This window comes from Manduca sexta, chromosome 12 (assembly GCF_014839805.1).
Source record: "Manduca sexta isolate Smith_Timp_Sample1 chromosome 12, JHU_Msex_v1.0, whole genome shotgun sequence".
Taxonomy (NCBI): domain Eukaryota; kingdom Metazoa; phylum Arthropoda; class Insecta; order Lepidoptera; family Sphingidae; genus Manduca; species Manduca sexta.
Window position 1 is genome coordinate 5,283,006 of NC_051126.1, and position 72,089 is coordinate 5,355,094.

General features: G+C 33.1%; 5 protein-coding genes across 6 annotated transcripts; 2 read left to right on the plus strand and 3 right to left on the minus strand.

Moving 5' to 3' along the window:
- The first annotated feature begins 2,067 nt into the window (after positions 1 to 2,067).
- LOC115443597 (extracellular serine/threonine protein CG31145) lies at positions 2,068 to 28,203 on the plus strand. The gene is made up of 10 exons (XM_030169060.1): positions 2,068 to 2,276; positions 13,085 to 13,333; positions 17,903 to 18,027; positions 19,277 to 19,355; positions 23,013 to 23,105; positions 24,599 to 24,842; positions 25,132 to 25,212; positions 25,602 to 25,714; positions 26,111 to 26,251; positions 26,690 to 28,203. The coding sequence occupies exons 1-10, from the start codon at positions 2,068 to 2,070 to the stop codon at positions 26,877 to 26,879; spliced, it is 1,524 nt and encodes a 507-aa protein (XP_030024920.1). The 3' UTR covers positions 26,880 to 28,203.
- Positions 28,204 to 36,881: 8,678 nt separating this feature from the next.
- LOC115443595 lies at positions 36,882 to 41,808 on the minus strand. Its single transcript, XM_030169058.2, has one exon. It carries the CDS (start codon positions 40,821 to 40,823, stop codon positions 39,066 to 39,068), a length of 1,758 nt encoding a protein of 585 aa, XP_030024918.1. The 5' UTR covers positions 40,824 to 41,808; the 3' UTR covers positions 36,882 to 39,065.
- LOC115443596 lies at positions 41,724 to 52,677 on the minus strand. The gene is made up of 4 exons (XM_030169059.2): positions 52,506 to 52,677; positions 44,200 to 44,320; positions 43,790 to 43,889; positions 41,724 to 43,148 (listed from the first exon to the last, which is right to left on the minus strand). Exons 1-4 carry the CDS (start codon positions 52,545 to 52,547, stop codon positions 43,031 to 43,033), a joined length of 381 nt encoding a protein of 126 aa, XP_030024919.1. The 5' UTR covers positions 52,548 to 52,677; the 3' UTR covers positions 41,724 to 43,030.
- Positions 52,678 to 56,221: 3,544 nt separating this feature from the next.
- Positions 56,222 to 59,728, minus strand: LOC115443594. 2 transcript variants are annotated; one of them, XM_030169056.2, is made up of 4 exons: positions 59,601 to 59,728; positions 59,186 to 59,309; positions 57,123 to 57,377; positions 56,373 to 56,567 (listed from the first exon to the last, which is right to left on the minus strand). In XM_030169056.2, the coding sequence occupies exons 1-3, from the start codon at positions 59,637 to 59,639 to the stop codon at positions 57,124 to 57,126; spliced, it is 417 nt and encodes a 138-aa protein (XP_030024916.1). In that variant the 5' UTR covers positions 59,640 to 59,728; the 3' UTR covers positions 56,373 to 56,567; position 57,123. The 2 variants fall into 2 exon arrangements, with proteins under 2 accessions (XP_030024915.1, XP_030024916.1); XM_030169055.2 differs by lacking the exon at positions 57,123 to 57,377 and having other exon boundaries at positions 56,222 to 56,567.
- Positions 59,729 to 66,488: 6,760 nt separating this feature from the next.
- On the plus strand, positions 66,489 to 68,785 carry LOC115443608 (pupal cuticle protein 20-like). The gene is made up of 4 exons (XM_030169072.2): positions 66,489 to 66,574; positions 66,950 to 67,230; positions 67,593 to 67,838; positions 68,322 to 68,785. Exons 1-4 carry the CDS (start codon positions 66,560 to 66,562, stop codon positions 68,380 to 68,382), a joined length of 603 nt encoding a protein of 200 aa, XP_030024932.1. The 5' UTR covers positions 66,489 to 66,559; the 3' UTR covers positions 68,383 to 68,785.
- Positions 68,786 to 72,089: the final 3,304 nt, after the last annotated feature.

The window sequence follows — 72,089 nt, forward strand, 5'->3', positions numbered from 1 at the left end:
CCTGTACCACTGAAAGGGGTTAGGCCTCAGTCTACCACGCTGGCCCGATGCGGATTAGACTTCACATACCCGAAAAATCCTTATAGAGAACTTCTCAGGTATACAAATTTCCTCACGATGTTTCCCTTTACCGCTGCATCAAGCGATAATTCACAAAGAATACTCACATAACTCTAGAAAAGTCAGAGGCGCATGACCTTGAGTTTTGAATCTGCGAACTTTCCACTCCCAACCAGGCTATCGCCTTCAATACCAAACATCTTATAAATAATTCCCACAAACGTAGCATAATTCCTAAACAATATTCAACCGTCTAGGCATTGAACTTTGTCAAGGGGCGTCGTGTTTCTAGATTGTTCCATTTACTGAGCCCATATGACACCGCTTGGCTTGCTGTTGAGCAAGAATAGAATTTCTGTTGACTGCAATATTATAAGTTGTGCATTCTGCGACCTTTTTATTTTGCAATTCTATAAAATTTGTTTGAAAACATTTTTGATACATATGCATCTCAATTGCCTATAATTTTTATTTTAAACAGCAAATTAGAATAATAAAATGTATGTAAGTCGATATTGTGTAGTTTTTTGTACATGTTTCAGTTTAGATATTTGCAAGTAATACTTAAACGATGGAACCGCTGAACTAACTTGGATGTGGGCACACGAACATATTATGCTCAATTAATATTATAATTATAAGCTACTCTTTATCCAAGATCATTACATAATTAACATTTGATTTCAGAAAAGAAATTTCACACAGGCGGAGTCGCGACCAACAAATAGTTTCATATTGTTATAATATTATGACCCGATTTTATAAATTAATTAGATTTTAAAAGCGGATCTATAGATTCTTTTAGATTTTTTGATAAGCAGGTAGCAATACTAAGAAATGACGTTTCTAGTGTAAGCATTTAAAAACCACCTACGTGTTTACTTAGTTGTGATTTCGTTCCAACAGTGGTTACGAAATATGACTTTTATAGGTAGTAAAATATTTTATATTGCGTTCTCGATGTGGATGACGTCAGGTAAATACTTTATTTCAAAGTATTTGCTATTTTAAATTTTTCTTTGTTATTGTCGAGTTTTGTTAGGTATACCTCATTATAATATGCGAACAATACAATGAAGGGTTAGTCCAGTCATATCTCGATCCACATCACTTTCAATCACTTTATCTTTGAGACCTTTACGTAGTTCTATTCAGTATTCTGTGCTTTTACTTTATATGGGTAAATATGATGATACTACTCAATGTAGTTACTTTCCTGTCTATTTTTGAATAGCTGTGTTAGCGACTCCTATTATTTTATGGTTTATTTACTCTTTTCCTCTCTTAATCGGTATTTTATTGGTCGAAACTTGTTAATAATGAAAACTGCATCAAAATCCATCTAGCCATTTCTATTGTCTGCCGCCTTGCGCTACCAAATTAACTGACTCTACTTTTTTATTGATATATGGATTGCTGAATTATATACTTATTTTTGGATGAAAAACTATGTCGTAGCTTGTCGTTGATACTTTTTATGTTACCTATATATATATTTCTTACGTCTCACAGTGTGATTAAATCCAATACGAAAATACGAATAGTAATAAAATGTATCTAAACCATTGTTCAACTGTGAGTAATTTAACACAATAACATACTATATCTCAGAACTATAATCAGTATATCAGGGTATTTTATTTTCTACAATATTCGTATTGAAACAAAAAATAAGTCTAATACATATAATGTCGAAGTAGTAAAATAGGGCTCTACATCTGCGGCTCCTAATCTTACGTTAGTAGCGTGGAGCGCCGTATTATAGAGCAACAGAAGCGAAAGTCAGTTCAGCGTAGTAGAGCAACACCCCTACTACTCCGTAGCATTCGCCACCCCCTAACTGTAAGTTTTGTTTACAGCGTAAGCGGGTGGGCGCGGGCGCGGTGGCGCGGGCGGCGCGGCGCGTGCGGCGTGAGGTGCGCGCGCGACTGTAAACGCTCGCCGACGCCGACGCCCGCCGGCCATGCGCGCAGTGACAACGCGCCGCGCCGCCACAACGCGCGCACCATGCTCAACATGAAGCTCAAGGAACGCTTGGCGCTCGCCATCAGCGCCTTCCTCATCCTCTTCACGCTCATGATCGTAGTCGACCTGCAGATGGACTATGGCATCTCCGGACACAGGATACCCCTCCACGGACGGGTCAAGATCGGGGATGATGAGGATAAAGGACGATCGGCGTACATCGAATTTCGGAAACGATTCCTCCAGAAAAGGTCGGTGTTGTGTTTGTGATTTGTTGTGTTGTGTTTGACAAATATCAGTGTTAGGTATGTAATATTTCTTAATACTTGTGAATCTCAGATATCTCTACGTTTATTATACGTGCGTTATCTCAGCAAAATATTTTTCTTTTACATAAGGTATGAAAAGTATTAGGTATTTTCCGTGGCGTGTATGTAATCTTATCACAACAACAATGACCCTACGGATCGGAGTTGCATAAATAAATATATTACTAACTACTAACAATAAAATTAAACAACTCGTTTAATCACTAGACCGGTATTTAAACATGATAACTATGTAACAGTATCAAAGCCAAACTGGATCTCTTTCTTTATTGCAAAGTAATTTTGCGAAATACCAATCCAAGACGCCTATTATTTTTTTTTGGAATATTGTGAATATTATATTAGTTTTATTGTTATCTGGTACCGTTATCGCTGTGTTTACTGGTTTGACAGCGTCTTTGAAGATAACGCACTGGGCAGTCATCGTAAAGGACGTAATATGTTAGGTATATAAGATTTGCTACCAATATTTGTATTCCGATTATTGCTATTTTCCCCGATGGAAACAAACATTTCAAACTACTACTTCTATTCCGTTATCTTACTATTATACAATTTTGTTGGTATCGATATTCTTCTAAAATATTAGCAATTTCTTGGAAGAGTTCAAATCAGGAAGGCCAATTGGAAAATAAAAACAAAACATTGCAACATAGATAAAACTATATTGGGCTCATTCACGTACAATGTATAGGAAGATTTAAATTATTATAAGACTGTAAGGTACTTATTAGAGCCGAAAAAGCATTCATACATAATCAGTTTAAAAACAATATTAAAATCCTCTGCCCCGTCTGTTAGTCTGTCTGAACGCAATAAACTGAAAAACTACCGAACGAATCTCGATGAAATTTGGTGTGGAGATAATTTATGACCCTAGCCCTTTAAGATACATAGACTTTTTATAGCGGTAAATATACAGCAGAAATATTTTATAACGAAAAACTCGTTCACGTTCGCTAAGCCACGAGCAAAAGCTGGTTTGAAATATAGCTAAGTGAATATACGTATATAGTGGAATTTTTGTATTTGCAAGTAGATAATGAACTAACCTATTCTATTTAACTCTGTAAATAATTGTCATGACTGGCGAGTACTATAAAAACAAATAAACCAGGTATCAATAAATTAAGTTTCGATTCGATTAATTCGTTTCTTTTAGAAAATTTTCTGTAATCACTTCAAAGATTACTATAGCGCACGGATATTTTTATGAAGCTTGAAAAATATAAGACGATTACATATTTATTCGGAAGAACATAATATTATCTATAGTAAAACTAAAAAGTGATTGTGGGCAAAAAATAAAAATACATTTTATTTACTTATACATTAAATACTTACATACGAATGTTTATATTAATATTATATTTCATTATTAAATAAATATTTGTATACATGTTAATTAACAAATAAACTGAGTATAAGTAGATTTTTTCGCAGAAAACATGACTCGTGTCTACTTACTTTAAAGAATACAATTACGATATAATATTTATTCATCAACACTTTTATAATTTATTTAATTTATAATATAAAATTAACATAACTATTACGACAACTGCATAACAAATGTAACGTGATACAAAAAGAAACGTCATCACAATCTTTTGTTACAATAGTATTGAAAAATAAAACTGAATACATTTATATTACTAATGATAAAAATGAATTATAGTAACATTTACTGCTGTTAAAATACGTAATTAAACAAACATATATAAAAGCAAAGGTTATTTAGATGTAATCTGAAGAAATCCTCTTTATGAAGAGCATCTCGGTAATACTTCAGATTTTTTTTTATTATTTAATAACTGCTTAGTTATTTAGATGTAATCTGAAAAAATCCTCTTGATGAAAATCATTTCAGTAATAATTCAGAAATTCATTTTTTGTAAGTATGTAAATAATACCTCAACAGTAGCGGTCAAACCTAACTGCTTAGTTATTTAGATGTAATCTGAATAAATCCTCTTGATGAAAATCATCTCAGTAATACTTCAGAAACGTAGTTATTGTTTTTTTATGATGTAAATCATACCGCGACACCAGCGGTCAAACCTAATTGTCTCAAACGTTTGACGTATGCACACTTGTGATTTATTTGGATAGAATGATGGGAATGGGTCTCAATACGTTGAACTCCATTAATCAGGGTGAAAATGATTTGAAACAATTGACTACCATTTAGCTACTGTTAATAAAATCATTTTTACGGCTCACAATAAATATTGTAACTCTAAAAGATCGACATTTACTTATGTCTTTTAAAGGTAGGAGGAGTGATATGTAAGCATATTATAATATATATGAATTGGTTTGTATTATTTCTTTATTGTAAAGAGCAACGGGACATGTTTGATAATTTGTAATAAATTATTGTTTTTTAAAGTGTAAGCCCATTGAAATAATCCGGTAAAACAATTAACGTTCTATTAAACAATTTATAATCGCATTTCGTACTTAATCATGCTGATGAATAGGTAAGTATTAAACAAACTTCAATTTATCATTATAATAATTATGAGTGTATGTAAATTATACCCAATATTATTAGAATGAAACAGCCTTGCTCTTAAAAAATAATAGTAATTTTGAAACTAAAAAACTACTATATTTACATATTCCTTCGATCTTACACGATGTTGGTTCTATAATTAAATCGTCATCTTTTTTTTGAATTTCCTATGATGATTTTCTGATGATTATTGGCGTAGTTTTATTATACGATTGTTTTGCTGAGGTCTCGGGTTCGATCCCCGGGTCGGGCAATGATATTGGGCTTTTCTACTCTCGCCCGGAGTCCGCAATTTGTACCTTATATGGCGATAGGATTGCCCCCCCCCCCCCCTCCCAATCACATCATGGGATCCATCCCATGATCCCATACTGCGCCTACTTTTCGCCGTACGTATCAGAATAGATACGGCGAAAAGTGGGTGCACCAGTCTGACTACCCCTTCGGGGATAAAAGACGTGCGTGTATGTGAGATTTTCTGATGACTTCATACGTAATGCCAGGGGGCAACTTTTTATACGACGTGCGTAATGAAATCAACGCAAACAATATATTGGATCCGCGCTTTACCCTTTTGTTCCCATAACAAGAATTGTATTCATTTAAAAAAAAATACAGTTGCATTTCAATATTTAAATCCATTATTTTAAATTGAAAACCTTGAAGTCATATATTTTAAGACGTGTGTGTATTAAAAAATAACAATAAAGCTATCGAATGATAACAGAAGAATATTTCAGATTATAAAAAAAAAACTTTGTGGTATTTAAAGACAACATTTTCAAATTTTTACATATTTTACCTCGATCCTACCCGCCAGTTATCCTAATTCTATGAGTAATGTATCTGCTTATATCACACTATGTCAACTATAAAATTAATTAAACATCTCGTATAAATAAGTAGAAACAAGTAAATAATGCTATCATGACATTTTTATTCCAGAGGAAACTGGGTAAACATAGGTATCTTACTGGTGTCTGGTAGTTTAACCTATTTTTTTTTTATTATTGACTAGGCGGCTTCATCCGTGTAAAAAGTCTTTCCTTCTATAAAAGTCCTTAAATTACAGTAACGAAATATGACACCAACGCCATCTATTTAAAGAAAATGATTCAAAGTTTCACACGGGAGCAAAAGTGTGCGGGAATATACAGTAGCCTATGTATAAGTCTAGGACATGGCCTAGGGACATGGCATACCCTTGTGCTAAATTTCATTGAAATTCGATCGTCTGTTTCTGCATTTACTTCCAAGAAACAGCTAAAATTACAAACTTTTTCATACACTTTCGCATTTATAATATTAGTAAGATAAGATAAGGTTACTGTACTTAATTTAAGAAATTCATTAAGCATATATTTCAACCTTAATCGGAGAATAAAATATAATTTATTATACATACAAAACAGGCCTGTCTGCTAAGTTCGGCTAATCGGCTATCGATAGATTTGATTTCCATAAAAGGTATCAATGAGCTTAAATCTTAATGAAAACATTGGATATCTTGAAAGAGGAGTTAGAATTGCGCATTTGCAATAATTTCTTTTAGAAATGTTATTCGTAGGCAAAACCGAAAAAAAAATGTAGCTCTCATGTAGTCGACATTTATTCTCGTTACCGAGATGTTGCTTAAACACTGCCATTAAGAGATTATCGCAAAGCAAACAAACGTTAAATTTGTTTTGGTAATTATCTGTTATCTTAACATTTAACATACGTAGATAAAATAACTAATTTCGGCACTATCTGCCTTGTCCGTGGCGAATATCATATGATCGATACATTTATCGCTGCTTATTTAGCTATACACCGAATTTTGTCGATTGTGGATATGCTATTATCTTATAATATCAATTAATTGGAAACAGTTGCTGCTTAATTTTGTAATATTAATTAAAAATATCATCTATTTTCATAAACACAAACCCATAATAACAACGATTTTTTTTCTCAAATGTACGACATTCGCAAATATGTAAACAATTCCACGAACAATAGAATAATTTAAATTGAAACCCGTTACACCGTTACCATGTGACAGTAAAATGCCTCCATGTTAATACGGTTCATAATAATCCTCAAACATGAGGCGGATTGTCGTGTCATTTCGCCCTTATATGCAGACGCGTGGTACGTAATGATTTACCTTTGAACATATAATAATCATGGCCCAGCTTCCCCGTGTAGTATTAACAAAAATAGATTTACATTTCTACGGTTTGTTTAAGTAAAATTATTTGCCTTGTCAAGTTGTTCGTCGATAAATATGTGCGCACAATCTTTAGTCATCGGTTTGTTTGAGTAATTATGGATTCTATCTATGAGTAACGCTTTTTGTACATAATTATTTACAGGGTTTTATTCTGAAACTGAATAATATTTTACAAATATAACGACTTAGAAAATAATTATTTCGCAAATATGTTACTATGTTTGAAAGTCTTTATCGACCATAATATGACATAAATATACAACACATAATAAAATAATCACTTTATACGTTTTTTAATAGTTTTTATTTTTTAATTTGTATTTATAGTGAAGTCAGCCTACGGCTATCTGCATGCTTGCATTCTAAGAAGTCCTTAGTAGATAAGCCTCATTTCCGAACTATGACATGTGAGCGCACTCCATAGAGACCGCTCTGTAAACTCACCCTCATTTCCTCACTTCTGCGTCAATGCATCCATTTATTAAAAGAGACCAGCGTCTTTCATTAAAAGTGTCACTACCTTTTGTTGTTGAACAATACATTAATTAATTTGTCATCGTCGCCTGTGCAAATATGAATGTTAAATAAACGAAATCTGAGTTCGCTACTTTGACTATGAACAATGCGTGTACAATTGGACGGTATTGTTTCACGACAGTGCAAACAAAAAAAGGACGTACAACGCAGTCGTAAACACTCCTTGCTCATTATACTCTCAACCTTACAATTCTTATGAATTAATCATATCAGAATTTACACTTTATTCTTAAATGTGGATGACGATAGATTGTCGTGATTTTACGTAACTATATTGACGTCATCAATTATGACTCAGTTTCGTAGCTAGAATAAGCTGTTGTGGAATGTCATTGGCATCTAGGCCCTACCTAGTTATTACTGATCTTTCGCAGGTTGGAAGATTGAGCTATTAGAAAGTATATGTGATAGTTAGAAAGTATATTATTTTTACTAGCTCTCAACTTCTTTCGCTACTTTAATTGTTTTACCTTTTATTCAACAAACATGGAAACTAAAATTTTGCTTGCCCACTTTAAACTTGTGAAGTAAAACGGAACTTATATTTTGTGGACACTTTACACTTTACGCAGGGGTAGACTACTGTTGAATTTTACTTTTTTTGGCACATCTTCGTTTGCGTTTTGAAGTGTTGTACTGGGGTACAGAAAGATTGTCCTAAAATAATTGTTCCCCGCTACTGTTTTAAATTTTTTCAACATCTTTTAACCACCGCTTAAAAATAGTTTTATATTATAAGAAGGACGGAGTATTTTACTTTAAATCAAAACTTTATTGTTATATTTGCATTTAATACATCGATTTATTTTTTTCTATTTGTTTTCGGTAAGACTTTAAAAAAATGGTTTTATTTTTAGTAGGAAACTAGTTCTAAATGAAATCTCGAGATTAAAAACCACACGTGCTCATGTTCGAATATGATATCGTAAATCATTTTGACAACATTGAAGCGATTCTAACCTATTATTTTTAAAATACTTTTTTCTAAAGTATTTAAATTCAAATCATATAAAAATAATATAATATTTTACAATGCCATATAACATCCAAATTGTTAGTAAACAAAGTGGACACAATTTGACAGTGACTGATTATAGCTGAATGGGTCATGAGTATTTCTATTGAAGAGAAAAGATAAAGCTCATCGAATGACAGCCATGGGAAAACACAAGTTGTTTGCGATTGTTTTGTTCATTGATTGTCGACTATTGATAATGACAGGTATAACCATCGTACAAAGTTATTTAATTACATATTATTAGTATACGAGTAGGTACGCCTTGACGTATCGCATAGATAAAGCAAAATATACATCAATAACTTATAAACGGAACAAAGTAATGGTTCGTATGAAATTGAAATATAATCATTTTGCGTTTTGAAATGTTTCTCTCTGACAATAATTAAGTTCGCGTGAGATTTAAGTGATAATTAGAATTAACCTTTCCACTAACAAACATCGTTAGTAATCATTTAACTAATCATTTATCACTTTTTTGTGTCAAATACTTTTAGAATCGAATAATTAAAACATCTATCAGATAAATTGAGTCAAGATTTATTAAACTTAGATGAATTTTATTTCATAATGAAAGTATAAGACAAATAACTGTCAAAGAAGGCACGATATGAAATGTGCGTTTACGCAAACACGTGCAAATAAAAAATGACGTTCCGATACCAAGTTGCGTTAGAAAAATACATGCCATCAACTTTCCAAAACTAAGTGGCCCTATGACTGAACGATGCAAGAACAACACAAACTAAATACCTACTTAGCAGTTACGTTAGTTTCACACATTATGTCACAAATACACAATACGGCCCGACACCGTGTAAAAATTTTGTACAATTGATGAAGCCTACCTCGGTTGGACGACTATAAAAATAGAAAAAATGTGGCAGGTTTGGTTACTGCGTAAATTAATAACTAATGAGTGCCTTAGTTACGTAGGAAGCTTTGTTTTTAAGTCTAGGAATAGAGCATATAAATAAATATGCAATATAGACTAATAGACTATTTTTAGTAAACTAAAACTTTCAATTGTACGACTAAAAGTTATTGTTATGTGTCAAGCCTTAGATATCACGATTATGACATTGTCCTCTAAATGTTAAGAGAATTACATTCAGCGTGGCCTCCGCAGAATTTCGTAATTTTTATCAAAATTTTATGTCGCGACACGCAGTTTTTTCTTATTACTATATCTCTTATTTGGTAACGTTCTGTTTTAGGTTACTTGTACTACGTCTACTTTATTTTATGAATTTTCGGATTTGTCGACTTTTAAAAACGGATAGAGATGGCGATGGATCTATATTTTATAGCTATTGTGTCGGGAATTAATTAGGCAAAAATAACCTATTATGATACCGTTGACATGCATTTTAATCGCTACGTTTTATCTGATGGAGGTATTCCCGTATATCTGGAAAATACAAGATGATAAGCAATATGTAACATCACTTTAATAATAAAATATTACTAAAAAACCGATACGCGAATCAAAATACAAATTTAAATAAATAATTATGTACCTATATTTAGTTCGCTTGTCGTATTGAGTATGTTATTATTGAAAAAAAGTGGTGAAACACGTGTCCATCAGAGAGATAGTTGGAAGAAAAACAATTTAACATAAAATTACTCATCAAAACAATCTATACATAATATCAGTATAAATTTTTTATAGTCGCCAAACGAACTAGGTATTTATAGAGATTTCTAAAAATATATTACAAATCATTTAACCGCAACGTTTATAAAACAATTGAGATCACTTAGTGATTCATGAGCTATTTCATAAAAAATAAATTACATTTTATTCTAGTGCAATTTGTGTGCCCACACGTATGTGGCAATGTCAATCTGTCTTTATTTCTGCACAAGTCTGAGGAATGGTCAGAGGTAAATGTTTCGCTAGTTTGCTTAACTAATATGACCTTTCAGATTATAGTAACATAGTTTTTAAATAGACGTACCTATTGTGTTTATTGTTTGTACTTGTATTGGTATTTTGACTTTTGTTACAATTAAGATTTTTGATAGATTATAAAACTAAATTAATTTTATAATGATATTTGTTTTGTAAAGATTCTAACGAGTAACAACAATGTTACTACTTTTTTTTCGCTGCACGCATAGGGAATGAATTTTCTGCTTTCGAATTGGTTTTAGTTATTTCCAAATGAACGTAGAGAGGTAAAACGCAAATATTTATAAAACGATAAGTCTTCAGATTGTTTCTCTTTAGCTATGTCAAGATTGAGTATAAACATTATAGATATCCAGGAAGTCGTCTAATAAGCTAAAAAATCGAAAACTACATCTCAAAATATAATCTTATACGGGAAAATCGTTATTCCAGCAAGTCGTCTTACCAGTAAAAAAAAATTAGACAATTCAATGTAAAAAAAAAATGAATTAAATATATTTATTTAATAGACAGTAAAGATTAATATCCGTGATCTTAATACGTACGAGATGGGGAATTTAAGTGCGAAAATATAAATAGTAGATATATTGAAAAGATAAAACCGCGATAAAATCAGAAAAATAGTTTAACTTTAATTTAATGTCTAACTTTCGCGTAAACATAAGAAGTCATTATATTGAAAAGATATTTTTAACATTAGTGTCACTTCAATACAATATTACATTATCTGTAGGTAACTGTCTGTTATGTGTCCATAAGTTCTTATCTTATCTTCTCAAGTACAGTGAGATGTTGACTCCGCCTGACCCATAGATAATTTAATGACCTTTCCTTCTCTTACACAGCCATCATTAGATCCATGAATGAATTATACAAAAGATTTTTCTAATAATCGATCAAAACCAACAAATTGCTCTCTAGTCTTGTAACTTCTGAAGCGCCATATTATCAGTATATAACTACAATCAGTTCTAGAAAATGTTCATGTAAGGCTGTACTAGGATCGATATTTTGTCACAAACAGGACTATTGTTGCAAATAAGCCTGATTTTGTGAAAGTAGATCGATTATGGCTCCGGGCAGTGCTTGTTGATGTCACTATTCCGCATAGCCATAACCTTATTAGGGACAAAAAAAAATATTTTTAGACTTGGCACACGAGGTTGTTGACATGTGGGATGTGGTCTCTACAATCATTGTCCCGATTGTCGTTTCTGTCTCTGGGTTGATTTCACAAAGCCTCGACCAACATCTTCAGCAGCTTTCAATTGGCGGTTAGGTAAAGAACTAGATGCAGAAGGCATTATTGCTGGACACGATATGCATTGTGAGGTTTCTCACTTTGAATCCCTAACCACCGGTGGCTTAGTTTTTCAGACTCGCCATCGGGGGTGAGTTTTCTTGAATATGTTTATATGCATAGGCGTTTTTACATAGATACAAAAAAAAAATAAAGAGATATAAACAATTACTCAGCTATAGCAATTACTTATTACACCAGCTTTCGAATTGTGTATCTTTTGTTGTGAAATTTTACTAAGTAATAAAAATCTATGTTATTATAACATATTGTCACATCTATTTAACATATTGTATTATTCTTTGTTCCGAGGCTGTCTTCTATTCCGATTAGATAAATTCGAAAATTTGTGAAGACGTTTGAATGTTTGTTAGAAGTAAACACAGAAACCGCTGTACGGTTTGGTTTAAAATTGGCATACTGATAGACAGAGTCTTAGATGAACGTCAATGGTTTACTTAGGCATCTAAGGGCCGAGATGCAGAAAAAAAGGCACCTTCGTTCCAATGTGTGTACGATGTGGGGACCCTGGTGGGAGCAGACTTCCGGTTTAACTTTGAAAGTGCACTTATCAAGGTCACAAGGTCACTTGTCAAGGTTTAGGGAGTCCCTGTGCACTACGAACTAGCTCTACAATAACTACGCCACTGATTAACATTTAAATTACCTTTCATTTCTTATAATACACAATGGATTTTCTCAAGAAGTTTTTCAGGCGGGTGGAACCGCATGTAACATCTTGTTAAAAATAATATCAGATACTTGAAAGGGTTATTTATTTGATTTCGAAACTTAATATTGGACAAACCGCGTCTTGTAACCATCACAATTCAAACAAATCATTATTTTCAACAATGCCGGTATTTGTTTTCACAATTTAATTGTGGTTTTTGTAATGACTAAAAGCAAGTGGTTAAGAGCTTACAGAAACATCTTAACAACATCGTAATTGGTGCGCTCTTCCACAAATACGAATATTGGATGTTTTATTCATTGAATAATATTTTACCAAAAACCAAAAAGATTTTTACGATCTGACCAATAATAAAAATAGCAAAATAAGCAATTTAATATACTCCAAATCACTATCGGTGACGAAATTCCTCTAATTACTTTCCAATTGGTTAGGTCTGATTGAAAATATAATTTGTTTATATAATGATAGTTTTAATTTATTCATATGCAGATTTATTGGCTGTATTTTGATGTAATTATTTTCAATAGTAATGGCAGCAACGGTTCCCGAGAATACGAGCAGTCGGCGCCGTCGGAAACCAGCGGTGTTGGTATCGACGTAGAGCCGAAGACACCGGCGCCCCCTACCGACCGGTACGAAGACCTACAACAAATTATCTTCGCGCAACTACAAGGCACGGCAGAAGACAACCCAGTCGTCATCCCACCCCATAGAGATCTTAACATATTAAGGCCAGAGAACCCTACTATAGGAGAAATGGAAGACTTAGAACCAAGGTTGGTATAAAACAAAAAAAGTAATATAAATAAATCAAAAAGAAAGTTTTAAACGGTCGTTAAATCGGTGTCTTTCAAAGAAAAAGTCATAATTATTTATATTTTAAAACGGTATTACGAATAATGCGCGGTCGGTACAAATAAAACAACAAGAATATACAGCTGGTTAAGAAATATTAATTAAAATGTTCTACGAAAAACGACGCGAAAAGGACATTACGAGGAAAATTCTCTAAGTTGCCGACAGCTGACATCTACAAGTACGATTTATGTAGCAAGGCGCGAGTCGCCAAATTAAATTGTTAGTTACTTCGTTATTACTGCAATTAAAGTTTGATAACAGGGACATCGCGGCCGCCCAAGTGTTCCGTTATTTGGAACCGTCGCCGTAAACTTTGCACAGAATTTCGCGGACAATATATTTCATGTAGCGTGTTAGTTCACGTCGTGTAAGCTATACCTTTTCATAGAGCGCGAGTGCTACCGCAGCGTACTGAAGTATGCATCAAAATCAAACACATAGGTCGCGGTCGGCCTCCGGTGGTTGACGTAATTTCTCCAAAGCAAATGTTAGACCAAATCTCTCAGGAACACGGCTGAAGTAATGAAAATAATATCACATTTCTTACCATATACGTCGCACGGGGCACAAACAATGTCAACGGTATTTCTGATACAACACCGTAAAAAGGGATCATATCATACTTTCAGAACGGTCTGATTCTATAATATGAAACACACGACCTTTCTTTATCTCGTATAAAGGCAAATTTGACAAGACCTACAAGGAATCTTATTTAAAATCCAGTTACGGGCCTCGGCGAGATAGGCGCGGGTCTTCGACAATAAAACTAAATGGAATGAATGCATGATGGTTTCCTTAAAACGGCGCTCGCGATATGACAGGACCTTTCATAACTGTATTCTTACAGAGAAGGGTTGGCGACATGAAAAATTTAGCTACATTTTTCGAAATTGCTGTAATTCCGCGTGAATGTAAAAAGAAATGAACAATGAGATCCGTGTGGGAATTTTTAAATTAAACCACCCTTTCCTTGCCTGGTGTGTAGGTCTTTAACACATTTTATATGTGCATGCAAACATGCCATAGCTACGAACAAATATAAAAATATTATTATTGGTCTCTTTTAAATTTGTTTTAATTGTGTATAATAGCGTCGCAAAGCCGTTAAGTATCCAAACCGACTTAAATTCAATAATTTTTCCCTTTTTTATTAAAGGCGAAAGTAAAGATTCCAATATTCAAAACGGACACAAAAGTAAGTCAATAAATTTAAAAGTTGCCAGTTGATTTCTAAATGCAGGTTATCGGAGCATGGCACAAATGGAGAACGTTATACGTAGGCTTTTTAGTATTCAGATCGGCTCGCGCGGTGTCGCCTGGAGTGTCGCACCCACCGTGGCATCCAAATCACGTGTATGTACCACGCAGCCAAAACCAATACGCCGCCATTGGAAAATCTACCATGTAAATCTTGACGCTAACGACTAGGTTTAGGGGCGTGTGCGAAAAATTTCAAGTGAGCTACAACTTATGTTTTCGAGGTTATAATCGGTTTCTTGATTTTGATATGGATACGTTGTGTGCCGGATGGTGAGACTATTGATGCCTTTTAAATGTTATTGTAGATGAAATTTGGGGTTTCGGGAATCTTGAATTTATTTAAATTTATTAGTTGCGTATGATGTTAACATATTTTCGCCATACTACATCTTATTTTCCAAAGCAGAGAGCTAGATTTCTTCTTTTAATTACGAATACAATAATAAAATTATAACAATTTAAATTAAAGCGAGCTTTATAATTAAATTGACTGACTAAAGGCATTGGTATTATAATAGTCTATAAATTCAATCGTATGTACAGTTTTATACACTTCCTTCAATTCTTGCAAATTTGTGATCTTGTAGAACGAACCGACGTAATTATTGGTTCAAATTTATGCATTGTTTCGTTACGACTAACGAAACAAAATTTATTGCTCAGTTTTCTACTTATAACTTTATATAAGGTATATTCACTATTCTCTTATACTAGCAGTTAATACGCAGTATAAAATGAAGGTATTTATAAATTTCAAAAATACTTGTCTTCGATAAGTAACCTGCTTGATTTTTAAGTCAATTAAATACCGTCAAAACAATTTTTAAAATTACTAGCCACCACTGGTTACTTAACTAGTTATTTCTGTTAATCATGAGATAATAAATATGAACATTTTCAATAATACTGGCAATTAAATATTTTTTTATAAAATTAAGTCAGACAAGCAAGTCGAAGGATCCTTGTTGTAAGCCACGTCTCATAGACTGCTATTTGTATGCAACACAACTCAGAATTTTGAATTACTAATCACTTCATACCAACGCCTCCTTGCTCTAGCGGCAAATGATCCTTTGTTATAATAATTATAATAGAATACATTAAAATTATCAAATAGGTTAATAAATAAATGTAACACAGTTTGAATAAACTTGTTTGCACTAACCTAAATTCCATATTATAAGTTCCATATTATATTACGTAAGTGTTTTACAATCACGACATTCTATAAATATTTTCTAATTCTTAATGTAAAAGAGATAATAATATTATTAAAGAGGCAAAAGTTTGCGAAGACGTTTTGATTTTTGTTAGGAGTAAAAGCAAAAAACCACTACAAAGATTTTGACAAAATTTGCCACAAAAGGACAGTGAGACTTTTATCTATTGACGCGAGAGAAGCCACGTGTAACACCTAGTTTACAATAAATTCTATGTCATTACTTTTATGATCCTAGTTGAAAAACAACTTACATTTAGTTACTTATCATTCACTCCATTTATTAACATTTAAAAACGGCCTTGAACATAACTTGACTTCATCCATGAATTATTAAAATAAATGCATATGCTAGACATATAATTTAATTAATCGCCATTAGCTGTAAAAATTGAGGTAGCATTTTTGTTACGTTGCTTAGTGGTTATTTGTCTCAACAGTGTTTTATATGACCTTACATTGTAAATGTGCCAATAGAAGTGAAATTGAAAGGGTAACAATAAAGTTTTAAAAATTAATAAAAAAATATAAAAAAAGGATGGGAATTTCAGCGATTAGGCGCGTTCTATTGTTGTTTTAATAAAACTAATCCCAGTTTATGTAAATTTATTACTGCTTACCAAAAAAAAATACAAGTTATATTATACTCCACATAACCGTTAACGGTGTGTATACCTTCTGCATATAAACTTTAACTGTTGCAAATTTCATATTTCTCCGTTCGCGTCCCTTTCTTAAAAATGAGTACAAAGTTTTTACTTTATAATTAAAATAATATTATAATCGTATGGCTTATGTTATTCGGGCACAGTGCAGTTTTCAATCACTGCATGAATTTTTAGGATCTGTTCAGTAGTTCCAATTGTAACCTTCAAAGGCGCGCTCTCTTTTAATTAATCACTTTCCTCTTCAAATGGGGTTTTCGTTTGAAAATATAAGATGTCTGATATGAATACCTTTAATTATCTTTATTACAATAATCAAACAAATATTGTCTGCAATTTACTCAAGTCTTATTATCACTTAAATAAATTTACGCATGATTTTGTTAAACTTCCGGGTTGTTTTATAAATTTGATTCATCAAAAACGTAAGTTGACAATGTTTTTACACACAAAACTAATAGTTTATTAAATAATATTAATAACGGTTATTTTAATTCATAAGTTGGTTTAAATGGCTGTGATTTAGAGGAAATCATGGTGTTTTCTGGCTTATCTTATGTAACCTAAATAAAGATTCAGTTTTAAAAAATATTAACTGGATATGCAACAGCAAAGTATGCCTGATTAGGAAATCATACTCTGATAGAGTGAACTATACATTTTTAGACACTATTTAAGTAATCTTAAGACATAGGTTTATTCCTTGTTTTGTTTTTATCTTTAGAAATATGTTTATTTTTTGTTTTGGGATACTTTCAACTACCTATTTGGAACAAACCTTCTGCAAATCACCTATCAAATTAACATATTTATCAACGTAAACTTGGTATTCACATTTCTTGAAAATATCAAAAGATGTACAAGTATTTATTTATAGCTTTATTAGTATATTATGTAAATATTTTTATTGCAGTTTTAGAAGATAAACATGTGTCGTGATTTTATTAGTTTAGAAAGGCAATAGGTTAATTGACGACTTTTTTTTAATACATTTGTCAATAATGTAAGTATTTCATCCAAAATGTATCAGAAAAAGAATTTTCAAAATCCACGCAATTATAAATAAATTATAAAACTTTGAAATTCGGTGGAAAGGGAAGCTGTCAAATTACATTAATTACCGGCCATAACGCTGTGTGAGTAAGAAAAGGACGGAGCGATAACCCTACCACGCCCTCACATTTGCTTACAATATTTCAAATATGAGATAATTTAGCAATTAGGGAGACACACAATAAAACTTAAAACATCATAACCCATATTTATTCCAGGTGAATAATAAAATAATAAACTGGAAATCTATATACCAAAAAAAAATTCTACATTATTTTTTGTTGTAGCGTTAATGCATCGAACTTGGAAAAGTTCCAACTGAAGATAGCTCAACACGAACTGTACGAAGATGGTGAACCACTAGTTGATGCAGTGCTGAAGGATATGGCTACACTGCCTGTGCTCCATGCAGGTATGTCATTACTTAAAAGTTCTAAACCTTTTTTTATATTAACTGCACCTGATGGTAAATAATGTGGTTTCCAAATAGAATATTAAGATTGACAGGAAATACATATCCCTTGCCATTCAACACAATGATGGCGACCTGCTAATATCATTGGTTAAAATAACAATATTCACCAATTTCGCGATACTGCTGTCTCATAAAAATTTCCAATTGTTATTCAAATAATACTGCAAAGTCAAAGTCCGATCACGAAATACCAATGTTAGATTGTAAACTAACATTGGTATTTCGTGATCGTACCGTAAATCAATTTCAGTGACCACAAGTCTATTTAAAACCCCGATCTCAATTTAAGTATGTGGAACTATAAAATATTCAAAGCTGTACCGTTGATCGGGCTAACAAAAGCAATTACTATTAGACAACCTTTAGGCCGCCCACTCCATTTGGCTGGACGTTCATTGCTTATTCCAATTTGAATCAAATGTCGACTTATTATTTCGATACCTGCACTTACGTTTATTTGAATTATATTATGCATAAAATCTAGATCAAGTCATATTTCATCACCTAAGTCAATTTATTTATTTTGGAGTTGTATTTATTTTTGACATTAACTTGCTAACTGTTGACATGTCTAGTGCTAAGTTGTGACATATATGTCAGACATTTAACTGTTATTTTATATGTAAAGTTCAGTAAATTAATTATTTTCTGTAATATTATAACAAAAAAATTACATCCAAAATCCCCCTTAATTCCCCTGTTTTCAATATTACCACATAAAAATAACATTTCTTCCTTCTGGGCCGTATATAACAATCCTTAAACAATATTAGAAGTTACCTTCCATGTAATAGTTATATCGGAAAACCAATTATTTTTGATAATGAGCCTCTATTTTATAGCTATATGCAAAGGCTTTAAGCAGGTAGGTGTATGTATATTAGATGAAGTCGGGTCTGCAATCAGTTGCGGGGTTAGCGGTCCGACGGACAATTGTGCCACAACAATCTCGCCCTTTACTTCAAATTGGACTTAAATATTTAAACCACTTAAATGGATTTCATTGTTGATCCGACTTTATCGTATACTATCTGATTGATACATTTAGTTCTAGTAGCATAGATACAGGTTGATTATTGCGTTAGACAACATTCTAATGTCAACCAAATTGCCGCTCCGAAGGCTGCGTTAATGTATTTAAATGATGCAGACAATTCAGTCTAACCATTTGCATTGATTTTGACAGAGCAAAAAGAGGGTGGGACCCAGTTGAAACTTATCATCGATTACCCAAATGGAGTGCAAGCTTTGTTCAAGCCAATGAGGTAAGATTACAAAAATATAGTAATAATAGTAACTGAAATACATTGTTACGACTGCCTCGGTGGCGAAGTTGTAATGCGTGCGTGATACGACGACAGATTGACATCCCGGGTGGAGCAAAATGATATTGAGTATTACTACTCTATCAGTCCGGAGTTTAGAAATTGTGTCCCATACGGCGATAGGTTCTAATCCTATCATATAATGGAACACACAGGCGAAGAGTAGATTACCTAGTTGAACCTCTGCTTACGCCTGCGGGGATACAGGCGTGATGTGTGTGTGTTTTTGTTTTAATACATTATGATTAATAATCTTATACTAACGTTAGTTATATAAAAACTAAAGAAGTTAGAAGATGAGACCATTAAATATTGGTCGTTTGTTATCCGTTGTCCAATCCAGTATCAGAACTTTTATTCAACATCAATAAGTTTTGGTTGAAGTGTAGTTTGGAGTGACCGTGCATAGTCCTAAAGGAGTTCCAACTCGGCTGTCACCTCGAGAGTGTTGTGCGTCTGTTCTATTCACAAAACTTCGAGAACGTTCTTTCGCACGATCGGCTTAGCGGCTTGCCCACACTGTTCTCAACAAGTACTACAGGAGTAGTTTTCTTAAGTTCAGTTAGTTTCGTACTATTGTTGGAACTTGATTGTGTGTTCCATTCAATACGACAAAGTACCCGTTTTCCTAAGTTCTTACGTGTTTTGCTTTTGGGGAAATATTGTTGGAGAGAATTCTTGTATTAAATAAACATACCTCGCAACAATATTACTAGCTTCTTTCAATACTATTCTCGTATAATATTCTAAAATGCTTTCGAGTACAATTTTTGTCATGTCAAAGAATTGTGACGAGGCCTCCAAAAATTCACTCTGGGGAGTATCGTGATACTCCCGTTGGAGTTGAATTTTGAGTGTCAGACATCTTAGCACTTCGGTCTCGTTTTAACAGTATTGTATTCATGTAAAATACGAGACCCATCTCTTGAGAATAAGCTTTATAAGAATAAAAATATCATTGTTCATCAGTATCATTGAAGATTTTTTTGCACGTCTTAATTGTTAGAGGAATTATTTCAAATGTCTAACCAATCCAAAACCATCAAATATTTTCAATTTTGTCTGTTGAAATAAAACATTTTCTCTCAATTTCAATTAAAATCTGTCGCCAGTTGGTAGTTTTAAATCTTACAAAGTTAACCACGGAGTATCCAAGTAGATTTTTCTAGTGAAATTATAGACTCGAGGGGTTATCCCGGCGACATATCAAGGGGACCTTACAGATCTCGCGCGAATCTCTCGGGGGCGATAAATTAGCGAGCAGTCGATAGTCACCCTTCTCTACGCGAGTTTTATCACCTTGTACATGCAAGTTAAGGTTATTGGGTGGAAATATACAATTTGTCCTGATGAAACTACTACCTTGTTTTATAGATGTGTCCATTGTTTTATATTTGTAGTTATGTCCTTGTTCCGTGTGGAATGGGTTTTAGATAATAAGCCAGTTGTAATATTTGTGCTTTGTTTTGATCTCAAGTAATTTATAGTATTAGTAATTATTATTAGTGGTAATAATAACAAATTTATTTATGTCAGTTAGAAATCCCTTATATTATTTAAATTAAGCATATTCTGATTTCTTACGTCAAAGACCCCAATATATATTTAATGTCGTGACTTGGAATCAATAATAAAATAAAAATAAACCAAGCCTAACTTAAATCTGTACTTAATACATACATCTAACTTACCCATTTATCACCAAGCAATGTTCTAGCAAATCTTCTATAACACTTAAAACGCAATTAAAATACCAAAAAGCATTCCCATAAAAGTTTTTCTCACGTAACGTTTTAAATACGTGATATCGTGCGACTCTTGTCGAGGACAATAAATCGGAAGCCGCTCGGTGCACTACGTTACCGGAATAGCGCCTATCTAACCAGATTCACGATTTAAGAGGCACTTTAATCGTTTAGTTTCCGACAAATTGATAAAGCACCCATATCTGACTCATTAGACAATAGAAATTTAGTGCTCGGTCATATGTGTGGACTGTAGTTTATTAGCATAAAGGCATTTATTCCTATGGCTTTATGTGGTACCCCACGTTGAAATTGTTTAGAAATATATTGTCAAATGGTTATAGTATGGTTATAATCGCCACTAGCAATACATTTTCGTTATGCATTTCAAAATTAACATTGCCATTTTGCTGTTGGCCTTGTAGCATCCTACAAGTTTCGTAGGGTTTTTTGTTCTTAGAGGAAATATGCTTGAATATTTTGTCATCACGGCAGATGGGTTTTGTCAGATTTTTGTTTGAAAAAACCCGCAGTTCTTTCTGTTAGTTCATCACATAGACTCTGTTTAATAAACGAACTTGTTGGAGCATTTTCAGTGCGTCAAAATGAATAACTCAAGTTAAGTAAATACGAGTATCAATCTACCGGTCAGCGCTCTATCGATTCTAATACCAAGCCTTTTTTGTTACCATTACCTTATCCAAAAGAATGCTAGAGCTTTTAATTTACGTCCTTCCGTCTGCATCACGAAAACGACTATTGGTAATGAGAAATATTACTAATCGGGCTGAATAGTATCCACCATTCAAAGACCCTGACTTTGGAGAGTGGGCATGTTGTGGAATCCTTATAAAACTATTATTCTTTAAAGCTATTTCAGTAACGTATTGGTTATAAATACGGAATCATTAACAAAGTGCTTTCAAGCCGTGTGATTATTTATCATTTTACCGACTATCATTATTTGTCGTTTAATGTCCATAAATACTACTTTTATTTTTAACCGTCCTATTCCCATTTCTATTCAGATAACAACCAGGGTCTTATCTATTTGCTTTTAAATTCAATTGAACTCATCAAACAATTATGTCTCCTCTATTGGGTACATTTTTCGGTGTTATAAATTTTAAGCGACATGGGTCTTTATCGGAGCCGTTATTTGATACCCCAGTAATGGATTTATTCCCGTTTTCAATTTTCTGTTGGAACATGAACTAAGAAATATGACTCAAGTTCACGTTTTACCTTTTTAAAGTACAGTACAGTACCTTAGAATTGAAACATGACTTTTAATTAGTCAATAGAATTGATATAGGGCTACCTAGTTTTTTATCTCTTATCTGGAGTTAACATCTCTAATCCGATATGTATCGAAGATGAAAACATGGATAAACTAGTATTCAGCTACTTATCGCTTCAGAAGCATTCGGGTATATAACAATTTTTACTTGTCTAATCGATTAATTTATCAATGCCATTGATATTTTAATCGTTTGTGTAGTTTTTATCTTGTGGTTCATAGTCGCTGTTATATCGATTACTGATGGGACAGATTGCCGCTAACGTGGGTCTCGAGCCAAGATCGTGCTCTATCTTTACACTAAAATGTTCATCAAAAGGAACCTTTCTGCTTTGTGTTAACTGATTTTTAAAGAGAAGTTTAGAGGTGTTATTAGGAATGATATAAAGTTCTTAAGAGAAATATTGTCGAATATTTTTAATCGTTTCTACATGGGAATCATTATTCGGACTAAAATGATATTTTTTTTACATAACATTTGGTATGACGGATCTTTCAAATGATCTATTAATATAAAATATGTGTGATATCATAATAATATTTTCTTCACAGGTTTAGTCGAGAAACTCAAACATTGCCAAATCATTTCTACTTCTCCGATTATGAACGTCATAATGCTGAAATAGCAGCATTTCATTTGGACAGGTGAGATATTTATCTTCATATTTTTTTATTTCATTCTGTGTCAAGTGTACATAGTTATCTTTGTTGATATGCAAAACAAAGGAAACCAGTGATAGGCGCTAGACAATAACTAAGGTAAGAAAACAGCGAAAAACTATGTAATGTTAAGAATTTTCTAGAAATACATACCATATCGAATATAGAAACACGAACATTTTTGGAATTAAGAATTGCATTGATTTTAACTCTTTTCAGTAATTTAAAATGTATTTGAGGTTTCAAAGGAAAAAAAATTAAGAATCAAGTCAAAAATTGTAAATAAGAACTTGCTATGTACTTAAACCATATTGAGTATTTTTTTTATCTTTATTTAAGGAACTTGGTCGTTATTTCACGACTATATCGCTCCGTATATTGAGTGTTTACAATAAGATTCTGTTACTTATGGCTTAATGAATATCAATTGTGAGATACAATTGGCTTTGAAATAAAAACTATTTAACGGATTTTATCGCGGTTTTTTATATTATTATTTTCTCCCGACGTTTCGAAGACTTTGCAGCCTTCATGGTCACGGGGGGGACTGAGGTGTTGTTCATTCAAAGTTGTATATTTGAAAAATGTAGGTAGATATTGTAACTTTGACTTTACGGATGAACAACACCTCAGTCTCCCCGTGACCATGAAGGCTGCAAAGTCTTCGAAACGTCGGGAGAAAATAATAATATAAAAAAAACCGCGATAAAATCCGTTAAATAGTTTTTATTTCAATGTCGAACATTCGCGTAAACATAAGAAATCATTATACAATTGGCTGTCAAACTTATTTTGTCTCCGTTAAGAAATAGATATAATTCAATTACAAATCTGATCCTAATAATTAATCTACATATGTATTTTATTTTTTAAGACCGCCTAAATTGTTTTTATGTAGTGTTAGCCTTTATAAGTAGCACGGAAGTGTAATATAAATACGTATTACACAATAAACTAATGTAAAACATGTACTTACTAAATCACTATTTAGTTAACGATAAGGAATGAGCATAAAGAGTGTAGATAAGATAAATTTCGGGAACTAAACTTTTATGTTATAACAACTGAATTTTTGATGCCCCTTTGAGAAGTATGTACAACATATTGACTCACCTGTCTGAATCACACAAAAGGAATGTAAGAATGACTAGGCATTTCTCCTAGTTGAAAGTTAGCGTTTGAAAATTTAAAAGGTCTTTCATAATAATATCTTTAATGCAGTGTATAAATATTTTATATACCTACTTAGAATAAAAATGAATGATCACTTGTAAGATAATTTCATTTAATTATTCAGTTAAATATTGATATTTTACTACTGAATAAAACGCAATTATTATTTAATTAATTATCGAGTTTCGCTACAAAGTCCCTTCTAAATTCATTTTCAATAGTGTTTACAAAACTATTTAGAACTACACGCAAAACTGCATCCGAACAGACAGGAAGAAATGATTAACTAAACGACTTCAATCCAGGATACTGGGTTTCCGTCGCGCCATGCCGGTCGTGGGCCGCGTCCTTAATATGACGACAGAGATCTACGACGTTACCGAGGGAGACATCCTGAAGACCTTCTTCGTATCGCCGGCGAACAACTTCTGCTTCCACGGAAAGTGTTCGTATTACTGCGACACCGGTCACGCTATCTGCGGCAACCCTGACATGCTGGAAGGAAGTTTTGCTGCGTTCCTGCCTTCGTCTGATATAGCCGAGCGGAAGGTTTGTGTTTGTTATATTATATTTTGTAAAGAACTGTTATTGTTTGTTTATGGTAGTGTGATTAGAGGTTATTAAAAAACATATATTTATTTACTTTAGTATCACCAAAATGACATAATACAAGTTAAATATTATACACAGTATTCTACATAATTGCAGGCGAACACGTCATGCAATACTAATCTATTGCCTGCCTCCATAAATACTTACCATGTGACGTCATGAGAGAAAAGATTTATACAATGTCGTTTAGCCATTGTATAGACATCTAACAGTAAAACGTTTCCAGGTGTGGCGACATCCTTGGAGAAGATCGTACCACAAACGTCGAAAAGCACAATGGGAGATACAGTCCGATTATTGTGATACGGTAATCATTTCGCACTTGACCTACAAACGCAGCGACTAATTCTACGCTCACATCGTTGCCTTTAATTGTTATGAGATTTGCTTTGTCATATTTTATTGTTCCTACTATGTAATGCTGATTCGAACAGTCTTTTATTATTCTTTATTAGTGTTGTAATATGAGACTATCTTCGATTGTAATCGGAAGATAATGTAAAAAATCGATTCTTTTTTGATTCAATATATAATTACTATCCACTTATTATGTAAGATTTAACCCTCGAACATAAATTGTTACCTCGAAATGCTTCAAACATAAAACAGACAGCATTACACCAATTGTCGGTTAACAACGTCTGCGCGACACCTTAGATAATCGTTAATGTAACCTAATTAACGTTTTGATTGTAGGTGCGGACCACCCCGCCGTACGACTCCGGGCGGCGTCTCCTGGACCTCATGGACATGTCCATATTCGACTTCCTCACAGGAAACATGGACAGACACCATTACGAGACCATCAAGTACGTTGTAATTGATGACACTTTAATCGACTATAATTGACTTAATTTTAACATCTTCCTGGAACGTTTAGTATGGCTTTAATAAGCGGAGTTCCATATGAGTTGGTATTTATTCTCCCAATATCATGATTTCGTTCATTATTTACAACATAATAATTAAGAGATAAATATTGTAATCGGCGAATTTTTCAAATGGACGGTAGTTACGGTTTATTAGTGGTAGGTCTCTCGTGTTTGCTGTTGCTAGTGTATATGGGCGGTCTTAAAGCTTACCATAAGGCGAGTGGCATATTCTTCTCAAGTAATTTAACAAAGTTAATATAGAAAATAATTAACCGTTTTTGTCGAGGCAAATTCATTAACAACTAGTAGGTTGATTCACTAATATTTTTATAGAATGTTCGGCAACGACACCTTCACCCTGCACTTGGACCAAGGCCGTGCGTTTGGCAAAGCCTTCCACGATGAGCTGAGCATCCTAGCGCCGTTGTTACAGTGCTGCCTCGTCAGGCACACCACGCTCGCTACACTGCTCAAGTAAGCATATGAGTATTAAATATGTAAATTTTTATCAGCTGTCAAGATTTGAATTTCAGTTCAATAGTAGAATTATTCCATTTGACCATAATATTTTCGGCAGCAGTTCCCTAAATCAGAATATCGGAATCCAGAATATTAATAGAATTTGTGATAATCAATGCGGATACTGTACGTACACTAACCTGAATGCGATTTATAATTCCAGTTTAATACGAAAATTAAGTACTTTTGGCTTAATATTAAAAATTGAAACGGCACGTGTAATCCTGTTATTAGCTTACTTAGTGAAACAGATTGTGAAATCTAATTAATAAATGCAACTTTAATTGGGGCTGCATTGCAGTTTGTAATAGCAGAGTACATCTCTTACTCGAAATGTTCCTCTCTGGAATATCCCTGTATTATAATTTCTAACATAGAATGCTTAATTTGCAGATTTCATAATGGTGTTCCATTATCAAAAACCTTACGCGAAACTATGAAAGCTGATCCCGTCTCTCCAATTCTTTGGGAACCACATCTGGCAGCCATTGACAGGCGAATTGTGACCGTTCTTGACGCTGTAAGGAAATGCATTGAAAAAGCAAACAATCCACTACAAAACGAAGTGAATGATTTCGTATGACGGTTCGGGCGGATATGTGATGAGACTTATAGAAAAAGGTACAAGAGCTGGTGATTTAAATGTGATACGTGATTGTACGGAAGACATAGACGACGGTGCAATTAGTGAATTTTTGACTTGCTAGTCGAACTCTCTCATAATCCGTGACTTAAGATATATGTATGTAGTTTAAGGGAATATAATCAATGCAAAATCCTGTCTTTGGTTCCGTTCAAGACTATTAGACGTAAGGTTTTCGTGCCAAAGAATGTCCAAATGAACGTGGGGTACACTTCATATATAGAAGCATTCCAACTCTATAATATATGCCAAATATCATAGTAACTAACGCGAATCGCTTTATTAAATTGAAATCAGTTTATTTGGAAACATAAATTGTAACAGTATTGATGAATTGAATATTTTTGTAGATGTATGTACTGTCTGTATATTTTGAATAATTTAAACATTTTGTTGAAATAGTGTTTGTATCTGATGAGACTTATATCGTTAAAGAAAGTGCAATGATACTGTACATATTAATTGCAGTTTGCTTTAGTTTTAAGTGTAAGATTAAATATAAGCTTATCTTTTGTATTTACTATCTTTGTTGTGAAATTCGTTACCATGGCTAAGAGCTCAAGAAAAAACATATCATAAAAAAGCTCTGCATTGTGTGATAATTTTTTGACATCGTGTACCCATTTAATATTTAAGTTTACTGGGATTTTGAGGCTAGCATTTGTAATGCAATTCTCTTGCTTAGCATTTTTAGTATAACTACTTAATATAAGCTAACATAATTTGACGATACGATTAGCAACATTACTGCAAATTGTTGATCTTAGTAAGTTTGAATTTCAGTCTTCACTTGTCATTTAACTACTGTTTTTGTAATGTTTAAGTGAACAGTCACTTTCATGAAATTATGAAATGGATTTTGGCTTGGTGGCTTTACTTGTGGCTTCGCTTTTAACTTGATTAAATGTCTTAGTTATTTTGAATCTAATAATCATAAAGCTGGCAGTCTCTTAGTTAACTTATATTTATTTTAGATTAATGTTTTTGACGTTAAGGTTTCATTTAAATGAGCGAAAATAAAATCATTTGATTAATGTTTTAGGAATAAGTGAATATTGAAAAGCCTTTACAGATTCGGCATTAAATTATGATCTTTTAGTATAGCTGCTAACTATGGGATCTAAAACTTTACAACTAGAGTCGACTTGCCAAAGACGTACCTACCTAAAAATAATATAATGTATAAAAGTTGTATAGAGAGTGTGTGATAGTTTGCGTGTTTCTGTTGATTGTTTATAAAATTAAAAAGTTAATAATAATTATATAATGGTGTTTCATTCCTTACAATTATAAATCACACGATTGAAAAGAAAAAAAAAATACTTTGACGTACCGACAAAGTCAATGCAAGTTAGAAAATAAAAAGGAAATGGATGACTGATAATCACCCTTATATCGATATAGTGATAGGTCTAGAAAATATTCACGTCTGATTCTTTAGTAAATGTAGAATGAAATATATTGAAATACATTTTCGTCTGGACCCTATTTAGTAACGTATGCAAAATTACGCCAAATTTACAAACTGTATTAACTTCCAGGAGCTTACTGTCCAGAGAATCGTACTGTTAAAATGCAGTGCGTAGATAAGTAGGTTTAATTTTTTCTCATAATAGGTTTAAAATAAAAAAAAAACACTAGTTACTTTTTAAAGAGAAATTAGAGTTATGGACAAAAATTTGAACATTTGATGATCAAGTGATTTTTGTGATCACGGTGAGCAGCAGTTGCATCCGATATTTGCTAAGTACGGGAACGTTTAACAAAGTATATTATAATTATTTAAAATACGTTACAAAAAGGTTGATTATTGAAACAATTAAGAATTAGTAAATGTATATTTTAATTAAACTAATAATAATTGGGATATAAGTAGTTTTTATTTAATGCCGTCATGATTTTAGATGAAGATAGGTAAGCATAAAAAATAAAAGTTTAGCATAATCCTCTAACCACTAACACTTCATTTCACCAACACAACGTCAGAGGCAATTTAAAAAAACAATCCAAATTATATGGACGTAAAAATGCGAACGAATTTGTCGGGTCAGTGTTCCGGCGACTCACATAAAACCCAACACAACAAGATACGTCCGTCCTTCATAAAAACAGAAATATGAATAGTGCGGCCATTTGATATAACATTTTATGACTTAGGGTAAACGCACATTACACCATTTACTTGTAACGTTTCTTCGAATGCTCGACAAAGTTTTCATGGTGTGTAATATTAGTTGTATTATTTTGCCGTAAATTTCCATTAGATATTCCATTTCAAAATCGCGTTTATCCTTGGTAATCACTAGAGTTGGGACGAACGAGGTCCTCGTCAGCAAGCACGTCTTTACAAATAACAGTAACGCAACCCAAATTTCGAACTACAAATTTTATGGAACTGGGCTGCATAGTGCGTACGGTCACTCTAAAGCAATGGATGTTAAATCTCATAGTCCACAGCTACAATAATTAAATGCCTTTAAACCCTCAGAAACTGTGCTGGTACAATGGTTCAAATAAACTTCGTTTTAGTAGCTACATATTAATATTATCTTAAGAGACACTTATCTCATAGTTGTTTTATTCTATCATTAATGTGTCACCGCCCTCGTAGTTATTCCTGTTGACACATTATAACATAAATTTCGTATCTATTTGATACAAATTACAATGGATTAATAAAATCCGCGTAGTTCTGTTACAAGAAAATTCATTACACCTGATGTCAGAACATCGAAATGTTTTCAATATTTCATTAAGATTTAATCGTAAATTATGTGAAACTACATCTTTCAAACCTCTCTCTGAACTTTGATACAACTTCAATTAGAATAAAATAATCATTATAATATCCTTATTTATATCCCTGTGTTTATATTGTCTACAGAATTTGTAGCCGAAAAACATACCAATACGTACCTACATAAGCCTTTTTGTATGGATATTAATATTCCAGCCATAAAATTTACTGGATTTTTACGACCCGATTTTGGACAGGATGTATCGCCTTCAAACTATTTTATTGTACATGAAAAATGTTTAAACCTCGCACATCAAACGAGCAATGCCTTTATTGACCAATCGAAACAGTTAATTTTAATAAAACTTTACCGCAAAGGAACTGATGCAGATCGTTAAAAATATCTATCAATGAACCTGTTAGAATTGTGATCAACTTCATATTGATTCATGTTATGACGCAAATCTTTACAGTTTTAGATGAATTTTATTACAAATGCTAATAAAAAGGATTAAAATTGACCGTATAATGAAGTTTCGCATCTAGTTTTCTTAAATCTAGCGCATCTTTTGTATTATAAGATTTATAGGTTCTTTTTTGTTTTAGTTACATCAACGATATTGATATTCCGTCGCGAAACGTCCATACATAATACATTCGTATGAATATAGCGATCCCACCGAGCAATGAGCATTTCATATGCTGAATAACAAACGACTGAAGAAGTTTCACATTTTACTAAACATAAATCTTTTAGTAAAGAGCCCGGATGGCCTAGGAATGTAAGCCAATTTCCGAGAATTTGAGGATTGTCCAAGAGCTCACTTTACGTATTTGTTTTTGTTCTGTTGTAATATGTACTTATTAATCTAACGTATCTAAAACCAAATTTAACTAAGCAATAAACAAATGAAAACACCCGATTTTTATTCTATTCTAATAAGTAGTTGCTTTGACATTCTAACCTAAGCACATAAATGCCATCAGTTGCAATAGTAATCTATAAATTTAATTAAAATATATTACAATGTGTGCCGTTCGGTCTTTATCCATTTCATTTCCTTTCCTTTTCTCATTATTTCAATTCGGACAGCGTCAACAGTGCATGCAAAGGAAATATTAATTAATAAAAATAAAGCTAGTAAGGACTGGTGAACTCGCAAATTTTCTTTGTCAAATAATTTTAATAAAGCCCAGCTTGTTCATAAATTAGATTTTCTTATTAAAACACAAGCATTATCGTCTCTAATGTTTATGTAGAAGAGGCAGTTGTATTAATAATTAAAAGACGGCCATCAAGATTTGGCCGAAAGGAATTATCGTGAAATTCGACGACAGTTGTCGACAGTTGCCCCACAATTATTTTTGTTAAAACTCCACCAAATGGCGAGAGAAAATTAGTCCGAGTGCAAGAAGGAGTCAGAAAAGTATTTTGATATTACTTTTTTCTTGTTTTTGTCATTTGTATTCAGTTCTTGTACCTAACTTAATTTAAAGATGCATGTGTTAACAACAAATCCCAATAAAATGTTTGTTTGGCGACATTTGGAACTAAATAAACTTGCTTAACCTTTAAGTTCTAATTCCCTGTTAAGATGCCGACATCGTCTATCTCATACATGTACAATAGCCAAATTAAAATCAGATTGGTAATGAGCTTCTCTTTACAATTCAGTTGAATAAAACATTATTTCTTGATTTGCAAAAATAACTCCTAAACAAATTACACGCATTTCCCAAAAACATTTTATTATATTTTTAACAAATCATTAACATAATGAGTTTTGGAATTACTTCGAGAACATTGAATTAGAACGACGTCGGGTCATTGTTTAACGGTTCGTTTAATTAATTTTCAAATGGTTTTGTTCGCGCTTCAAAGGAAATATTAACTTAAAAATATTGTCTGATTTTGGTGCAACTGTTAAAGTTCGGTGTTGCCATCACTTACACGCTTCCTAGTTGAACACAGGGCAACAGGCCGTCTAAAGTTCAACATACACTCGTCCAACATTAGTTCTAAAACAAGCGCCAACAAGATCCAACAATAACCTATGATTTTACTCACATTCAATATTATTATATAACATATGGTGGTTTAAAATGTGAGGAATGAATGAATTATTTAGATTAATGGATATAATTGATGAAGAACTGACACAGACAAAAAATATTTTGAGCTGTTTTTATATTGGTTTTTAAGGTGTTGTGCCACTCATACATCCTGAGTATCTATCATAGTTTAGTGTATAAATGGAATGTGTGTCACTCGTAGGTATTATACGAGAAAGACCATCCTCCTTTACCCTCTTTAATGCTCTACTGTTTCCAAATCTACATATTAAATGGCATTTAAAGCCTATATTCCTACAGGTACATACAATTTTCTCTATGGTATCTATTTGTTCTTATGGGACACTTACACAGTTTGAATATAATTTAGCCTTTTAAAATATTTCAGTATATGAAGAAGATATCATCAAAGTGCGAATAATTTGACCTACAACTTAACTAATAAAATGAATATACTGTCCATTTAAAACGAAAACATAGAAGGATTACAAAGTGAAACAAAGCTTGATTTTCTTTCGCTAGTGTGGGACATTATTTTAGCATAGTACGAGCTTGTCCATACGGCATGGTTCGCGTTAGTAAACTGACTGATTTATGCATGTCCGATGGTTCGATGTGGAGCCTGAAACAAACTTCTGTTACGCGAGTACACGCCGCATCTGTCGCTTTACGTGACTGTTTACAACGTCGAATGTTCAACTTACTAATTAGCCGTTACATAATAGCAAAGTTTGTGCAATGGTTTAATAATACGAAATTCGATTGATCGTATTTTCTTTTATATCGCAGTGGAATAGATTTCCACGTTAATTAAATGACGTAGAAAAGGAATCTTTGTACAAACAAACACGTTGATATTATAAAGTATACAAATATTGAAAAACATTCAGAACTTTCCATAAGTTTTTTAAGTATTTGTTTATTATTAAACTAACAACAAATATTTAGTATAGGCTTAGTCAATGGTTTAATAATGTATAATAACAATCAATTAGCAATGAGACGTAGCGCGACGTCGTGCTACTAAGTATGCCCCATCTTTTAGGCGCGCGTCTACTATGCTATTGTTTGTAGGAGATTTATCGTCGATGGTGTATAGGAGGCATAACAATTCACTTGGAGAACAACGTGTCCACTGATGGCATGGACGGCATTGTCCACTCATTGTGGGCTAAAGCTATTACAAATTAGTCGCGCGCTGAAAATGACTTGGCATGCTCGTATATCACTGTATCGATGACATATTAATCACGGCTTTAGAAATCCACACGAACGCATTTGTTAAAAGGTTTCGAATCAAATTCGTGTTAAGGGAAATGTGCTTAAAAGTATTGACGTAATATCAAATATAATATATATTAAGCCACAAGTATTACTTGTCTTATTGTTAAAGAAATACATCAAACATGTCACATGACTCATTTGATTGATTTCCTTGTAAACATGAACGGTAATATCTTTAAGTCGCGTTAACGTACATTTTTTTTTCACAGCAAAAGTGACAATAGAACGAATATTTGCCATACATTTTAACATGACAATCTACACGTTCTTAAGAAAAGAGTTATCACCGGTAAGACAGGCGGACAGATGAACAACGAAGTGATCCTTATAAGGGTTAGTTTTGGAGTATGAAACTCTAAAAATGGCTTTATTTTATATTGTGCATGCAATTAAAAAAACAATAATTTAAACTGTATCGTCATATTATCGGTAGTAATAAATTGCAACATTGAAAACAGTTCTTATTGTAATTGTTGCATCATTGTTGAGTATACAAATATAAGACTGTAATTACGACGAATCGAGCTCAATTAAGAGATAAATACATGGATACCGGAAACGGGACGTTTGGAAGACCCCGTGCCCTAGGGAGACCCGGAACCTATTTAATTGTCTCGTAGGCGAGCGGACGGTACGATTCCCAGAGTATAACTGAGCTTCCACACAATCGACTTTGTAACTCATCTCATCTCATCAGCCTACAACTGTCCACTGCTGAACATAGGCCTCCTCTAGAGCACGCCACGTTGCTCGGTCCTCCGCTCTCCTCATCCAGCTCCACCGGCGATCCTGCTTACTATCGAAGCAAATATATAATATTTTCAAACTTTAAAGTATGTTTTTTGTAAGTTACTTCTGAATAATTCAATGGTAGATGTTGCTAAAGTAAAACACAATGAACTATTCGGGCATTCCAAATAATTCATTTAAAGTTTGTAAAAACATTTTTTCCTAATACTCCTCTATTTGTTCTGGTGGTTTAAATTGTTAGCATTAATCTTGAATGGAATATGCAAACGGAATTAGGACGGTGGACGATTGTGTGGAGCTACACCAAAAGAATGGTCTACGGATAGAAATTTATTTCTGTCCATATTATTTATTTGCCTCTATTGACAATGACTTCTACGATAGTTCTTTACTTGCTTTTGTCTTTAAAATGTATTGTAAAATTCTATTCCTTATAAAAAAATCAGCAAACCAAACGTAACGGGTCATCTGTCGTAGATGTCAAAAAATTCATTCATCCATATTCTATAATACCACAAGAAGCGATGCGTATCTATTAAATTTTTGATTTATTTCTTGAAATTTTATTACTCTTTTGCCGATATTTACATTGCTTACTTTTTAGGGGTCTTCGCGTCTTTGATGCAGGTTATAACATCTTCAATAATCTTTTCAACGTGTTGTTACAGTCAAAGATGTAACAACTCTTTTAAATCCTGGTACTTAAATATAAAATGACTATTATCGTGATTGGAAAATTGAAATGACATTCCGCATTTTTTCTACGCAATAAATAATTGTTCGGCTCGATTTGCAGATTTATGGTTATTAAAGATACGTACCCGAGATAGCGATCCGTTTCAAAATTCATTTGCATGGAAATGTGCCCCCTCGTACTGAAATTATTATTAGACCTATTGTGAAATATCGCTGCAACATAATACAATTAAAGTTGGATGAACCTAGCAAATTTAGTTGTGTCATTATTTATATTTAAACACGTGCCTTTAAAATAATAAAGATTTAATATACCCAGTAGATTAGATTTATTATTATTGTGTTAACCATCCTACTTTGAATTCGAGATAAATGCAACATAAATTATTTTTTCTCAGTATTTTCAAATTGAATAGACTAGTAGATGTTACGCAAGATTAACTACAGTATACAGAATTTTCAAAAAAAATGCAAAACATTTGATTTAATTGTGTTTTGATTAAAGGATAAAATAATATCTGTTCTTTACTTACAACTCTATAAAAGCTTAGAATATTTATATAGGTTTAGCTGTGTAAATAATTAATTGGAGCCGCTCCATACTTAACTTTTAAAAAATTGCTTATTCGAATGAGTTAATAACAATGTCTATCGGTACAAAAAATAATACAAAATGGCGGCTATCTTTTCAGTGAGATTATAGACGGCCCGAAAAAATGCATAAATTTTCTTAAGAGTTGATAACGCTCCAAGTTCTCACAATTCCTCTGTTGTTATGGATAATGTTCAATTACTATCATAAATGGTGATATCCTCGAAACCCCCTTGCTTTTAAGCTTGACAAATGTTATAAAGAAATACCTTATCATTCTTCCACAAATACCATTGACACAAATTCGGCTATATAGAATACGTATTCAGTGATATATCATTGAATTTGGGTATCTACTCATATCAATAATTTCGTAGTAAATGGCACGCAGTATTATAGTATATAGTTCGCGGGGCGCTTGTAATTTTAAGGCGGACTTCTTTTAACTAAAACATAAATTCTGGGATTGATGAAAAATTTGTTAAAATTCTATCGTCGACCAGTAAAGTCGCGTCCTTAATATTTGCGAGGATTATGCCCGCTTGTTTTATATCGAGTGATGAGTCCTTGATGATTTACCATAAATCTCGTGTGTGGTGAATCCTGTATTTACAGTCGGATATAATATATCTAAGGCAACCTGCTATCGGATTGCTAAATCGAGTATATTGTTAAAATCTAATCGTTGATGATACTTGAATGACACACAATATTTCCTTTAAAATATTTTGCAAGTACAAAAAATATCTAGTAACAATAAATCGTCACGACATATTACACAAAATTAAAAAATGATGAATGATGGTAACAAAAATCTTAGATCCGGGAATTTCCGAGCGGAACGTCCTCGGACTTTACAATTTATGGTTATCGAAGTCGCTGCAGATAACTCGGCTAACGGATGAGCTCGGAGCAAACGATCGCATACATTATTCTTATGTGAAACTATTCAAAATTAGATAGCATATTATAACTCTCTTTGGATTAAAAATGAGCTGTACTTGCGCTAAAACTGGCAGATAATGGTGCTATGCATTTTGTATATTTTATTTGAGAAATATTGTCTAGCGGTCGGGTTCAGAATTGGAGTTTGGATCCTAATAATGATAGGCTTAATCTGTGTCGCATCATGATTTGGGTATAATTTTTTATTTATTTAGCACTTCATATACAAATGTATACAGGCAGACTTAATGCCATAGACATTCTCTATCAGCCAACCTTAGAGTGGTGCCGAGATAGTCAACAATATATATACATAATATTGTAAGTCAATGTTTATTTCCACCGCCAAGCAGCAGTATGTAGTCACTGTTGTGTTCCGGTTTGAAAGACATTGTAGTTAGTCGACATAATAAGACTTGACATCTCGTGTCTCAGGATGGCGAGCGCAGTGGAATAACGAACAATACTTTATAATTCAAGGTGTTAAATGATGTATTTACTGTTTATGGGCAGTCGTATCGCTTACCATCAGGCGAACGGCATGATCATCTCGTCATTCAAACTAATAAAAAAATTGGGCGCATTAGGTGCACCTATGCCTAGACTTACAAAAATAAAAAGGAAGGGTGTGTGTGTAAAAATATTGTCTAAGGTTTTGCAGCGTATTCGTAGTCTTATTACTCAAGTCGGAGCACGAGGGTTTCAAGTATTAAATCTTATCAAGGATATCAGTAATAGTAAAAAAAATCTATGGCTTACCTCAGAGATATCATTTTTAATATATTATGCTGTCAAAAAAACATGTCACTTAAATATTTACTCTTAACAGGAATTTATATTAGACAATACTATGTCTACAAAAATATATAAATAAAACACGAACTTTATTCACATTGTATCAGAATTCAGAATATTGAGATTATATTATTCCGACGTCGCATATAAATCGTGAACAACGTCGGGTATCGTTTACATATATTTTATTTGGTCAAACTATAAACTTGTTATTTTCTGATAAAATAATTTTTTTTCAAACTGCAAGATAAAAATTACCCGACGATTGGTGTCAGACCTCACCAAAAAACAAAAAAGATTTTATTTCAAAATTGAAAATAGTACGTCAAGGTATATTATATGTTTTTTAGTATACACCTTATTGTACATACTAAAAAAACATATACAATAGGGTAGTAGATTACTTTTTTACATATATTTATCAAAAATCTATGTCATCCAAAATCGAACGTAACAAGTAGTTTCAAAACCCACGCAATAATAAATAAGGTAAATATAAAGCTTTAAAATTTGATGGAAGGGGTAGCTGAGAAATAACAAAAAAAGCAAACTGTGACGTCACTGAGTGTCACTGGCCATAATGCGTGCATCACAACATTACAAATAGGAATGACTGCATCATTTTTTGATAAATTTTGATGCTTATTTCACAGAATATTATATTTTTCGTATTATTTTCTGTTACATATAAAATAATTTACAAAATCCAACATGGCAGACTAGGGTACTCTATTATATTTTGACATCGTATTTTTTAATGGGAGAAGAGCTGGATAAACGCTTTACGTATTTATTCGTATTAGCACTATTATTCTTAAAATGGCAGTGCGGTAGGACAGAATACCGCAACATAATATTTATATTAATGTGATATTTTTTATATAGAATTTCTCTTCTAGGAAACTTTGCCACTTTAAAGAACTTTTAAAAATATGCTCCACGGAAATAAACAACAACCTACAATTCCAAAATATTTTATTTAAATTTCTATATAGGCATTAAATTTAAATTTGATCTGTACATTAGTTCGTTTGCAGGCAAATTGGAAGCGTCAAGCAACTATCAAGTAGCTTTATATAGGTAGATACCTAAGATGTTCATGATTCAATTAAATTATGCAAGCTCGGCAAGGTAAGTTCGGATTGGTTTGATCAAATGTGGTTTACCGATGTTTGCTTTTCATTGGCAAATGGAGTTGGCTCTTCTTGCGCTTTATGTTTGCATGTTTCCACCTGAGTTTCTAATACAATTTGTCTGATTGCGATCCATTAATATTTATTTAATACCTTTCCCTTAATTTAATATTAGGGGCAGCGCGTCGTCCGTTGGTGGTCTAATCGATATTATAACAAAGTTTCCTAATTGAAATAGGCGTAGTTTATAATATAAAATTAATTTTTTAGTTAAGCTATGTTGTAATAAAGTGATGTACATGTACTAACAAAGCTACATATATATGATATATATCGACAAATTTACATTTCTATTTAATGACAATAGAACTAAAATGTATCAAAATACATAATGTAAAATACAAACACAACGATAAATTAATTAATGTAATGGCAAAATATAACCGAAATAGAGGCGAGCTAAGCATTTGACCGACTTGTCGCTCGCCACATGCGACGGCCCCTGAATATTTGAATACGTTGAAAACGCTCCACTCTAAACATTTGGAATGAAAAGTTCCTGTCTTGGCTAATACATAATCTTTCTATAGGTTTTTAAAGGGTATAAAAAGTTTGCCCTATAAAATATACGCATAGTTGGTATAATTCTTAGATTTTAAATGGCTTTTATAAACGTCCTAGCGGTGTGCCCGTTGGAATTTAGTCCCTTAAGAGATGAATTTTAAGGTCAATTTTCATACTCACTGACGTCATGAAACCAGTGCAAAAAACTTCATGAGTAACGGCCTTGCGTTGTTTATAACTTTATGTTTTTATAAAATTATTGAAGAGTACATAAGTAACATAATTTACTATTTATTTGTAACATAATTACAATTTAAAGATATTGAGAGTGGTAGAAATTTTGTATTCGATTTAAAGCCATGGCGGTCATGTTCCCTTTCCTAACGCCGACTATTTCTGTTACCATTAACCCAATCAAACGTATACAAATTACATTCCCAACTAAATTCACAGAAACTTCCAAATAAAGCCTCATTAATATATCATTACCAATATTAGTTTAATCCATTAATGTGGTACATATTATATGTATATTGGCAGTAGAATAGTTGTATATTCTAGAATCTAGATGATCTGTCATTGCTCTGTTTCTGTTTAATATCATCATAATATGTTTTTTCGATGATAAAAATTATTGATGATATCATCCACATCAGAACGAGACCGTAAAAGCAAGCGCTTAGCGTTAAAAAGTCAAGAGACTGATGAACATATTCCTCTTTTCTTAGTTCACGGGTTCTTTTCCATTCATAGTTGTAATCTTTCAAGGCTTTCTCTGTTAGTCCAACTTCTATGATATATTGCATGAGCAGATCTACTTCTTTAGCGGCTGGCCAACCTGGCCGCATGAATATACATGTTACAGCTCGCGATACAGGCTCGTCTAAAATTTGAATCTTCACATCAAATTCTTGTACTAATAATATATCTGTAAGGATAAGGAATTTCTTACCTGCTGCAATGGCTTCAATATATGGACCTATATCATGTACCTCCAATATTTGAAAGTTTGCTGCTAGAGGTGTGTCTCTATAATAGTTATAAAATACTTCAAGACCACCGTATCCATCTACATACTTTAAAGCATTTTCTAACGTGCCTAAGGCAGGTTCTTGAATTGTACGGTGCATCCCTTGGATAAGATCACCCTGATACGCTATACGAAACACAATACAAAACCAAAGCCATAGTACGAAGAGATAATTTACGATATATGATTCTGTTTCAAACTTCTGAATTTGACCTATTAAAATTACGTACGTTTGAAAAATTATGCTATCTTTGATCCTAACTCGTCGCATTCCGTATCGTGTTGCCATCGCAGTAACAGTCACAAAGACAGCGAATGTTATAAACATGTAGATTGTGATGTAGTCTAAAAGTGGGAGAAGGACTTTAGCCCAGGTGAATATGATGCGTCTACTTGGTGCACACCAATGCACGTCTAAGGTATCGTAAACATGTGATATTTGTGCCCGGCTGTATCTTTCATAATTCATGACAGCAGCAGGTGCAATTATATCAGCTTCTTTGTTTACCAGGTCACCAAAGCAGCCTTTCGGAGTGCCATTTATAAATGAGCCCATTCCGTCATGATCTTCTATCGATACGACATCTATAGTAGCATTCAGTGCTTCCATTACGTACAAAAAAATTCTTCCATCAATTCCAACAATTGAATTGAGGGTTCCATTCTTCATATCTACCTTCAAATAAGGTGCAAAATTCATGAGCGCAGTTCTTATTGGACATCCATAGAAATTATCAAATTTATTAGGAAAAAAGGCTTCAGCATCTATTTTTAAAACGACAGGACTGTAGTCGCCACATATTCCTTTTCCATAAGGAAAAAACGTTGTCAATGATATATCACCATCAAAATTTTGATTTACAATAATGATATCAGCGACATCATTCTGCCAAGCCGTACGAGTTACCCCCGAAAGATCTTCAACAAACGTAGTTAAAACCAACACCAGCTGTATGGGTATAACTAAATCCAGATTAACTGAATTTATGAAATAAGCAAATTCTTCCACGGAATCAACGAATAGAACTGTTTGTTTATATCCGACGGCCTTATTTAACAGACGTGTTGTGAGATTGTTATTGTTGTGTATTTCATTTGTTACCACACAGCCGTGAAAACGTTTCAAGAAATCTGTTGCATCCTCCGACCGCCGGCTTGACCATACTACCGAAGTCACGTACTGGAGTTTGTATGTTGAACTTGCAAGGAATGCTGCAGTATCACTTAAAGTATCCGCGTAAATAAATTCGACAAATTTTAGGAGTACAAATAATTTCGAAAGCATCGTTTTTGCCGTCGTTAATGATGTTACGTAGCTACAAATGCTCTGGTACTTAATATTGGTTGACGTGACTTATAAAGGACATCTTGTTTGTTTTTCCGTTCCATAATTATGGGAGTTAGTTTTGTTTTTATGAATTTCGATTACTAATGACCGAAAATTAAGGGTATCTAGCACAAATACTTTGATATATAGTTATATTGTAAATAAAACAGTACTATTGTACCTCAAACATTACTTTCGTTATTTGCAGTTCTTATTTCATTATGAAGGACGTAAAATATATTAAGTTAATAAATATTATTGATTTCGTTCAAAAAAGTAAGTCTTAAAATTCTTATGGCCTGCTTCAGTGGCGTCGTATTGCTTCACGATAAGATTATCGCGCTAAGGTCTTAGGTTTGAATCCTGAGTTTAACAAAGTGATATTGGATTTTTCTACTCAGTGTCAGCCCGGAGTTTGGAAATGTGTTCAGAAAACGGCAGTCAGCACGCCCTCCATTACATTGGACTTAACAAAGCTGGCGAAACATTGGCGCGTGTCAATGTAACAGATTACGGGGCGTAATTTTATGGACATCAGTATTTATTAAAAAAAAAATTGTTTGATTTCAGAGGATAATTAATGTTTCAGATACTACGGTCAATACTATCAAGTCTATTATCGGTCGGTACTATCAAGATTTTTAAATCTTGGAATTGATTTATTTTTATAAAATATTTTTATTTACGCCTGACCGTTATTCAAATCGTAACGTATGACAAATTAAATATCGAAAACTGAATACACACTATAATATTATCATATTAATTGCTTAATTAATTCTGAGATTATTTCATGCGTGACATTAGTATTATTTTTTATTGCGTGTTTCCATATAAATTTAAAGGGATTAATAAATATTTTTTCTGGATTATTTCTTTATTCACAAATATAGCTACACTTAAAAAGTGCGTATAAAAATGCAAATACATTACGTGTACTTTGGAATATTGGGACATGACAAAATGTTTTAATATCGTCACATACAAGCTTCATATATTACTAGAACTATGCTACGTCTTAATAATCAGGTCATTTATATTGTGTTCATAGAAAATAAGTTATCGCCATAAATAGAAGTTAGAGCGTAAGTAATCAAATATATACATTTAAATATCAGGTCACTTAAACTTTAACATAACATTTGTTTAATATATTGTGAGTCTGACATCATTTTCACTCCACTAAGAGGACTAAACTTAGATTAAATATTTCAGAGTTAAACATAACAACATAATATTATGTCTTATTTTAATTAAAATACCTTCTTTAAATAGTATATTATCAAAAAATTATGAGTAGTTTGTTATATAATTAAAAATTCCAAAAACGATCAATTTCTTTAAAGTTGTTAAGTAATAAATATCTAAACATAACTTTTAATGACATATGTTTTTCTTCATTTACAATAACAATGTTACTACATACTGTTTTTTATTTTTATAAGTAAGTAGTACTAAATATTTGGAGGTATATTTATGCATTTTTAAAATATTACGAAGGGTTTCGTTACTCCACATAATAAAATCTTGCCTTTTTATTTACTCATTCAAAGCTTTCTATAAAATTTAGGGCCATAAATAATGTTTTGCAACTGGATTATCTTGGTTTCCAAAATCAGCAATAATATAGAGATTCGATTTTGAATCGAGCAATAAATTAATTAATTGAAACTCATTTGTCCACGCGAATTTTCCATATTATTATATTATTTGGCTGTTAAATCTTCCATAAATACCGAAAACTGAAGACATTTAATCCATCATTATTTTTTAAATATTACTTAGGATTATAATATATGGCTTTCAGCATAAGGCGCGGCGTCGACTAGAGCTGAATCGAAGCGTGTCGAATCAAGCGCATTTATTTTGTATGCGCTATGATTCCGTTCGGCACGCTGCGGCGCGTTCATAATGGACGCAGTATTATAGTAAATGCAGGTGCATTAATGTTACACGAGAGTGGCGAAAGGTGAAATTTTCCGAAAGGAAACCTGACACAATAAATAGGTGCTAATATGCATGAATGCAAATCGTTCGAATGATATTTAGATGTTAAAGGGTAGTTTCATATATGAACCCTTCGCCACTGTTACACGATTCGATTCGGCAAGCTTAGTAGACGCAAGGCATAAGGCAGCTGGGCAGAATTTTGCTACTAAAATTGATTAGCCTCCTCTCTGTGTGAGCACGGCGTCAATGAGTAACACAGCGCCATTGATGATGGCCAGGGACGCCTTGGCTAGGTTCTTGTCTCTGGTATCGCTCTTCGAGTAATGTTGAAACCTGGAATCCAAATAGTTACCATTAATATTTAAGGTCCCTTAAGTTATTACTGGCCTAGGTTAATATTTAATTGTATTAATCTATTTTTTATCCTTACATATTATAAAAAAAGTCACTACTGCCTGTCTGTTTGATCGCGCTAAACACAAAAATTACCAAACGTAATTCTATAAAATTTGATATGGAAATAGTTTAAGATCCTGAAAACGACTTCAAAATGGAAGAATTTATGATTCAAATAATTTTATTTCTTTTAAGAATAAATCTTCACGCAGTTAACTCCAAGATCAAGAGAGCGGACTGCCGAGACGAATATCCACAGGTTCAAAACACAAGAGCACACATCTCTGACTTTTCTAAAAATTATGTGTGTACTCTTTATGAATTATCGCTTGCTTTAACGGTAGCGGAAAACATCGTGAGGAAACCTGCATACCTGAGAAGTTTTCTATAGGAATTTAAGGGTGTGTGAAGTCTACCAATCCGCGTTAGACCAGCGTGGTGAACTAAGAACTAATTCCTCTCAGTAGTGGAGGAGGCCTGTGTCGAGCAATGGGATAGTGTGTAATACAGGGCTGATATATATTATATGTTACTCAAAGATTTCTAGGTCACTTTGTATATTTTTACGAGATACTTGCCTGTCAATAATAACAGCACCGCTGGCGACGAACAGAGCCACGCCAACCAACGAGTAAAATATATCAATACGTTTGTGCGACGGTGTCTGCATTACGTAGCCTGGAATCAAACATTTAAAATATTAAAAAGTGTTCAGACAAGTCTATGAATTGTATATTGTTCGCAAATGGTATAATAATATCAGTAACTTATTTCCTCATATGACTGTAGGTAATACAAATTATTTCATTACTGGAAATAGAATTCTGACCCTATTCCCTAAAGGTCATCTTGGACTTCAGAGAAATAATAATAGTTAGGTTCTAGCTCCTTCAAAAGTCATAAAAAGTTCCATTTTGAACAAACTATATCCAAAATCCATTGCTATGGAACAAAATGTTATGAAATATTGGATTTTGATGATATTTACCAGCTGCCGCGCCGGCGAAGATGATAAGGTATCCGACGAATGTTCCTGTCACCAACATGCCCAACTCGGGGTCCGAATTGTAGCTGTGGTAGTGTAGGGCTACGCACGAACATGTGAGCGCCTGGAATATAACAAAGAATTATTATTACACTGTTATTAATTATTATAACTAACAGAGATAGGCCGGCATACCAGACGCTACAATTACTATAAGGTAGCATAGTCAGTTGAACACGTATTATAAGTTCGAGCAGTGTAACTCGGCGAATTTCCAGAAGTAGGTACACTCTTAAATGAAGTTTGCTACATCAAAAGTAAGGTTCATAATGGAATAGTGTTTCATGAAAACGAGCAAACTATCAGGGCATTGCCTAAGTGTTGTTTTATGTACACACATTTTATTCCGGCATGAGCGACCATTCCTCGGTGTAATAATATTAACTAAGACTGCTCATAAACATGACTTAGTTCATGACGTCATGCCCACATTTTATCGCAAGATGACGTAGTCAGTAACCACCGGAACATTACAATTCACTCTAGATGGCAGGATGATGTCATACAACACTGCCTCCATATTAATCGCGGATTGAGCCATTTGCGAGGCCACAACAAGAGACCTTGCATAAGGATGGGTTAATTAAAAACAGGGTCAAGATTTTTAAGTACACGTATTTACTTGATAGTAATGTGTTGTGGGTAATTTAAGCTTTAATTTTAATTGGTATCTAATTTGTCAGTTGATTTTATTAATTTTGGACTAAAATAGAATATTTCTGATACTCATTCCATACATATTTAGTATTTCCACGGCTGCAAACCACCAATAAAAATTATAATCTCCTTACCAATCGTTGTTCACATCTTTTATAATAGTTATACGATGTCTTAAGTTTCTATTAACGTTTAATGTCAAATAACAAATCGAAACAACAAATAGTAAATCACACGGAAATTAACACTGTTGAAATATTTTTTACAGAGATATTTAAATAATACTTAAATAAATAATTTATTATTTTACAGAAATACTATGTTTGTAAAGAAGGCAGTATAACAATAAATTGGATGTAAACAACTTAAGTAAATAATTGGGCATATAGTTAACGATCGTAAAAACCTACCGATGCGATTGCACCTAAAAACGTCAAAATCTACGATTCAATGTTCATAACCGTATCGGTAGAACTTTACCATTATTATGACAAAACTATCGCCCCAAGAACGTATTTTTCATATGAAGAAACTACTATCAGTCACAACATCTCACTATCATTAACATACTTTTAGAGCAATTAACTCACATTAACAGCTTATTGCGCAGATGTTTTACTTCGATGATTAACAACGACTGTTTATATACTTTGTTTTTTTTTGTAAAAATCTTTACATACATTTAGCGTTTTTAACATTTATTTGTTTGACAATTAACTTAAAACTAAAATAGTATTCAGTACTTATAACAAAAACTTGACTTATTTACTAAAAGACAACAATTTTAATCAAATTAGTTAACAAATTAGCAAAAGAGCACGAACATAGCTAGCGAAATGCAACGATGGTGAACGTCCGTCCGATCCTAACCAAAATGTATCGCCAACGAAGTGGTCCGCTGGCCAGCTGGTTCAGTTTCGCGCCCTTTTTCTTTCTTCTTTTTTTTCGCACAACTGACCACGTCACCTTGCTCATTATAAAATATTTTGAGGTGACAAGTAATAAAAGTCGAGATGGAACAGACTAATCGACACGAAGTTATAGAACAAATGTGTATAATATTCTAGATTACGTTGTCTCAATATGATAATGTACATGTGTATAATAAATGAAAATATTTTATTATTTAATTATTCGTAACACAAAATACTTGACATTGAAACACGTTATTGGCAAATATTACTCACACGATACGCTAAATTTAAAAATGACACGAGCGATACCAATACGTAAACAAGTTAATTCGGGGGTCGAGGTCCCAACCTTGCTTACCATCATTATTGCGATCGAATCTAGTAGGTCACTCGGATTGAATTTCATACGTTCATATTGTGTTGGAAACGCTACACATAAGTCTGTTACTACACACTTTCACTCTCGCAGTTTATACCGTAAAGGGTTTCGGTTTCGATTTACTACTAGTGCACCAACACTTTCTCGAACTAATATTTATAATATTCCACTTGGTGCTAGTGGTTTCGCCCGCGTGAAACGCTTTTTCCGCTATAAAAGGCGCTAAAACTTATTGTATTGATTAATAGAGCCACATATGCGACTCCAGCGTCACCTATATAAAAATTACATCCTTTCCCATGGAATTCCCGTGGGAGCAAATTACCTGGATACAAAGTACCCTATGTGTAATTTCAGAACATGGTCTACAAGTGTGCCATTTTTATTCAAATCTGTTCATATGTTTCTGAGTTTACTTCTAACAACTATTCAAACATTTTCACAAAATTACATTAGTAAGAGGTAAGATAAGATGTTTTAATAGATTCTAAGCATATGAGCATGTCTAGTACAAATCCTAATTACGGATAACTTAAGTTTACTTTAAATTTTATTGCCGGATCTAGGTATTAAACTCAGAACTTCACTGGGTATTTATGCTATTGTTAGACCAATAAAGTGATATTATTGTTAAGTTAATAAAACATAACAAAGCGTTCAGTAAACAACTGCCACAGTTTAGGTAATTATTTGAATGCTCCAAAACTAGATAAAGTTACAAATTTCCATTTCAACAGAGTATGAGGTCATACCTGACATCACTGTTTTTGTATCAAATAATATTTGTTAATTCGTTGCAAAACAAGACTAATTGCATTACTATAAAATATGCATAAAAATTCAAATTCTAGAATACGTATTCTCTAACATTAACTTTTTTTTATTTATTGTGAATATTTCCACTCGCACTCTAGCACATCTTGGGACGAAATACACATGATAAAAACTGAATGCACTAGGTACGCCTGTACCTACCCCTACGAGGAAAAAAACGTAAGCATTTGTGTGTGCCACACACAAATCCACACAAATGGAAGCTCCAGTGCGAGTCGTCGCATTGACTGGTTCATATCATAACAATTACCATGACATAAGACTAGTCTGACCTGATCTTGAAGGCAAACTTGTACAACCAGATTGTATTGAAAGATTGCACCTGCGCACATTAGAAAAGATGGGAATGGAAAATGATACTTATTTCATTAGAAAAGTGTTAAAAATTACTTTTTTTAGATGTTCAAATTTATTTTATTAAAATTTTGCCTCCTTAAATACAGTAAATTCCAATGTTTTTGTACTAAAAATACTACCACTAACAATAGTCTGATAAGAATTCGTAACTGGGGTAACTAGTGTCAGTTTAATAACAAAGATTAGGGATATTTATAAATAATCCTAGGTCACTGAATTTTTGGCCGATTAATTGTCCTTCTAAAAAATTGTAAAACACAAAAGGTTAAAGTACACATAAGATTTTACGATTCTAATAATAGCTTGCTGCTTACAAATAAGATTTGTACACGATATTTCTTAGCCCTTTTAGCTTCTATGACGCTAGTTTAAAGAGGTTAAGTACGATAATATTAATGCTTCCAGATAAAGACTTTGTAGTGCGTAGTTATGCCTAATACTAATTTAATTAACAAAGGTCAAAACCTTGTTAATTTAGGTAGTTTTATACTAGACTCTACGTATTGTATCTACGTGCGTGCGCGCATAATTCAGATTAGTTTTACAGATATTGGCACGGGGTTTGTCCATTGTTTATCTAACTATTGTCTGACTAAACATATTCAGTAAAATTTCAGTAAGTGTATTGAATATTTTTTTATTGTGAATGTAACATCAATAGGTACATTGGGTAAAATAGAAAGTAAACTCAATACTTAAAAAAAACGTATAAAATAGCTTTAACATCCAATTCCAAATATTTTCTAGTTTTCTCTTAATATTCCCGTAATTTGAAATTGCGAAACGTTTAAAAATAATTAATGATAATTTTCAAATCATAAGTAAACAACAAATACAAAAATTGATAAGACCTATTGAATCGTATCTAGCAAACGTACTTCGTATGTTAGATTCAGTTGAATATTCATGATAAACTCCTCGCTTACTGTGACCATATCTACACCTAATTGCATCCCGCCGCGCCGGTATATCTATCCAATCTTACTACGTGTAACGCGAGCTTAATACGATCATCAGACCACTTCCGCTATTTCGAACCATATGTGTTTGTAGGCGTTGGTCGGTGATTTTGCAAGGTACTGTCGTACAAAAAAAATATACGAATAATTCTAAGGAGTTTTATAACATTTATAAAAAACCTTATGAAGTTTTTTTTATTTATTTTTGCCTAGGTGTCCTAAAGTTCCAATGTGTCTTTTTTGGATCAAAGTAGCCGGTAGTCATTTTATATAGCTAAAAGTTTTTACAAACTTTTCAATTTAAAATATTAGTAAGATAGTACAATTTTACTTTCATTAAACTACACACAAAGTGCATAAAGAAAGTTTTATGTGTTTATTTCACTACGGTCTCTTTAGACCTCTTAATGTTCAATAAGACTATTAATTACAACTATGTAATATAACATGAAAGATTACAACAATTAATCATAATTTATGAGTTCCATGACATAAATTAGGAATACGATACATAAATTACGTTATTGACACATACATAATTATTATCATTATGCTACTCAATAATATCATTTCTGATTTATGCAATCGAATGTAGGTTATAAAAACATGATCAAATATAAACAAATAATTTCTTAAGTTTAGACTGGAAAGTTCTTGCTGCAATATATTGTGCTAGAACTTCCAGATGCGTTTACATTAGCGGCAATTTTCAATAACTCTATATACTTGCAACTAGCTCCAAAACCTGCAAGCTGTCAATTTGCAGTAATCTGTTTACCATGACTGTTTACATGGTAAAAACGTTTGCGAAAAATAACTTCTGCAGGTCGTCTTACTAAACTCCGCTTTATTAAAGAGTTTTGCTCGCGATTGTAATCCACCATATTGCGCGTAGGTATTGGTCAAGATTGCTAAGAATAGATTTTACGGACGCTGATGTAAGCGCGATGTAAGCAGTTTGTATAACGATTTAGTGAATTAATAGGTATGTCAACTGAATGAGTGTATCAATTAATGTGTGAGTTTGAGATATATTTTGAAACTTTTTGCATTTATCGTTTAAATATGTGTTACGACATGGGTAAATTGATTTATTCCTAGATAGTTGAAATGTGATATATAAATGTTCCCGGATTAAAAAGTAGCCTAAATCATAATTTTTAACTGATAAACCATATCTCTTTAAATAATTTGTATAGACTGAAATGGTATTAAACAATATATTGAACCTAGATTTGTATTGACAACCCTTCTAAAACTCTATTTACCAACATGTATTAGGGTTAAATCCGTCCACGGCATCACATGACTTTTAATATGACCTTATTTCACGAGAAATGTCAAGGATTAGGAGGCGTTATCATTGCAGGCGCGTCATATACTTTAATGGCCAAAGTCAAACATTGTTCACAACTATAAGACATGACTTTGACGACTTTTATTTCCAGGATTTAGTAGTAGGTAACAAGTAATTTGTATGACGGAATCCTTTCTCGTAATTAAAGAAAGTCTTGACATGAGTGTATATGCCTCATATTATACGTTCTTCTTTCCCTGGGTGATGTTTATAGCAATAGGCAAGTAGATGGGTCGCTTAGTGGTAGGCGATCGTCATCATCCATATTTATTAATTATAGGTGCATTGTTAATCTTAAAGGACGAATAATGCTGTGTTCATCTATTAGTAGCACACATATCAGATGCTGTACCTCATTATTTTATTGTATAAAATGATTTTATATGTAGTGTTGTTGGTGTACCTTATTAAAAATAAATAAATAAAGAATATAAAACTGTGAAAGCTCATCGTTAGGCTAAATCAAGGTCTGTGATTTCACTCATCATCAAATCTGAATCAGTACTGTTTATGTTTAATTATGTTACTGTTTCAGTAAGTCAACCAAACCTTAATGTAAACAAAGTATCTATAACGTGTCTCTACCTCATAGGAGAGCGTTTAGCGATAGGTAAGGATAACTGCCCTGTGGCATTTTATGGGCTCTGCCATTTGTGTCTCCATGTCAAGGTGCGGCTGCACCCTTCGATGGCGGATTTGGGAGAACAGCGCAAACAAAATTAGGATCGATCGCTCTCTTTTACCCTACTTGGAGCAACACACCCTAAACCACACCCTGAGTCAGGCCCTGTATAAACATATAGGTTAATGACATCATATCATTATGAGTAATGTATGAAATAATAAAACATCGTGGAAATTATTATCAGTTATATTTATTGTTTATTTTAGGATTCCAGTAAACATTTTATCTAAAAGACGATAACATTCCGTTTATTGATTTGCCGAACAGAAATCATGATATAGTTGCTGATGCTCGAAACTAATAAGGATGGCGTATAGGATTCATTTATCATATTTAAACCTCACAACTGCATGCCCACACTTATAATTTATCTATATCGTAGGTGACACGTACAAAAAACAAACATTATTTTGTGTTCATATCATAGTAATTCAATCCAGGCTCTGTTTTAGCTTTTAACTTTGTTATTTAAATACTAACAATAAAAATGATTTATAATCCTTCGTGTGGCGAAAAGGAAAAGCGGTCAACAAACCTATATATCGTTGAGCCATGCTGTTTATATTCTTTTAGTGTTTATTTGCGCAAGTCTCGAGAATTACTCGCGTCTCACTGTTTAGAAAGTAAATATTTGACTAATATACATAAGACCACGCGGACGTGTTAAAAGAAAATTTTACTACTTTATTCGTACATATTCTAGTTTACCTACCTTAGAATACCTTTAGATTTTATGACCTTTAGATTTTATTATTTTAGGATTTTCCAACGATAAGTGTTAATAAACGCAGTGTATTCAAAGAACATATCATATTATGATTTCTGAATGCAATAACAGTAAATTTATTTATCTATGTAGAGTTTGTTTAGGATGTCTCGCGTCCTTGAAGAATGGGTAAGTCGGGGTCAATGATCTGTCGACCTTGAGAATTTAAGTGCAAGCGACTACTGGATCGAAGTCTCGTCTTTGACTAGCCAGGAAAATGTACTTTGGATTCTTTCTTTGAATCAAATACAGTACTGTATTAACATGCGTGCAAGGAACTCCTTGCACGCATGTTTTGTTCTCGTTAATTATGACAAAAGATGAAATGAAAGTTGTTATATTTGTAGAATGTTGCTTTCAGGTAAAATATTGAGCGGTTAGTTAACAAAATATACAAAAAAAATATGAATCTTCGAAGAGTTCATATTTAGTGACTAAACGAAATATTGAGTTGTGAAACATCAAACATCAAAACATAAACCTAAATTGCAGCCTCGGTATTTGTTGCAAATGAAACAATGTTATTGCAAATCAGAGCTATTCGTCATGTTTGTTTAACTAGCCAGAAAGTGACTTCACTGCGTATGATAACAAATATGGTGCAAATAGGTATTTCGACGAATATCTATTTATAACTTGTCCATTAAATGGATAAGATCATCCTCCTTTATTGCTTCTTCTTCATTGGTTTATTGGATCTTAGCTTACAGAAAGAGACTATCTGCCTTGATAAACTATTGCGCAGTTAAATGGTTTGGTAAAGGAAAGAAGTTGCGAACTCATGTTGCACATCGACTAGTAACGTTGTCGAACATGTAGCGCAACAACTGTTGCCCCCGGTCAACATTGGGAGGTAGATATATTAATAGTAGACTATAGACTATAAGAATTTGCATAAATTATACAGTTGAAAACACAAAATGTGTACACACAGTTGTGTTTTACAAAAAATAATTTAAAATTTATGGTAGGTATTTCAAAATACAAATTATATATGCTAGCTTAAAAGAAAATAGCAATATACCTAAATAGGGTCAATAACTAGTACCCATAAAAGTAATGACGTCATCCTAAAAGAGTCACTTTGTTAGCCTACTTTAATATTAATTTAATTTAGCTTCTTATAAAACGCACATGAAAGATAAAACCAATATGCATGTTTATATTGAAATGGATACTACAAGGTCTCAAAAACATAGCATTATTACCACAAATTGCAACAATAAACAAACCAAATACAACAAAGTTAACAATCAACACTTCCCATTGACCGGTTATTCGCAACACCTGCCGGTACCGTCCTTATTTTTATGTTAATTGTCTATGAATTATATTACTCACCAGCTCCAAAAACTTGACAATAGACAATCTGCTCACGGCCATCGTGATTCAATTCTAAATTCGAAAAAATACACGATATATTTTTAATGTTTGTTTACACGCGGGCGTGTGGCGTGACCGCTTCACTGAGACTGCGCGCCTGATGCCTCGAGTGAATGACGAACAAACGATGAGATCACAGTTGCTGTGGCCATAGTGTTTAAAGACCCAGGATATAAACAAATAAAAATAAAGGTGTAGTCATACTTTTAATTATCATCGCTCGAATCCGAATGAGTGTGACATTGGTCTGAGATAAAAAATGTTATCTTGAGTTAGTAGGTTTGGTATTTTAATACGCTGACCCGCAAGGTCCACTTACCGACATGAAGTCCGCGACTAAATATTTAGTTACAATAGTTTATATTTAACTTTGGTATCTGGTTATATGTTATACGAAGTGCATATGTTATATTAAAGTAATGCACGTCTATTACATTAGCTTCCGTCCCGGTCAATGATTTGTCAGTCCCTTGTTACGCTTATAAAATGATGTGCTCATTATTATAACAGAGAACATTTCCACCATACTTGCTTTTTTAATTATGCATCTTTTGATTGACCTATCTGTATTTAAAAAGTTATAGATCCGTTAGTTGTTTTTTATGGGACAATCCCGATATCTGAATTGTAAAAATAAGCTAATTACCTATTTAAATGGATGTAAACCACCCACCCTCATGTTACAAATATGCAAATTAATTTACCAAAGTTATTTTTATAGGTCGTTTATACCGTTCTTCCTTTTATCCAAAAAGAACGAAAATTATTGAACATTTTTTCAAATATGGAATATGTTTTCTTTAACCGGATATGTCTCTCTAAACTTTGGTCACCGCAATATATTCCCTTCGGTCCCTATAAAATGACATCACCATAGAGTAATTAATTTACCTTATTGTATTTTAGTACTTACCTACTATAATATCAATTACATTAAAAGAAATCTGCCATCCTCAACGATTTAAATAAATCAGTCCTAGCTGGTTTATGTCATTTTTCGTTCTAAACTATGACAATATTTTGAGTAAAACAGATGTTTAGTCATTTCGATTCTCACATTCTTGGTTAACTATTAATTACCGCTTTTCGTAACATACCCACAGTTATAAATAGCTTTATATGCTACTATGAAGTTATTTAAGGATATTACACAATGCTCGTACGAAATACCAAGGTGATCAACAAACTAGTAAAATAAGCGTATGATCTGACACAATGTTCCGTAAATATACTTTAATGATCGTATCTGAATCCATTCATCGGATAAACATAAGCTTTAAAAAAATATGTAACGGTATGAGTTGTAAAACTGAGTCTCAGTAGCGGTCCTGAACGACCGAAGGCCCCGAAGGCAAAAAAAGATGCGAGGCTCCGGAAACAAAAGAAAAGATTCACGGTTTTAACAGTTTCGTCGGTAAAATTGTAAAAGAAGTCCTCTAAGGAACCGCGCGGGGCCCCTGTAAGTGCAAGGTCTCTGACGCTTTCCCGGTTGGCCTTCCCTAAAGCCGCCTTTGCTGGTACTGTTAAAGACCCAACTACAAACACATCACTATACAACAGCTTGTTTGGCTCCTCTGGTATTAAAAAATATTGATTTGCATAATATTGGTGAACTATAATAACTCTACACAACTTTTCTAATGGTTATATAAATTGTTTTCTATAATTTTGTGTTTCAGATTTTTCCGACACCTTAAATTTTTATCATATGTGTTCCATTATTATTGGAAAAATCAAAGAGAACACTATACCTTGCTTCCAAGAACATGATATTAATTGTACAAAAGAAAATAACTTAAAAATAATTTTATCGGATTTCGTTCGTATAAACATAGAGCAAGGATCTGGCCCTTATTATTTAGAGTATAATAAATATATCTGAACGATATTGATTTAAATTACGCTATGCTTTTTACATGGAAATTATACTTATTATCGGTACTACTAAGATACTTTTTAAATAACTAAGTGAATTTAACAAACTTCAAGCATATATTGTACTTACGAAATATAAACTGGCAACGCCACCATAAAAACTATAAGGCTGACTCATACTCTAAAATTTACGTATGATGTTATTGTAACAATTATGCGGTATGTAAATGACTAATACTACAAATATAACAGGGAGTTCAATTATTGCGATTCGCGACCACAATTCCGCAGTCAATTTTATAATCTCAGCTAGTTTCGTGCCGCGCAATTTATTTGTGTCAGTATTAATTTATATCATAAATTAAAAAACGAAATGTTATTTGGGGAACTTTCATCTGGATGAATCCGTAAAGAATGGAAATTACATGTTTAGTTATGTGTACTTAGAATATAAGATTTTAGAGTTTTAGCAGTTATAAGCTTTAAACGCGACATACTTTTGAAGTCGTTACAATACATTTACTGATGCAAACGGATATAATATCACACGTGTTGTAGTCTTTTTAAAGGCTGCCTTTTACCAGTAACAACAATAAAAACTATTAAAATTCAATATCGAGCCAAAAACAATCCAACTACCCAACGCAAAAAATACTACAAACATAGTAGCAACACAACGTACTCAAATTTATTTAAGCTTAGCTCGAAATTATCTCATTGATTACATAAAGCGTTAATTATTTTATCCTTCGCACTCCTTAGCAAACGTTCTGGGAACGGATCGTGATATTTGCGGACCAATTAGCGAAACTGATGTCTCTGTTTGGTTGCTTCGTTCGTTGTTACATCTTTCAATTAGATATGATAACGTTCAATTATGACGCCGTATTGATCTTGTGAGCGAGAATGCAAAATCTGAGGTAGTCGGTTTGAGTTTATGGATGTAACTTAAATAGTTTTAGGTAAAAAAAAACTTACATATATCACGTCTCTGTCCCATAGGAGTAGGCAAACACTATGGATTGCCAGTACATTCGATTCTTCTACACGTTTTTCACTTTCTCCACTTTCATCGAAATTTTTATACATTCCCGCGCGTTCAGAGTGCTTAAGATATCTGACATTTGAAGATTCGATGCAGTCGACCCCTACCGACTCTACCACCCACACTAGCCTTATACATCTTCCCCGTCAGAATCCTGCCATCCATTCTCTCCAAATGTCCAAAACTCCTTAGCAAACCTTAATATAATTTTAGTCACTACATCCTCTTTCACTAGTTTATTCTTTCACATAAATTCATCACCACAGTATTCCATAATCTATCATTCCTACAATTAGTGAAAAAATGTGGTTCATATACTCTAATTTTATTTTTAGTGAAAGAGTGATACTACACCGGTTGAGGATTCCGAATAATGTGCAACCCGAGAAAAACCTTGCAAGATTTTTTCAACGCAGTATATATTTTTTTTTTTTGAACTTATTGCTTACTGTTTACAAGTGCACACTACAAAATATTGTAAATTAACGCCATCTATTAACACGTGTATAAAACTAAATGCTCGATTGAAGTATAATCTACATTGTTTCAACCAAATGAATTCCATAACTTTAGACTAGATGGCGCTTTAACTAATTAACACAAAACCGTATTTATATTTGATATTGCTATGCGTTTTTTAGAATTTTATTAAGATTTTATGTCACTTATTATTGAATTATTAAAATCGTTTATGATATTTGATATAACTACTGAACATGGCGAAATCACAGATAAACGACTAAAGCCATAATATAAATAAAAGAGTCCTGATTTCAAGGATTGGCCATTAATTCGTGGTATAAAATAAAATTGCAAATAAGCCTGTAAACTTTATGAACATTGATTTGTCTTGCGTTTAGTGCGTGTGCTGACGTCATCTCTATGTGCTGAACAGAATGCCAGCAACGCGTCTATTGTGAGGAGCGCGGCGGCGGCGAGGGCGCAGACAGCTGCCGACTGCGCATACGACCGTCGTTGGCAAATTGGCACCTCCTTCCAATTGCGGAGTGTTAAACCTCCGCAGGCTCCGAATAAAACACCACCGGCTGCCGACCACCAGCCGTCCACGTAGGCGTCCGCCGCTGCAGATACCACTTCACCTGCAGATGAAAAAATGTTAATAGTTATAGTATAGTTTGTATGTCTGTTACATGTTTACGTTTGAACTACAGGACGGATTTGGTTTATCACCTAAACATAGATCGTGTGGCCTACTAAAAACTCAATTAAAAAAGAAGAATATGAAGGTCTATAAATAAAACATGTAGCGTCAATGCGAGTTAATGTCTTCATAATGATTTAATGCATTAGTTGGTAATGATTATCTTTGACTATCTTTATCTAAACATAACCTTCGTTTATTCGATTTTAATAGATGACAAATTATTAAGTACCAGTAAAACTATACTTAGTATTGAACATAGATAAATAAAACGAACTACCACCTACAAATACCGTTGTTGTCTGGAAGAAATCACCGATAATGACCGCCATTTGTACTTCCTGTTGTTTCATCATCTCTGTTGTATATTTATTTTTCCTTACGGTATTGATGTACAATAAAGTGTTTAAATAAATAAATAAATACCATCTAATCTCTATGAATATTGAGCATAACAGTTAACACCGCATTTATATTAAAAACAACACCTCACCTCACACACTGGCCTCGTCATCGAATTCCTCTGAATCCAAATAAGCAAGGCTCAGGTCGAATAGCATTAGAAAAGCGTTTAATATTGCCAGCGAACCGGCCAGTAGTGCCGCATTGTGGTCTCCTGTCCTTGGGTATACACTGTCTTTTACTCTGGCCGACAGGACCATTCCACCGCTCACGGAGAACAAAGTAGCTCCCAGTAAGTCAAAGTATATATCTTGGACAAGATCGAGAGGCGCGAATATCATTTCACCTATAAACATTTCAAGCGATTATGAGACGTCTAGGTATAGTCTTATAGTCCAATTTCAATAGGCGATATAAATCGCTATATTCGGATTGATCACGAAAATGAACCAATCAGATTTTTTTTTCTGATAACGGGATTGATCGCAAAATAGCAATCAGGACAATTTATTGATTTTGGGTTTAAATAGGGAATGGGATGATTGATTACGTTATATCTCAGTATTATGGAAGTTACTCATAATCCATAGAAGAAATATCGATTTAATGGAGACTAAACAGTATTTAATTATTTCTAATTATTAATTGATCATTTAATTCATATTGGAAAGTTTTAAATGTCATGTCAATCTTAAAATCGTGAAAGACGCCTCGTTAATTTATCATCGCTACTTGATATAATAAACTTAGGTAGGTATGCTTTGCTAGAATATAATTAACGGGCAAAAAAATGAATTAACGATAGAGCCGAAGTTTTAGCCGTTTAGTTTAACCTGAAAGGACAAGGTCGCAGGAACTCTCTAGATGCAGGTCGCTTTATACAAATCGATCTGGAAATCTTTGGGGGAAATTTATGTTTAGCAGTAGGTTTATTGTAGTGATAATAAAATTACAAGAGCCGGAACATCTCTAAAGCAATATACTCCATCAAAGGTTGGCCAGCATCAGCAGCAGCAGCAGCATCAACCAGCCTTAATTCCTCTGCTATTGAGATTGTTCATGAGCAGCAATAATTAATACTATACGGCGTTGGACCTCCTCATACTTTTGCATTTTTATTATATAATATTCGACATGAGATCTAGTGACAAGATCAAGGCGGCATTGTACCATTCACTACTCTATTATTTAGCATTCAGGTGTCGATTCTGATTGTGGGCATCAAGCAGCGGTTTATTAAAGTGACCAATCTATACGCGATTGAACAATAATATCATAATTTGTTTTCTTACGTTTAAGCACTAGATTTTCATCATCGATGTACGCAGTCATTATTTCAATACAAAATAAAAAAGTACATTAAGTACTTCAATGATAGATTCCAATCAACAATTCGTTAAGACTTATTGCCCTTTCAATTAATATAAATGCGGTTTTAACCTTAAAATGCCAATATCAAAACTAAACATACGTGGCTTAGAATCTACGGGGACAGGTTACCGTCACGACTCAAGGCTTGATACTAAACTGCTATACATTAAATGACTTTAATCAATACACCAACTTAAAGTAATATTCTAGCTTAATATATGAAACTGTTGAATAATAATAGTACAATTGAAAATTTATTAAAGGCCGTTTTCAATAAACGATCCCAAGCTTGTGAAAGCTTTCAACTATCTTCTCTAGTGAAATTTGGATGTTTTTAGAAAGCTTTTGAAATAAATAGAAACTCTTAGTCCATCCACCATAATTTAGTATATCAATTTGTATGTAGATTAACAAAAGACCGTATTTCGCATAATGATAAGTATCGCGCAATCAAGAAATAAGCCAAAGAAATGATTCAATATAGTAACTTAGCACACAGAACTAGGTTTGCTATCATGCTAAGGATTTTTATTAAGCCTCTTCGTTCGTTATAATAACCGAAAGAACCGCAATAAAATTTACTAATTTTTCAATGAAAGAAACTCATGTACATGATTTTTTCTAAAATCGTATATCATTCAACACAATATAATACTCCTATCTAATTACAATACCGCGAAAAAATCCTAAACACAAATAAATCAAAACTGAGCCGTTTTTATTTATGCATAACACAATTCCCCACAATGTCGGCGCAACATCGAATGTGAATCATTGACTCACCGACGATCTCTCCTGAGAGCACCACAACGTACCCGATATAGGTCCCAGAGCACAGCATCAACGTTGGAATGTCAGTTAGGTCGTAACTGTAGTGATGGAGTGTAAGACAGGATATGGTTAAAAGCTAAAACAAAATACAAAGTAGAATATAACTGAAAAGTAAACTTGATTATATTTTGCGTGATCTGGAATAGGTTATGGTATTTTGTTGGGGAAGTTTGAATTATCTAATTTATTATAAATTAATGGGCTTAATATTTTCTTAATTTTTTATTTAATTTATTTAATTCTTAATTTCTTCCTTCATTAATATTTTGTCCTGCACCCATAGTAAAAGAATTGTTATTGATAAATCAGTAGGTAATGAACTATTTATGATGCAAAATTATAAAGACATAGAATAAAATACTCTTACTAATTCAAAAAGTTTGATTACGCAGGTTGGTATCATCATATTGATAAATTAAGATCTAAAAACATATATTCAATAATAATCACAGTAAATTATGACATGACATATAAATTTGACAATAAACCATTGTTGCGATCACAGATAATTATAATACAAATGAAGAAATTTATCATAGTTTATAATTGATTGGTGCTAAAAATTGTCATTCCACAAAATTCTATAAAGGATAGTATCCACGTACACATTTTAAACAGTGTCTCTTTTTATATGACAAAATTTAAATACTTAATAATGACAAGATTCTGTAATATTCTCACGAAGTTCCCTCAGCGTACTACGATAATATATACCCCGACACTTTACACATCCTCTTTCTGTATAAAAAATATAGTCATAGAAGATTATGTTCACGAACCAGAATAGCGGTGAATAATGCAATATTTTGATATATATCCAAACAAATAGAATGGTATAACACCTATAAATTGCTCTAGCCCTCCTATCCGCGATAGTCACAATTCTTCATCCATTGTCATTTTTTTTTTTTATCTAGAGCCATTGTAACTAAAATGCAGACAAACCACTTTATATAGCCGTGAAAATTTAGTATGAATTAACAAAAGAATTAAATGTTATGAACGCGCCAACTGCCCATTCCGTGCCTGCCAAAAGTTCAAGGAGTTTCTGCGGTGAATATTGCTTTTATTTCGTTTCCATTAACGTATTATTGGCCAACTGTAACAGTAAACATCTTCTTGGCTTTATAAAATAATATAATTGACGAGGTGCAGTCGTTTACATTGTTTTAATAGAGTAATAATAAGTAATGACTGATATTAAAAACAAACTTTAATTTTCCTGAAAAGTGCACAAGAGAGAAAGGTACAAAAATTTATAAATTAAGTGACTTGTCTAATTGATCATATTGTATTGATTCTTGTGCTAATATATTCTATCAAAGTTATAAAATATCTTTAAAGCTCTTAATAAAACAATAAATTCAACATAAAAATTATCAATGGATAATTTCATAACAGATAAATTCATAAATTTATTTACCTTGTTATTTTTATTCGCTAGTCCTATAAAGCGCCCGCAAAAAAATGAGGAATTACATTTTTAATTTTTCATTTGGCCGCTTGATTACCTTTACCGCTAAAAAGCCACCAAGAGAGTTCAGAGACGATGAAATTTGCATAAAAAGACATCAGGATATTACATTTTAGGCACTTTCTCTTAAATAAATCCATTGAACTTAGTAAAAATGTATTTTACTTACAAACAAAATCATGATAGGTACACATACGCAGATGCCATTAATAAAAGGAATATTTGCAAATGACAATATAACTTACATAGCCAAGAACGTTACTTGTTTAATGTGAGGCTTTAATGTGTGATACCGAAAACACAGAAATTCACATAAAATTCAAAACATTAAGGATGATTGAATTGTTGAATTTCATATCAGTTATGAAATCAAGGAATGTTATAAAAAGAACGAACAAATATAGAAGCAAATCCCTCAGCATGAAGCAATTTTCCCAGTCGACCGACCTCTGTGCGAAGACATCCCGAAACAATCAGATTTGCTCCAAATTTTACTAGCTGCGCAAAAGAATAAATAGAATTATCCAAATATTACTCAGGGATTGGATTCCCATCTTTTCTCGCCGAAACCGCAGGGATTTGTAACTGTTAAAACAGTTTATTTAACTTTTTATGTTGTGATATAATCTCATTACCATAAATATTTGGTAAAAAATCGTTAATACCATACATATGTTTACCGTACGTACCTTCGAAATGACCCATTTTTAACCAATTTCAAAGGGAGTAGGTTACTCAAGCCGTTTTTTTGTTATACTTTTCAATTTTTTACTCCACTGGTTGAATAAAATTATTCTTTTTGCGTTGTATTACGTATATCTTAGTGAAGATACCATTTTAATTTAATTGGTTTCAACATTAAACATCACAGTTGCTCCTCAAAATCAATAAGGATGAAAATTATTCTTTTGAGACGAACATAGCTTCAATATACTTTAATACTTTGAAAAAATGTTGTTCTATCCTGTATTTTGAATATGCAGTAGGGTGCTACTCAAAATGAAATAGAATCATAATGATTATTTTGCTGTCAGTGCAGTTACACAAATTCCAAAAAAATATCCAATGTGCATGTAACATAATAACAGGAACATCTTGGCCAGTTAAATTGCCCGGTTTTTAATTTTATAATTCCTATATAAGTATTTTTTTATTGCATTGTTTTATGAAGTTATTTATCTTTAATATAAGGATCTCTTTTACGATATTGTTTTATCCGTCAATTAACGTAAAAATACTCATTTGTGTGCCATTTATTTAGAAAAATAGTTGAGTGTTTGAATTTGGCTTTGGTTATGATGTTAGACATGCTATATACACTTGTATTAAAACAAAGTAATAAATATCTAAAATTAAAATTAAATTATATCACATTACTGCCAATTTGAAGATATTACTATTGAGTCGGTATTATACAAAACAAAAGCAAAGTTTCGTAACCATAAGAACTAATACACAACAAAATGTCTTCGCGTCTGTTACTAATTGTAAGTTATTTCTCTGATGGACGGAAAATTGCTGGTTTCGCCGTCAACCACTCAAAGCTATATCTGGATTAAACTCGGCGTAACCTTCAATAAATATTATTGAAATCCAATTCTAGCGCACCAACCACAGTGTTGATTGCATTCTTAGAATAAAGCTCGGTCTCCGCAGCGGTCTCGAGTTTACCATTTGATTGTGTTTTTTTCTTGTCTGTTGTTGACTTGATAGAGTTTTTAATGTCAAACAGACTCGACGGATAATCTAGGTCGCGTATAAACTTTTCGCTCTATTTGGTGACGTTTTTTAATACGACAAGGAAACTTTTTTTAAGATTATATTTAAAATTATAATTTAATTAGAAGTTAATGATAATTATATATATTATGTTCCTATAGATTCCAATTCCCACGTTACAGCCCTCATGTGATACACCTGTACCAATATTAATGAAATTATACATGAATAAATCTTTTTTTTATTGCCTAAGTAGGCAACCGAGCAATTGGTCTGCCTGATATGTTTTTATTACTTTGTGAATTTTATAATTTTAAGATCTCATGATTTGCATTTCCTTATATAGATCCATAACTTAGTAACATACCAGAGTAAAAATGACCTGATGAATGAAGGAAATTTTTTCGAATGTAATTTTATTACAATTGATTGAATTAATTAACTGTAGTAACGTAACGTAGAAAGACAAATAATACATTCTTCTGAAAGTCAAAAAGCTTCCAAATCAAGTATTACATAGCTGCAATGTGAGTCAAACCCGTATTTCACTGCAGCTATGCATATAATATATGAAATGAAATATGAAATATGTATATACACCAGGCAAAATAACTATCTACCTGAAGATAATATGTTAGATCTATTATCTACATCGATTATAAACACAAATAGGTAATTCGGTAAGCATTGTAGCCAGTGTAAATACTGGACATAAGACTTACATCCCATGTCTCAGGATGGCAAGCGCAGTAGAATACCAACCAATAAAGGTCCTGGATGGTATTCTACTGTTTATGGGCGGTCGTATCACTTACCATTAAGCGAACGGCAAGCTCATCTCATCATTCAAAGCAATACTAGAAATGCAACGGCTTGACTGTGCTTCTGGCATTGCAAAGTCCATGTGTGATGGATGCTTTACCATCGCGGAGCGCTTGTTCGTTTGCCTACAAAGGCTATAAAAAAATCCTCGATGGCGTGGTTATATTCCGTTACGACTGCCGTTCTTTGGTCTAGGATTCGATTCTCAAGTGTGATATTTCTGTATTTGTGTTTAGTATCATAGGACGAAATAGACATGGCGAAAAGTAGATGCACAAGTTGCGCCTCTGCCTACGCTTCGGGGACAAAAGGCATGTATGTGTTATTTTACCAAGATTAGTATAGTATTTACGCACGATTCACGTAATTTCTATGATTAAGAAAACTATACAGGTGTGGTATCGGAATGTGTCGCATCGTGATCACTCGTTCGTGACGTTCGTTAAACACGGATCGAAAACTATTGGTTGCAATCGAGGTCGCAACCATTGTTACCTACAACCGTCATCGATACGTAAATGATGAGCGTTAAAAATATTTTTTTGAAGTAATCCATACTTATAAAAACGAAACTATATCTCTCCACTTCTTTCTAGAACTACCTGTGAACCACTTTTAAGACATTAAGACTGAAAAAAGATTTTGTATATTTATTTATTTTAGAATTATTTAAAGAGAGCAACTTATATGAACCGATCACTCGTTTTAAGACCGACCTTAAGGCATTGCGGCCGCTTGTTTTCTGTCTTGTAAATGCGTCTGGGCATTTATAACTAGGGCAATATAGGAGAACGTTATGAGCCCTCAAATATGTCCTTACGCAAATATAATTTCGTAAGTATTCTGCAGTGGAACGCTGGGATCCGAACAAGATCATTTCCAAGTAATAGTCGATGACACGAGAGCTGAGGAGCGCCGCTCGAATGGTCACGGACGCGAACTTCAATAGCAATGTGACATTTACGAACCGACATCTCGCCACTTGTTTGTTTTGAAAGTTTCAGAAAATAATTTAAAATAATATAAAATTGAATGTAATTTATTTTATTTTAATCACAAATTACGCAGCATTATGACTTAAGTGGCTGTCTCAGAGGAACTGCACTTCTGAAGTAGATTTGTTAATTATTATAGTGTGAAAAGAAATGCGTTTCCGTAGTCAATTTTCTCGAGCCTATCTATAGATCTGCAGTCAAGTCTCTCAGATGCACGAAGTGTTCTAGAATCAGGATTCTATGGTTCTATGGTGTACCATAAAACCATATTCGATAAATGCATTTGAACATGTCGACAGGGCGTATGCAGTGCGTGTGATAAGACAGTATTAATTCGCAACAAAAATATTATGTCAACAAGGCTGTACAAAATTAAGGAATATCTCACGCACAGCCATCCATCAGCTAGAAATACTAAATAATCACCAATAATATATCTTGCACCATGTTAAAAATATAATTATGACTTTCAACACTTCCCAAATTACCCTTTGATTAATTACATAGGTTACAGAATTTTGTCTTCTAAGACTTGATGAGGTTTGATACTCGATGTCATCAAGCGTGTTGCTGTTGACTCTAGATTACTGGTATTGCATCAAGTGTGAAGGCAAAATTTCTATAAAGGTTTAGACCAAGTCAAATAATATAATTATCGGTTAAAATACAATTAATAACGGTTATTATTTGGAACTCAGTGTAATCTGTTAGATATTACTTCACTGTATGATAAGATTTTCTTTAACAAAAAGTTAAATAATAATGTATTGACTGAATCTTTTAGAGATTAACACAAAAATTATGGCGAGAGATATAAATTCTAACTCATGTTACCTGTTCTAACAGGGCATAATAAATTAGAATTATCATTATTTATGCGAACCTGAGTTAACATGGGTCCGGAAGGCAACCTTTTTGAACCTATTGTCGGTGTTTATATCTTAAATATGTAAGTGGTGTACTTACATCAGTTATTGTACAAAGTGCGTAGCGCCTGCTGTTGTACTTCTAAGAAATTGTGGTAATCTCGAAAATCACTAATGTGATTTTGATGGCATTAGAACAATTTACCGTAGAAAATGCTACAACAATACGTGTGTTATTCTTCAAACTGGCATTTACAGTAAACTTTTTCAAAAAATATTGTCCAGCTTTATTTAGAGATTTAACATTGATTCTATGGAAAGATATTTTTAACACATGTCATTATAAAATACCAATCCTAGATCAAAAGTCGTACGCACAAGTCGAGTCCTGTACGTTAGTGCTTTGTAAAAACAGAAAACTGCCGAATAACCTTCGTCACTGGCGCGTAACGCCAAAGTTGCTGGTTGGCATCAGTAGAATAGTTCCAAGACTGCGGATGTCAATGATGGGTTAGACGCGAAATTAAAATATTGACATTATCCGTATTAACAAAACTTGTATATATTTTGTCAATCAAATAGCATTATGAAACTACCTAAGAACATACAACATTAATATCTTCGATAGAAATACTGTCCAACAAGAAATCTATGTAATTGATTACATCAAATTTGTAACACGTTATATAACCTCTAAAACACCGAAGCCTGCAATATTAATGACAAGATTTAATAGCGAGCGCATTACCCGAATGTGATAGGTAATTTTATAAACCGGTGCAGACCACGTTCACAATGACGAAACCCATCATCTATCACATTAATGAGTTCACACTCTTATGAAATTAGGCAAAAAATGTGTACACATCCTTACGTTCACTGGAGATTAGTTTGAAATTAAACGCATTAGAGGAACGTTGGGAAAACTGTTCAAGCCGCAAGGAAACGGACATAATAAAAGAATTCTAAAAAACTTAAATAAAAGATAGGCGCGAAGCTCATTTAAAACTTATAGGCTGCAACAAAGGGCCAAGTTGTAGTCGTTGCAGTCTTTATTGCGAAAGTTATTCTGGAATTGTTCATTCATTAGGGGTTAAATGTCAGCAATGAAAGTGGATTATAACACTTTTAACGGTACCCGTAGGATTTAAACTTTTGCCTGTATTACCTACGCAATAGAGATCAATTTTGAAGTATCAGTTGGGCTGGGTTGGCCTATATTTGATTGTTAGGGATTTTGAAACGTCCCTCGTATGAAGATGTACGGGTTGAAAGTTCCCGAGCCCGAGGCGTGGAGGCACGGATCTCGATCCGTAGCACGCACAAGGTGAAGCAAGCGAGAAAGGGCAAATCGGAGCAATATAAAACGAGGCACATCTTCGCTAACTGTATTCAGCTGACAGCTGAACAAGGAGCGCCTGTCCTATTAGTACAATACACAACTATCAATATGGCAACCATACTGGTGAGTAGCGTTAGGTTGCTTGACTGTTTTTAAAACTTAAGTATTTTGTAATACCCCAGTTTTCACGGAGAAATGTTAGTTCTAATTGTTTAAGAATGTTTCACAGACATTAAAATGTTTGCTTTTTACGTTTATCCAGATACAAATTAAACCTAGGCCAATTGTGTGCCACTAAAATGCAATATTACAGATGATGATTCTAAAACAAAATTTAAAGTACTAAGTATTCCAATCGTACTAAATATCCTTTGCTATTCTTTTAACTACAACGACCAACACATTTCAAACGTGGCGATATATATGCATATATATTAAGTTATTCTAATACCAAATGACTAAAGATCACATAAATAAACACTCGCAACTATTTTCCAGTTGGTGTTAACTGCAGTCCTGATCGCGGTGGGCTCGTGCGGTCGTTTGGAGCCGCAGTACCTCCCCCCTCGCCCTGGGAACGGGTTTGGAGGTGGCGCAGGCAGCGGGGGTAATGCTGGTTTAGGTGGAGGAGCTGGAGGATCAGGTGCTGGAGCTGGTGGATTTGGCGGATCAGGGGCTGGCGCTTACGGAGGATCAGGCGGCTCCCACGGCGGTGGTGCTCAAATTCCCATTACTAGTTTTGAGAACGTGAACAACGGCGATGGCTCTTACCATTTCAGGTAAGTAAATCACTTTCGTGGCTTAGTGCGTCAGAACACTGAACTGGAACATAATAGTACAAGCTTGAATATTAATAATTTTCATAGACTTAGGTAAAGACTAGATCGAACTCGAAGTAATAAAATTTATATTTTTAAGAAAATATATATTATATATTAAGCACCTGAAAGCTACATGGATACATTTATATGAAACTCACCGATGTATTAAATTCTCGCAATTAAAATGGTATGTACTTGAATATATAAAATATTCTGTTAGCGACGGTCATAAAAATCCCAGCGAATGATTGTAACATAATAATTATAACTAAGATGTGCAGTTTTTCCGGATGAACAATGCCATTTTTTTTAATTTCCAGTTATGAAACCGGTAACGGCATCTCAGCCCAGGAGAGTGGAGCTCCTCGCGCGCCTGGGCCTGAGGGTCTGGCAGTAACAGCTGAGGGCGCCTTCTCGTACCGTACTCCGGACGGCCAGCAGATCGCACTCACCTACACCGCCGATGAGAACGGCTTCCACCCAGTGGGACCTCATCTCCCCACCCCTCCCCCAATCCCAGAGGAGATCCTGCGCTCCATTGAGTTCAACAGACAGAATCCTTCTTCGTAAGTATTTTTGTAATAGTAAATTGAAAAAACCTTTATTTCACGATTTTTTCCCAGAGTAGGTGGTATTATTAATACAATTAGCTCGTTAGAACGAAAAACAATATTTCTATAATTTTTTACAGAATACTCAAACCTCAGTCTCTGTTGAAAACATTAGTAAGCAGGTAGAATTTAAGCATGGTACAGACAATGTTTTTAGTTGAAAGGGTTCCTATTTGACTATCGATCTTTTCTCTTCATTAACTGTCTTCTGAATTCTTAAAAAAATATTCTAAGAAGTTAAATATTTCATTTCTTAGAGTGTATCACTACTCTGTATTAAATTAAATAGTGAAAACTTCCTTGACAATACTTGCAACTTACAAGCATGAGTTTACGGACTTCAAGGAAATCATAAAAAAAAACATTTTCGCCACCTATCGACAACTTGTATATTTTGACATAATAAGTTTTTGAATAACGTATTTATTTATTCCACAGTGAAGGATCATACAACGGAGGAAATGGCGGCTCCGGCGGCTCCAACGGCTACCACTACTGATCTTATTCAATACCTAATTTCGCTAAATCTCACCAAAATCGCAAATAAAGTCCTCATACCTTAGATCTAAGATACGGACTTGGCCCACCCTACGTCCTTATTACTATATTAATATAGCATATAATCAAACGTGAAAGCGACGTCTATTCAGAAAGATATTCCAACTCGCTTCAATAGCGAATAAAGATAGGGTCGGGAATTTGATCTGTAACGTCGGGTTTTATATGCGACTAGGCAACGATTTAAGTCGAATTAGGATGCCGTCTTATCTCTGATAATGACTACGACCTCACGAAATCGGGACTGTGATACCACGACGCAACGAGCACTATTTAGCTTAATTTATAATTAATTTAACAATGTAAATAGGCATGAGTTATAAATAAACGAGCGATTATATTTATTATATGGTTTTATTCCTTATCATCGATTGTTATCTATGACCAAGCCAATCATATAAAATTTATAAAGACAAAGGCAATTTACAAGTCAAAGTAATAAATAATGATAAAAGAAAAGTGATTAGTCAAGTTTAGTTTGAGTGTTGTTCAAAAGTATGCTAAAAAACTTTCAAAATTCCAGTGATCTATTACATAAATAAACTCTCATTTCCTCAATTAGTTAGGGCAAATTTGCACCGAAAATTATGTTTAATTATAAAAATGACAGATAGAGATAAATTTTGTCATGAATAGCATAATACAAATTCATTGATAAAGGAAAATATTTTTTTAAAATAAATTTTAAATAGCCTTTTAGCGTATTTGAACATCGGACAACTTATAGGAATATACATACATACATACATAACATCACGCATTTATCTCCGAAGGGGTATGCAGAGGCGCAACTAGGGCACCCACTTTTCGCCAAGTATGTTCCGTCCCATGATGTGATAGGGGGCGAGCCTATCGCCATATCGGGCACAAATTCCAGACTCCGGGCTGATACTGAGCAGAAAAACCCAAATATCACTTTGCCCGACCCGGGATTCGAACCCAGGAACCGGACATGCAATGCAACTACGCCACCAAAGCAGTTATAGGAATATATATTTTTTTATTGCTTTAAATGACGAGACGAGCTTGCCCTTTACTTGGTTGTAAGCGATACGACCGCCCATAAACAGTAAAAACACTATCCAACACTTTGAATTACAAATTAGAATATTTGGTATTCCACTGCGCTCGCCATCCTCAGGCATGAGATGTTAAGTCTTAATATGTCCAATAGTTACACGTTACAATATGCTTCAAACCGGATCACAGCAGTATCTGCCCACTGCTCCTTGGCGGTAGAAATAGATATTGCGGTTGTTCATATCCAGGCGGACTCTTACTTATGAGTGACCACCAGTACACATTGAATAAATTATGAATAAAAATAAGTTAGCAGCAGTCATGAAATTAATTAAAAATATACGACTTTTAAAAATATAATCGCTGAGATTTTAACGACTTTCGTTGATAGAATAATCCAAAGCTTTATCGAACTACAGCATTTTTAGCAAAATAGATCTTAGTTTTTGATGTCCTGTGATAAAAATAGACTAATTGGTATCTCCAAATACCACTTCATGAAAAAAAAATGAATTCGCATACGTAATCCATCGAACCATTAAGGCATTTCTCGGACTAATAAGCGTGGAATTGATAAAAGGGAAAACGTAATATTCTCTTCTAATTGGCAGAGCCATCGAAAATTTTAATGAACAATTATATTTAGCTACTAGATGACATTTATGTAACGATAACAAGTAAATCTTCTATATATAATTAAGTTGATTTTAAATGAAGATAAGTACATTTTTTTTCTAAAAAATAATTAATATTATTTAAACATGACCTGATAAATATACATGTAAAAAGAGTGCAAACATAATTAAGTATTTAAATTTTAATTTGATTAACTCATATGGTGTCTCGTAATGTGAGATGTCCATTTAATTCGCACAAAATGTCTTACCTTAAAATCTTACTTAGCGATTAAATTATGCAAATATTCAGAACATTCCGGATCTCCCTTCCCTTTAGTTTATTTATATGTAACGGTTTAATGTATCTACCACATACATTAAACCGTACATACTACATTTAATACTACCTTTAATATGGTACCGTAAGTACTACATTTAATATGGTAATATTAAATGGTAAAATAAATAAAATAGACTTGCGAAAAATATTAACATCGTAGATAAAATTAATTTGACCTATAACATCATTTTGCGTTTTACTTTTATTAAACAATGTAACCGCAACGATATACTTAGACGATTTTATAAATGTGCAATAAAGAAACACTTTACGAAATGAGTACCTAATATGCGATTTTTGAAAGTTTATATAGATGTTATACATACCGCTAATTTAAAAAGCCGCTAGATGAATTAAAATACAATTCGGCATACAGAACGTCTTGGATTTAACCCGTAAGATGCTTTTAACCCATACAAATGAACTGTAGGAGTTATGTTCTAAAAAAACCTCCTACACCTGTTAGCCACAAGCTGAAGCAGATGTTTTTTCAATAAGAAGCTGTCTAGAAGTGATTTCGATTAAGAATTCGTCTTAATCGAAATCACTACATTAATTTCTGAGACCAAGCAGCAATCCGCTAATAATTATAGCCTACGTAATTACCAAGTATTGTGAGACTTAACATCTGAATTCTCATGGCCAACACTAATTTAGAGTTTTGAAGGGAGTTGCTTCTGTTTTAAAGCAATGGTAGCGCCTACAGTATACTAGCCAATAGTTCGCCTAGTTTTTTAATCATATAAAAAATCACAAAGAATACTTTCATATAAGTTAATCCTTTAATAAAAGTTGCTCTTTAGCCTTGATCACTTAGTAGGTTCGCATTATCAAGATATGTATCAAAACGTGTTCTTGGCACATTACAACATTCATATTTTTAAAACGGACCACACAAAACTATAATAGGGCGTCCCACGAATAGTTACCACTTCCTTATGAGTCCTGAAAAGGTTATAATTGCGTTTGATAGACATTGACCGCCTTATGAAATTAAAGACGCTTTAATTGATGGCCAAATGCTTACACTTGCGTGAAGAATAGTGATTACGTAGTATGCAAAATAAATAGAGTAAAAATCCTTTAAATACTAATCCCACGATGTAGTGAGACCGACAAGAATATTTTGAGACCGAGCCCATGTAATATCTAAGTTCGTGTTAGACTTTGCACAGATGCCGTCAACTTGCTGCCAAGAGTTTCTGAAGCAACAAGTTAGCAGTGTCTGCGCAGTTCTTTAAATTGTTAGGGTCTAATTGGATATAGGTATAGGCCACAGTTAGAACATCATTGTTCTTTGTTATTGATATGGTATAAATCTTGGCAAGCACATCACGAACTATTGAATGACGTTCACCTTTAAACTATTTTGCAATTATTGCTCTAGAATTGTAACCGTTTTTGATGATCCGAAAATAAGCACTCAAATTCATGTAATTATATGTTGCAATTTGTTAATACATTGGCCTTCGTACTTCAATCGGTTATATTTTGCATTCCGTTGAAGTGAATTTCAATCCGTCTGTATTTTAGTAACGTTTAATGCCTAAAATTCCTAGTCATATCTAGTATCTTATATAACTCATTAAGAATGCATTTGATATAGCAAATAAATTCAAATATTAAATTTCTATCGACTCATAAATAAGGACAATAGTAGAGTATCGCTGT

What these genes read in the sequence shown, in the direction of transcription:
- LOC115443597 (XM_030169060.1), top strand. Translation starts at nt 2,068, where the DNA reads ATGCTCAACATGAAGCTCAAGGAACGCTTGGCGCTCGCCATCAGCGCC. An exon ending in AAACGATTCCTCCAGAAAAG is followed by an intron (nt 2,277 to 13,084) that starts GTCGGTGTTGTG and finishes TATTTTCAATAG; the next exon opens with TAATGGCAGCAACGGTTCCC. An exon ending in ACTGCCTGTGCTCCATGCAG is followed by an intron (nt 18,028 to 19,276) that starts GTATGTCATTAC and finishes TGATTTTGACAG; the next exon opens with AGCAAAAAGAGGGTGGGACC.
- LOC115443595 (XM_030169058.2), bottom strand. Translation starts at nt 40,823, where the DNA reads ATGCTTTCGAAATTATTTGTACTCCTAAAATTTGTCGAATTTATTTAC.
- LOC115443596 (XM_030169059.2), bottom strand. Translation starts at nt 52,547, where the DNA reads ATGGCCGTGAGCAGATTGTCTATTGTCAAGTTTTTGGAGCTG. An exon ending in CTTCGCCGGCGCGGCAGCTG is followed by an intron (nt 43,890 to 44,199) that starts GTAAATATCATC and finishes GTTTGATTCCAG; the next exon opens with GCTACGTAATGCAGACACCG. An exon ending in GGTGCTGTTATTATTGACAG is followed by an intron (nt 43,149 to 43,789) that starts GCAAGTATCTCG and finishes TTTGGATTCCAG; the next exon opens with GTTTCAACATTACTCGAAGA.
- LOC115443594 (XM_030169055.2), bottom strand. Translation starts at nt 59,639, where the DNA reads ATGATGATACCAACCTGCGTAATCAAACTTTTTGAATTA. An exon ending in TAATCAAACTTTTTGAATTA is followed by an intron (nt 59,310 to 59,600) that starts GTAAGAGTATTT and finishes ATTTTGTTTTAG; the next exon opens with CTTTTAACCATATCCTGTCT. An exon ending in GCTCTCAGGAGAGATCGTCG is followed by an intron (nt 56,568 to 59,185) that starts GTGAGTCAATGA and finishes TTTCATCTGCAG; the next exon opens with GTGAAGTGGTATCTGCAGCG.
- LOC115443608 (XM_030169072.2), top strand. An exon ending in GATGGCTCTTACCATTTCAG is followed by an intron (nt 67,231 to 67,592) that starts GTAAGTAAATCA and finishes TTTAATTTCCAG; the next exon opens with TTATGAAACCGGTAACGGCA. An exon ending in AACAGACAGAATCCTTCTTC is followed by an intron (nt 67,839 to 68,321) that starts GTAAGTATTTTT and finishes TTTATTCCACAG; the next exon opens with TGAAGGATCATACAACGGAG.